Genomic DNA, 55287 nt, shown 5'->3' with positions numbered 1-55287 from the left:
GGGATGCTCATTAGCACTCATTCTAGCCACGTGCAGGCTGGTGAGGGGCATTCTGTGATGGGAATGAGGATGCTCTGACAGCATGAGAATCAGTCCCCAGAGCTAACTGACTCTACAAAAGTTGACCTGAGCTTAGGGTTCCTCCCTTACTTTTATCCAGGACAGAAACCTGGTTGATAAACTGCATGCTAATAAAAAGCATCCCTATCTCTATCCACAAGGGACAATCTGGGTGGTCCTCCTAAGTAGAAAGCAAGGCTAGTCCCACTCACTCAGCACAACACACACACGCACACACATGTGCACGCATGCGCATGCCTGTTAACCATCCTGCCCTGTTGCCCTAGTCAGCTGACCTTTGCAACCTGGGAAACAGCCCTGGCTCTTCGCCTATGAAGATTTTGTGGTGCTGTGTTCACAAAATACAAGAGGTAAGGATTAGTTCTTCTCCTGAACCACTGCACAATCACACGCCTGCTTGTGACACCAGCCAATTGTGCAAACAGAGAATTTTTTGGCCACTCCTGGGACTGCCCATTTCTGGTTCATGATGATTCTGCAGATTGTGATGGGTGAAGCTGGAGCCTACCAAGCCTTCCAGTAGATCTCATTTTTGCTTAATACATATAACTCCCCTGCATCACTTCAGCTGTAAGCAGTACGTCTCTTGTTTAAGCGGCAGTTGATTTGGGTTATTGCTTTTCCCTGGGGAATCCCTCTGGTTTCCCATGTGGAACTATATGACGTGGAAAGTAAAATCTGAGGAACTGGCCTTAACTTCTAAGCAGGGGGTAGGACTTGGGAGAGGGGGCATATCTGGGGGCTTCAAATGAACTCCCCCAAACCTCTCCACCTCCATCAGTTTACTCAGCAGATATATGGAAAGCTCGTATTAGAGCAGGCATTGGGCACAGCAAGCCCATGTCCTGCTGAGCCCCTCACTCAGCTTTGTGTCTGAACTGTGGGATTGATCAGGTGTAGATTTTGTGGTGGAGAACACTGAACTGGGAGACAGAAGTCTGAGAATCCACTGGGTGACATTTGGGAATTCCTTGTGGAAAGGCAGGGGGTGGCTCTGGGGGAGGGGCTCTCTGATGCACCCTTCACCGTGGCTCCACACTCTATGAATCCAGGATTCTACGACATTCTCCACTGCAGCCTGGGCATATGCAGTGTTTCTGGAACCTCAGTCTCATACTAATATCATGGTTTTTTACCTCATCAGCATATCATCTGTACTTCCATGAGCAGTTTTCTTTAAATGAAGCACTCTTTTTACTTTAACATGCTCACTCAAAAAGGAGACTTTATATTATTTCCGTAAGTGCAAGACCTGTATAACCTGCCATAAATTAGAGGTATGCATGGAAAATGTGTAACTGCATTTTTTAAATTAAAATGATGGTAAAAATAAAAACGTGCGTAAAGAAATGCCAGTAAAAACACTTCTAATTTACAAAAGCGTATAATTGCAAAAAGTCACTCAATGGGAAAAGTGAACCATTGAAGGCCAGTTAGTTACATGAAAGAACTGATCACCATCAGGACCACCAGGTAGGTGACAAGGCAAGGATTAACTACCTTTGGCAAGGGTCACCTACCTTTGGCAAGGGTCATCATCACCAAGGTCATTTTCTTCTGCTTCAGGGAATGTCTTCCTGTTAACATTCAGTTCAATGGGCAGAAATTGTATTATGTTTACACCTTCCCAGGCCCATGATGCTATGTTATACTTAGGGGGTCAGACTACCTGGGGTCAGTCAGCTCCTAGGACTAACTGGTCAGAGCATCTGGAGGAAATTTTGGGCTGGTGGTGGGTCTTAGAGGAGAGAGCTGTACTCCCATGGGCATAACTAGTCACCCTTAATGGCGCAAACAACCAGAAATCGGGCCATGTACATTCATCAGTCAATCACCCTGTGACTGCTGAGCAAGAATTATTAGTGAGAGTAGGGTAAACTATGGTAGCAAATAGGCCCAGAATTTCAATAGCTTATTTTTCACATAGGTAAAGGACTAGAACGTTGTTCAGGTCAACAAGGTGGCTGTTGTCCATATGGTCATTCAGAGATCAAAATTAGGATATCAGCAAACTTTCTCTATAAAGGGCCAGAGAGTAAGGACTTTGGACTTTGCAGGCCATGGGCTGTCCATGGCGACTGCTGTGGTAGTAAGGCGGCCCATAAACAATACCTACGCCAATGGGCATGACTGTGCTTCAATAAAACTTAATTTTTAAAAAGACAGTAGGCCAGATTTGGCCCTCAGTCTGTAGTTTACTCAGTCCTGATCTAGGCTATGGTGGCTTTGCCTTCCTTCACTCATGGTTTCTAAAGTTGCCATAGGTGTCAATTGCCTGTCACCTGGAAGAGGCAGGAGCAGAAGTGTGACCATGGAGCATTTGTATGGGCCAGTCCTGGCTGTGGCACTCTCCACTCCCACTCAGAGGACATTGGCGAGAACTTATTCACATGTTCAATCTGATTGCAACCAAGGCTGGAAAATGTAATCTGGCTGTGTACCAAGGAAGGTGGGACAGATTTTAACAGACTGCCAGCAATCCTTGTCACAGGTAATATCCATTAAACCATGGACTTGATAGTAAGGGGTTTTTTTTGCTAATACCAGCAAAATAAATAAACAACCATTCTATAAGTGGTTTCTAGTTTGTGCGCCATCTAAAATGATCTTGCATAACTCCAGGAATAAGTGCACCACACTCTGATAAACACTAAGTTTTTGCATTTCTTTGATTCAAATCACAAAAGCCTGATTATAAACCCAGATCCTATTCATTAGGGCTACTCTATTAAGCCTTCCTTTAGCCTGTTAAGAATAAAATAGGAAAAAAGATGATTCAGAAAGCAATGTAAAAATTTAGACACAGAAAAGTGAAGATTGAATTATAATCTGGAAAGAGCCCTGTAAACTCAAACTACAGATTATATTATAAGCATCCAGGTGAATAGAGTGGCCTCCATGGAGAGGCATGTTCTGTGTGTTTTCTTGCCCTGAGAACTATCAATATTCATATATGTTAATGCCCAAAGCTGTGATGACTCTTGATGGTACCAGGTATTGAGAGATGGGCAAAATTTGGAGAGGCAGAGAAGAAATTAGCATTGGAACAAGGCAGATTCAGGGGCTTCTTGGGGAGGCCAGTTGCAATGGAAGGGGGAATGGAGGACAGAGAGCTTCAATGCCAAGCCAAGGAGAAGAGACTTCATCCCTGGACAATGAGGAGACACTGAAAGGCTTTAATTCTGAGAATTGCACAATGAAGGGCATTTCTGAAAGTAGAGCCTGGCAGAAGCAGCCAAGCCATCTGGAGGGACCAGTGGTTACTCTCAAGGGGAACCTCCTACACCCTCTTTGAGAGGGTAGAAGATAAACTTCTCCTTTTCAAAGCTGCCTAAGTCCTAGCTTGTGAAAGCTTGGCTTTGGGGCTTACATAGGACTCAGCAAGCATAAATGACATAAGCTTCTCCAAAAAGCTGGACTGCACAAAATTCTGCCCAAATCCCAGGAGCTACTGATCTCTCACATCAGTGCTGAATACTTCCTGGTTTTCTATATTCTTGCCACTAGGCACTACCACCAAAAGAGTAGTGGTAAAAATCCTTGCAAATTCAATAAGTGAGTGCCATTTGGGTATCTGGTTTGAATTTGCGCGTCTTGGTGTGTGTGCTATTGATCTATGAAAATGGTATTTTGTGGATGTGAAGACCCCTTGGAGCCTGACTGGTGGGATGGAGGGGGACTGTGGACTGTACCTTCCCCGATGCGCTCCTGGCCTCCATAGAAGGACAGCTATGCGGGAAGTTTCAGAGGGGCTACAACTTTCCCACCCCAGCTGTGACCCAGCCCAGGAAAGATTCTGGAGATTTTGTCCCTTGCATGATCTTCTAAAGTGAGAACATTAAATGAGAACAGCTGACTCATTTCCTGGTGAGGGCTCTCTTCCTTGTTTGTAGACTGCTGCCTCCTCACTGTGTCCTGGTGTGGAACTTCTAGCCTGGAGAGCTATGCAAATGTGAATTTCAGTTGATTAAGCTGACTCATTTCCTGGTGAGGGTTCTCTTCCTTGTTTGCAGACTGCTGCCTCCTCACTGTGTCCTGGTCTGGAACTTCTAGCCTCGAGAACTATGCAAATGCAAATTTCAGTTGATTAAGCTGACTCATTTCCTGGTGAGGGCTCTCTTCCTTGTTTGCAGACTGCTGCCTCCTCACTGTGTCCTGGTCGGGAACTTCTAACCTAGAGAACTATGCAAATGCAAATTTCAGTTGATTAAGCTGACTCATTTCCTGGTGAGGCCTCTCTTCCTTGTTTGCAGACTGCTGCCTTCTCACTGTGTCCTGTTCTGGAACTTATAGCCTAGAGAACTATGCAAACGCAAATTTTAGTTGATTAAGCTGAGTCATTTCCTGGTGAGGGCTCTCCTCCTTGTTTGCAGACTGCTGCCTTCTCACTGTGTCCTGTTCTGGAACTTATAGCCTAGAGAATTATGCAAACGCAAATTTTAGTTGATTAAGCTGACTCATTTCCTGGTGAGGGCTCTCTTCCTTGTTTGCAGACTGCTGCCTCCTCACTGTGTCCTGGTCTGGAACTTCTAGTCTAGAGAACTATGCAAACGCAAATTTTAGTTGATTAAGCTGACTCATTTCCCGGTGAGGGCTCTCTTCCTTGTTTGTAAATGCAAATTTCAGTTGATTAAGCTGACTCATTTCCTGGTGAGGCCTCTCTTCCTTGTTTGCAGACTGCTGCCTTCTCACTGTGTCCTGTTCCGGAACTTATAGCCTAGAGAACTATGCAAACACAAATTTTAGTTGATTAAGCTGACTCATTTCCTGGTGAGGGCTCTATTCCTTGTTTGCAGACTGCTGCCTTCTCACTGTGTCCTGTTCTGGAACTTCTAGCCTTGAGAACTATGCAAATGCGAATTTCAGTTAATTAAGCCACCCAGTCTGTGGTATTTTGTTACAGAAGCCCGAGCAGACTAATACATTCTCCAAGTGCCCTACACCAGTAAATTATGACATATCCATACAATGAATGACTATACAGCAATGATGACAAACTACAGCCATATACAACAATACACGTGAATCTCATAAACATAATATTGAGGGAAAGAAACCAGATGCAAGAGTATGTGATTCTGTTCATATAAAGCACAAAACCTGGAAAAAGAAATATTGCTGCTAGACGTCAGGACTGTGGTGACCATTTTGGGTAGATAGGCAAGGAGGGGGAAGTGAGCAGGGCCTGGAATTGAGCTCTATGTGGCTTCTGGGATGCTGGTAATATTGTGTCTTGATCTGGGTCCTAATTACACAGTGTGATCAGTTAGTGAAGTTATCAAGTCATAATATATACATAGCATGTGTGTGTTTGTGTGTATGTGTGTATGTGTATATATATATATTTCTTATATGTATGTTATATTCAATAAAAAACTGAAATGTTTGTACCAGACCTTAAGAACCTGTTATCTAATACAGGAGACAAGAATGATACAGATAAAATTACTGGTGATCACATAAATTATAGTTACAGGATAGAATATAAATGATCAAATGCAGCAATGATTTTAATCAGGACTCTGTCATATGTACTAAGAGAAATCCAAATGAAACTTACCTAAAGCATATATTGAATAAAATGTAGTCTCTCACATGAAAAGTTCAGGAGGTAAATAGAGCTTGAAATACAATTACATAAATAAATATAATTAATGAAATAAATAGATTAGATAGATAATAGATGATAGATAGATAATTGATAGATGGTAGATGGATAATAGATAGACAGATAGGTAGACAGACATTTTATGGCATTATCTTCCTATAAAGAGAGAAGTCTGTTTCCTACATGTCAAGGTAGAAAAGCTGTCCTCCAGGCACCCACGGTGTGCTCCAGCAACCTTGCCAACACCAACCCTGCTGCCCGTGGGCTGGCCCCCTTGCCCCTACTGCTCAGGGTCACATTTCCACCACGTTGTGGCTGGCCATCCCCCTTCCTACCCATCCTTTAATTTCAGACTTGAGCTCCACCCCGTTCATGGAGCACAGCAAGCTCTTTGCAATGAATTCCCTTGTATTTTGACACAATCAAGTGGTAAGGTAGGTTTTTTTCTCCCCAGCCCTTCCCATCGCAGGGAATAATGAGGCACAGTCTTGATAGAAACTTTTAGGAGAGCATGCGGGGCAGGACTGAGTGGGATCTGTCCCTGCTGGGGGAAGGGAGGCTCATCCTGTACATGCGTTACCTGGGGCAGCACCAGGTGGGGCAGCTACCCAGGTGCACGGCCTGAGCCGGCTTCCCACCCTCCCCTGCAGCTCTGCCCAGGTCGAATTTTTTTTTTTTTTTTTAGGTGGAGTCTTGCTCTGTCACCTAGGCTGGAGTGCAGTGGCATGATCTTGGCTCACTGCAAGCTCTGCCTCCCGGGTTCATGCAATTCTCTTGCCTCAGCCTCCCGAGTAGCTGGGACTACAGGCGCCCACCACCACACCCAGCTAATTTTTTGTATTTTTAGTAGAGACTGGGTTTCATTGTGTTAGCCATGATGGTCTCGATCTTCTCACCTTATCATCTGCCTGCCTCGGCCTCCCAAAGTGCTGGATTACAGGCATGAGCCACCATGCCTGGCCCTCTCCAGTCTGACTATCTACCCCAATCTTTCTCCTGGGCAATAGGAAAAGTTATGATTTTGAGGACAATCCAGCTTTCTCTTGCTGATAAGGCAGGAGTGATACTCTTTAGAGTTTTCCACATTCTAGCAGAATCCAGAAATCACCCCTGAGATTCTGAAAGACACAGTATTAGGATGACCCTCTGGAGACTTGCTCTAAGGTGGTCAGTGCCCGCAACAGAAGTGGTCCAGGTTACAGAGGGAGTTTAGACCAGCTGTTGAAAGAGACAGCCTCAGGGAGGGGTCTAGGAGGCTAGTGTACATACTGAGGAAGGTGTGGCAGACCTGTGCAAGAGTCAATAAAGGCCATCCAACAGTGCCACGGGATCACCTCGGCACCTCTCTCTCTTCCCTGATCCAGGCAAATTCTCAGCCTGGGCCACTTCCATTTCCATAGGCAGATCCAAATGGAGGATAGGGATGCTGCACTCTGGCAATCCTAAATCCTATTGTTGGAAATTCTTGGGGGCTCAGAAACATGCAGTAGGCCCAGAGCTCCCCTGAGCACTGTCCATGACCCAGCCCTCTGGACTGTACTCGTCCTGAGGCCAGGCTATCCCCAGCAAAGCCAGCTTCCTTCTCACATTGCCTCTTCCATCATCGTTCTGTCTCTGAGGAGGATGGATTAATCTCTAATACAAGACACAAGCAGTGATATGGCTTTCAAAAGATCTTTTATTGCCAAAGCTGAGGTCACAAATAAAAAACTTGCTCCTTCATGACCTCTGCCCCCTGCCCCCTGCCCCCTACCCCCCACCACCAGACAATTCCCCAGCCATGGTAAGATGCCTTCTGAACCTGCAATCCCTTTGGCAAAAGACCCCAGTCTTTGCTCCTCCAGGTTCCCGAGGCTGGATGGACCTTCCGTTCACAGCGCAATGTGTTCTATCTGGGGTGGCTTCTCCACTGCCTTCTTGGCCAAGAGTTTGGTCCAGAAAGCTACTTCCTTGTCCTTCAGCTTCTGGGCTGCCTGGGTGTTAGCACCAATCTGCAGGTACCCTTCCTCCTGGTTGTACTCTGGCCAGTGCGGCAGCCCTTCTCCATTGGGGTTTCTGGAAAGAAAATCAAATAGAATTGCCCCAAAGCTGCTGTGTGTTCCCAACAATCTTCAGAGATGTGTGAGGACGCCCAAGTTATCTCCGTCAAGAGGCTTGTATATCTCCAGAGACGGGGAGTTCACTATCTCCAGGGGCGGCCTCTCCATTTGTAGAGAACTCTCATTGTCAGAGTGCTATGGTCACAGGGTCAGAAGTTTGATCGCTAGAACCTTAGAAGCTGCCCCTTCCCAATAGGCATGCCTCGCCCCTCACCCTCACCAGCTGTGCTGTGTCTTTGCCAAGAGCCTCACCCAGTGCGAGCAAAGTTGGCCCAGAATTTCATCACCATCTTGCTAAGTCTGATCTCCTCTTCTGAGGCACCCTCTGTGGGGAAGAAGAAAAAAAGCCTTTGTTACTCAAAGTGTGGTCCGCGGACCTGCATTGTCAACTTCACGTGCAAACCTGCTAGAAACATAGCCTTGGCACATGCCCCACACCCACTGAGCTGAGGTCTGCACATTTAGAAGATCCTGGTGAATTTGTGCGTACTCTACCTTTGAGCATGGCTGACCTAGGGCTGAGCAATGGGGATGCATCATTCCTTGTGCTTGCCCCACCTCCCAGGGTTGCTCTCTCTTGGGTCTTTTCTCTGTCTCTTGCACACACCCACAATTCACATTCTGAAATATAACAGAACTCAAGCCTCCTAAGGGTGCATAATTGGGACATGCCCAGTGGCGATGGTGCGTCCTGAGCAGCCATGGGGTGAGTCCCATGTGATCTGTAACAGCTGAGAGTTAAGGCTTAGAAGACATCGTGAAAGGATTTTTAAAAATATTGTATAATGTAAACTAAAAATAAAATCCTAACACCCCCAACTCACTGAACAGACCCTCTCTGGGCTAAGGGGACCCCAGAAAAACCCTAAACTGAGTTCCTGCCTGGAAACAGACAGGAAGTCAGACACGCCTCATAATACTCCCCCCTTTTTGTGGTTTAGACACCACCGGACCAGTATCAGCAATAAAATAAAGGTGATCATTCTGACAGAACACACCCCTTGTGGCAATAAGACACCAAATTAAAAAAAGATAGAAGGCCATGCCGGGTAAGGGTTCAGGCCTGCATCTCTACCCTTAAAGAATCCACTCTGTTCTCCCTGCTGCAAGGTGCTTCTTTTTCTCTAGCAGCTAAACCAGTACTGGCCTGGAGTTAAGCAAAATGAAAACAATTAAAATGGCTGCAGCTTGGAGACTCGGAAGAACAGAATCCTGCCCACCAGCCTTAACTACGGCTTTGATTGCATAAGAGACTGATTTCAGTTATTTTCTCCACATAAGAACATCACCAGCCATGGACTGGACCTGGCCGGTGTACAGAGGCTGCTCACTTACTGGGCTTTGTGTCCTGAGAAGACCTTTGGATTTATAAGCCCTAATTGTAATACATTTAAATATTAGGTCTCCACCACCAGGTGAACATGGGCAATGTTACATGCATGATTGTATAATACACATGTGTCAGGACTGTCTTCATGAATATACATTGCTCTCCCTGTAACGTGTTGAACATGTATGTTTAGCCAATGTGTTCATATAAAGCTTCTACCCAACCCCTCCTCGTTCAATGAGTCTGTTTCTGGGCTTGGCCAGAGGCACCTTCCCAGCTTGAGGGATAGCAACTTTGCTGACTATAAACCGTATCAAAAATAAAGTCTCCTCTCCCATTCCAAATTCATACATCCTGTGATTTCTAAATTAACAATTATTAATTATATTAAATTTAAAGGTTTATGAGGTTTTGTTAGAGACATAAAGGCAGAAACACAAACCGACACACATTAGACCTGACTCAGGGTTAACACCAATTCTAATCTCACCCTCACTCACATTCTCAGCACTTCTGGGAGAGGGAAATTGATTGGTGGTTTCTCAACCTAGAGCAGGGCCCTGCATGTGTCCCTCCGCCTATCTTGTTGATGACACAGCCCAGGATTCTGAGTGTCGGTGGCAGAGGGCACATGATATACATCCTCCCTCATGTGTGTTAGAGCAGGAGGAAACTGGGGGACAAGCCAATGACATTCAATCCTGTCACAGTGAATCCTGCTGACTATAAACCATATTAAAAATAAAGTCTCTTCTCATTCCAAATTCATAATCCCGTGATTTCTAAACTAACAATTATTAAATATATTAAATGTAAAGGTTTATGAGTTTTTGTTAGAGACAGACAGAAAGACAAACTGACACACATTAGACCTGACTCAGGGTTAACACCAACTCTAATCTCACCCTCACTCACATTCTCAGTGCTCCTGGGAGAGGGAAATTGATTGGTGGCTTCTCAACCTAGAGCAGGGCCCTGCATGTGTCCCACTACCTGTCTTGTTGATGACGTAGCCCAGGATTCTGAGTGTCTGTGGCAGAGGGTACATGGACACACATCCTCTCTCATGTGTGTTAGAGCCGGAGGAAACTGGGGGACAAGCCAATGACATTCAACCCTGTCATAGTGTATCGTGCAGGAGACCCCCCAACCACCTGTCTTGTTGATGTCACAGAACAGGATTCTGAATGCCTGTGCAGAGGGTACACGAATACACATCCTCGCTCAGGTATGTTAGAGCGGGAGGAGGCGGGGGGACAACCCGATAACATTCAACTCTGTCATACTGAATCCTGCAGGAGACACCCCCCCCACCTGTCTTGTTGATGTCACAGGCCAGGATTCTGAGTTTCTGTGCAGAGGGTACATGGATACACATCCCCTGTCATGTGTATTAGAGCAGGAGGAAGAGGAAGCTGGGGGACAACCCAATGACATTCAACCCTGTATAGTGAATCCTGCAGGAGACCCCCACACACACCCGTCTTGTTGATGTCACAGAGCAGGATTCTGAGTGGCTGTGCAGAGGGCACATGAATACACATCCCACCTCACATGTGTTAGAGTGGGAGGAAGCTGGGGGACAACCCAGTGACATTCAACCCTGTTATAGAGAATCAGTAAACTAAGACCAGGAGAGAAGAAACTTGCTGAAAGCCACCACACCAAGACTGAAACCCAGATCTCCTAACTCCAAGCTCATGGAGAGCAAGGAGCCATTACCTTTTAAAAATGGGGCCCCAAAGACAGAGAAGAGCTCATCCCCGTGGTCTCCTATCACCGTCTTGGGTTTCATGTCTGATGAGAAGCTTGGACGGTACTGAAACTCATACATGTAGGTGGGTGCTCCAGCATCTGAGAAGACAAGGATTCATGCACAGTTCATGTTGCCAGACACACACCTGGAGGCTACCAAGGTCTCCAGCTCTGCAGGAAACCTCTGGCTGTCAGCACAGTAGAGAAACAGAGTCACAGGAAAGCTCAGCGACATGCTCCGGGCTGCATAGGTGGTTGAGGTGGAACTGGAATTAGAGCCAGATATTTGTTCAATGAACAAATGTTTAATGAATGAATGTGGAAACCCTGGGTCAATTCATTTAAAATAACTGCCGGTGCAGGGACACTGACTCTGCCTCGTAAACCCCTTTGCCCGCTGGGACATTCTCACACAAGACAATCTCTCTACATCTGGTTACACCGGATGTAATTCATTGATAACAGACTTCATTCACTTGGACCCCATCTCCACCCTGACAGGTGTCTTCTGTTCTGCCTCGTTTTGAGCATTTCCAGTGTTTTTCTCACCCATCCTGAGAAGACTGCAGCAAATCCAAGTTGCTTGTCTGAACATGAGGCTACTTAAATACAAACATATGCAGAGAGGGAACAATCTGCCTCTTGTGTCTCAGGAATCTGCGGCACTCACTGCTTTATATCTCACTGTCTCCATGTGTCTTGCTACCTGCCTGGCCTGGGAGTGTTAGGGTGTTAAGCCAGTAAAGTCCTGGCAGAGAAAAGAAGGCGCTGAGCAAGGGTGACCTTGCCTCTTCCCTGCCCTCTCTCCTTCTGCTCTGCCCTCCTCTCCCATCAACAAAGCTCTCCTGTCTCAGCCCCAAGAAGATGCCAGTTTCCCAATGATTGGCTCATTGGAAGCACAAATCACTGCCCCTTCTGGGCTACCTTGTGGGCCGCCTGGTCCTGTGCCTCAGCACTTTGAATTTTCCACCTCCTATATAATTTAAAAATCATTTTGAAATTCCATTTAAAAAATCAAATTTAAAACATCACTCATAACTCTACCACAGAGAATGCTTGTTTTTTATTTTAGCATATCTCTATGTATATAAACTTGGGATGATATTATATATGTTATTTTGTAATATACTATCATCACTTTATAAAAATGATTTTTTTGTAGAGACAGGATCTCACTATGTTGCCCAGGCTGATCTTGAAATCCTAGGCTCTCACAATCCTCCCACTTCAGTCTCCCAAAATGCTGAGGGTGTAAGTATGAGCCACCACCTCCAGCCATCATTTCTTAACATCCTTAAATATTCACCCACAAAAGGATTTAACAACGGGAGCTCCCGCATCCCTAACCTCATGCTGCACCCGCACATGTCATTTCAATGTAAGAATGAAGAATAATCTATTCACTCATCTTTGTCAGCCTCCTGCACTGCACCCTTGGCTCAGCAGGAAGCGTGCTTGGGAAGATGCCATCCTTCTGTGGCTCTGTAATCCACCTGTTAAATGGCTGCTTCAAGGTCAGGCAAAACTTGCTAAAAGGAGGGTTTGACCTTGCCTTTGCCATTCAAACAGAGGAACTCAGAGCCAACTATAGCAGAAAGAGCTTCTGTGAATGAGAGAACTTATAATAGGCAGCATGCTGCCCAAAATGTACTTTGTAAAATCTTTTTGGCTAAAGCCATTGATATTTATACAATTCCTACAGTCACAACACAAGTCTTCAGAGGAAAGTAGGGCACAGGTTTGGGCAATGACAAATGAGCACAAGAAGAGAAGCAGAGACAACGAAAGACATGTCATGAAAGACATGCAAATGAAAACAGGGTGATGTGCTTCTTTCTGGTGGGGCAAACTGGCACATTAACTTTTAATCTTAATATCCCAAATGAGAAAGGGAATTAAGAAATCCACATTCTTATGCACTGGAATGCAAATTTGCATTATTTGCCAAGAGTTCAAAAATATTTCTATGGTCCAGCCTAGTTATTCACTTCTAAAAAGAATCCTAAGAAAATTATTAGACATGTGGTTAGAGACTTATAAACATTAGGCTGAGCTCAGTGTTATTGTAGCATCAGAATATGAGCAGCCAGGCTAAATGTCTAATAGGATAGGAATATTAAAGCCTATTTAATGAAGCCATTTCATGGCATAAGGAATGCTTTGATGAGTTTGTATCAACATTCAGAAAACCTTCACAACATAGTGTTCTGTGAACAAAAACAAAATATGAAATTGATTTTTAAAGTATATAGGACATGAAAAAATTTTTTTTCTGTTATTATTATTATTATTATTATTATTATACTTTAAGTTTTAGGGTACATGTGCATAATGTGCAGGTTAGTTACATATGTATACATGTGCCATGCTGGTGTGCTGCACCCATTAACTCGTCATTTAGCATTAGGTTTATCTCCTAATGCTATCCCTCCCCCTTCCCCCCATCCCACAACAGTCCCCAAGGTGTGATGTTCCCCTTCCTATGTCCATGTGTTCTCATTGTTCAATTCCCATCTGTGAGTGAGAACATGTGGCGTTTGGTTTTTTGTCCCTGCGACAGTTTACTGAGAATGCTGGTTTCCAATTTCATCCATGTCCCTACAAAGGACATGAACTCATCATTTTTTATGGCTGCATAGTATTTCATGGTGTACATGTGCCACATTTTCTTAATCCAGTCTATCCTTGTTGGACATTTGGGTTGGTTCCAAGTCTTTGATATTGTGAATAGTGCCACAATAAACATACATGTGCATGTGTCTTTACAGCAGCATGATTTATAGTCCTTTGGGTATATACCCAGTAATGGGAATGGCTGGGTCAAATGGTATTTCTAGTTCTAGATCCCTGAGGAATCGCCACACTGACTTCCACAATGGTTGAACTAGTTTACAGTCCCACCAACAGTATAAAAGTGTTCCTATTTCTCCACATCCTCTCCAGCACCTGTTGTTTCCTGACCTTTTAATGACTGCCATTCTAACTGGTGTGAGATGGTATCTCATTGTGGTTTTGATTTGCATTTCTCTGATGGCCAGTGATGATGAGCATTTTTTCACGTGTCTTTTGTCTGCATAAATGTCTTCTTTTGAGAAGTGTCTGTTCATATCCTTCACCCAGTTTTTGATGGGGTTGTTTGTTTTTGTCTTGTAAATTTGTTTGAGTTCATTGTAGATTCTGGATATTAGCCCTTTGTCAGATGAGTAGGTTGTGAAAATTTTCTCCCATTTTGTAGGTTGCCTGTTCACTCTGATGGTAGTTTCTTTTGCTGTGCAGAAGCTCTTTAGTTTAATTAGATCCCATTTGTCAATTTTGGCTTTGGTTGCCATTGCTTTTGGTGTTTTAGACATGAAGTCCTTGCCCATGCCTATGTCCTGAATGGTAATTCCTAGGTTTTCTTCTAGGGTTTTTATGGTTTTAGGTCTAACAAAGGATAAGTCTTTAATCCATCTTGAATTAATTTTTGTATAAGGTGTAAGGAAGGGATCCAGTTTCAGCTTTCTACATATGGCTCGCCAGTTTTCCCAGCACCATTTATTAAATAGGGAATCCTTTCCCCATTGCTTGTTTTTCTCAGGTTTGTCAAAGATCAGATAGTTGTAGATATGCGGCGTTATTTCTGAGGGCTCTGTTCTGCTCCATTGATCTATATCTCTGTTTTCGTACAAGTACCATGCTGTATTGTTTACCGTAGCCTTGTAGTATAGTTTGAAGTCAGGTAGCGTGATGCCTCCCAATAGATGCAGAAAAGGCCTTTGACAACATTCAACAACACTTCATGCTAAAAAAAACTCTCAATAAATTAGGTATTGATGGGACGTATCTCAAAATAGTAAGAGCTATCTATGACAAACCCACAGCCAATATCATACTGAATGGGCAAAAACTAGAAGCATTCTCTTTGAAAACTGGCAGAAGACAGGGATGCCCTCTCTCACCACTCCTATTCAACATAGTGTTGGAAGTTCTGGCCAGGGCAATTAGGCAGGAGAAGGAAATAAAGGGTATTCAATTAGGAAAAGAGGAAGTCAAATTGTCCCTGTTTGCAGATGACATGATTGTATATCTAGAAAACCCCATTGTCTCAGCCCAAAATCTCCTTAAGTTCATAAGCAACTTCAGCAAAGTCTCAGGATACAAAATCAATGTACAAAAATCACAAGCATTCTTATACACCAATAACAGACAAACAGAGAGCCAAATCATGAGTGAACTCCCATTCACAATTGCTTCAAAGAGAATAAAATACTTCGGAATCCAACTTATAAGCGATGTGAAGGACCTCTTCAAGAAGAACTACAAACCACTGCTCAATGAAATAAAAGAGGATACAAACAAATGGAAGAACATTCCATGCTCATGGGTAGGAAGAATCAATATAGTGAAAATGGCCATACTGCCCAAGGTAATTTACAGATTCAATGCCATCCCCATCAAGCTACCAATGACTTTCTTCACAGATTTGGAAAATACTACTTTAAAGTTCATATGGAACCAAAAAAGAGCCCGCATCGCCAAGTCAATCCTAAGCCAAAAGAACAAAGCTGGAGGCATCACGCTACCTGACTTCAAACTATACGACATGAAAAATCTTTAGAAGAAAGCACAAAAAAATTTATACCACTTGCCTCCAGGTAGGGGAATTAGGAGTGATATGTAGTTTCTTTACGTGTTTCCATATTTTTGAAACTTTTGCATATTAACTTTAACATATTAACTTTATATTCAGAAATGTTGTTTTTATCAAAAAGAATGAGACACAATAATAAGTGAAAGTTGATAAGATCTGTGTAGTCCTGGCAAAAAAACAAAAAAATGAAAAAACAAAAGCAAAAACAAAACACAACCCTGACCTCAAAGTCATGGGAAATTAGATGAAAAACAGAGGTTCAGCATTGCTCAAACCATCAGAAGATGGAGATGGAAATACTATATATAGATCAGATGCAATGCATGGGGCAAAGCCAAGTTTAAGACAGAACTGATCCAACTCCAGTGGTCCTGGTTATAGGGTTTCATCAGAAGCCTGTGAAGAAGTGAGAGTTATGAGCACCTGCCCCTTCCTGTGCAAAGGAGTGTCTGGGCACCTGCTAGATCAGCTTTAGCTAGTTTTTATCATGCTTATGAAATTCTAAATATAAAAATTCTTCCAGCATGGTTAGAGAGAGGACATTTCCTGGCTTGCAGACTAGGCGAATGAGAGCTGGAAGAAAAAGAGCAGTCCTGTGAGCCTCCCCTAGTTGGCACCCAGGAAAGGACACTCCTCTAGAGGTGAGCCCACGCATCCCTAACCTCACACCCCACCCACACAGCCTTGGGTCAGTGGTAGAAGGTCCTGCATAGACCCTATCCTTGCCCTGTGCTCGCATGTTCCTGCACACACCGAGATAGACAAAAGCCAGCCTCAGACCTTGCCATTCTCCAGATCACCTCCCCCACACCCAACAAAGCTCTTACTTTTGGCCTTCTTGGTCCTGGACAATCCTCTGGATCCTGTGCAGTGCTCCCATTCTTTTCCCAGCTCCAACACTTAGCAAACTTGTTTGCAGCCAACTTGGACCTTAAAAACCTTCCAAGACTCATCTTTCAACATTTGTCCTACAGCAGCCCTATGTCCCATGATAACTCCAGGCATGGAGCCCTTGAAGCAGACGCTGTCAGTGTCTCACCTATATCCCCTCTTCCTGGGCATGCCAGCCTGACTTCCACCTCCAGCATCTGCAGCTCCCAGCCTGAGGCCTTTGTCTGTTCACAGGAGAGTACTCTGCCCTTGTGTGCAGCAGGACAAAGTCACAGGGAATAAAAAACTCCTTGCAAGAACCTTCAAACAATGACCAGTGGAAGCTGGTGGATAAATACCCGGCTGCTTGCCACTCAGATGGGATGCCCATGAGTGTTGTATTCTCCGTGTTTCCATGAGTTTCCCAGCTCCAGTTGTCCACAGTGGATACTCCCTTGGCAACACATCATGGATTGGATTCCATCTCTTTCCTCTCTCACTTCCCCACCTCCCTACTGCTGTTATCTGGGATCATCACCTTAAAAAACCACTTGCCTCTGGATGTTTTTTCTCACAGTCTGCTACTGGCATAAGCCAAAATAAGACAGCATCTCACTCTACGCCATATGGAATCAGCTTTTGAGGCCTGACCTCGGCTGTTTCCACATCTGTCTACGCTGGGAGGTAGGTGAGTCAGATACAGAAGCTGGTGGGGTCCATATCCCTCCCCTGTTCGACCTCTAGGACTCACCTCTGTGGTTCCGGGCCACAGTCACAGATGGGACACCGAACAGCACGTCCCCCATTAAGTCCAGGAACAGGTCTTTCTTTTTGACAGGGTCGTCTGTTCCTCCTAAGTACTCCTCAATGGCTTCTGGAATCAATTCCTTAGGAATGCGCTAAAATAGATCAATAAAGTGACCACCACCCCCTGGTGAGCGATGTAGCTTCTCCAGCCCACCAGGAAGGGCTGCCTCAATGGTGAACCTCAAAAGCCATGTGCAACTCCCCGCTAGGGTGGAAAGTGAAGTGGGAAAGGTGGAAAGATGGGAGAAACCCTGAGGCCCCAGTCTTCATTCTGCCATTTAATTGCTCTATAATTTGGGCAATCCTTGTCCCTCTGTGGGTCCTAGCCAATTCCCATGATTCCTAGACCCTTACAACAAAGGGATAGGACTTCCACAAGAGTGACATGGCTGTCTTCTGGTCCAGTTTCCCTTCGGAGAGTGGATAGCTCATCAACTGTTAAAAAAAAAAGTTAAGCATTTATGAATCATTGAGAATTAACGAGAAGAAACAAACTGACGAACCAACCAAACCAATGCAGACTGAAAGTCCTCCAATATTTTGGGCTTTTAAGGGCATGGGTTTTTACTGAAATGGGCAAAATCAATGAATCAAATGGGCTTATATCCAGAAACTCAAGCATTGCAAAGATTACAAAAAAAAAAAAACATGTGGAGAAGCTGTGGCAGTGTTTTGCAGTGTGTGTGTGTGTGTGTTTTGTGTGTGTGTCAGGCTGGGATCCCTACAGTGGTCAGTGACATGGCGAGGGAAGGTGTCTGCCAGGCCAGTGTGGAATAGAGGGCTCTGGGGAAGAGGATGTAGACCTCCCTAGTACCCCCACCTGTCACAGATGACACTGAAAGCCTTAGAGCCTGCCTTCATGGCTTTGGTCTTTGGTATAACCTCTGAAATCCTTCTGAGGGGCGAACTTCATATCTCTTCTCACAAAACAACTCTGCCCAAACCTCTGCACTCAGAGACTCGACCAAACTCTAGCATCGCTTCTAGCAGCTTAAGGCTGTGTCCCTAGAATGACCCCAGTATCCTTAACATACCTGCCTGGGAAGGCTCAACCTTACCAGGACAATTTACTCTGCTCCAGCCAAAACCTAGAGAGAAGCAGACAGGCCCCTGAACCCAACTAGAGAAGTTACTTTAGAAGTCTGCAATGATAAACACTTTCTCTGCCCTTTGGGATGTGAATCTACCACCCAACCCCATTTCCTTGAGGACCTGAGAGACTTCTCTTTGCAATGCAAACATTTAGGGAGCTCACTCCTGATCTTCCCAGTCCCTGTGGAGAGTAGAGCCTAAGTTCAGTGTGTTCTTCCTGCAGTCTAACGCATGGCTTCCAATCCTGAAGATAAGAGGAGTTTGTTTCTGCCCCAGGTGAGCCAGGATGAAGACATCCAGGTGGTCTAGCCACATGGACCAAGCCCCTCTCCACAGCCCACAGTTCCTTTCCCTTTGCACGCTCAGCCTTTGAAACAACACTAGGCGTTAGTTTCGGGGATTTGAGTCCAATCCATACTGGACTCTTCTTTCCTCAGTCCAGTTGTGTTACTGAATAAATTCTGTCCTACTGCTTTAATAATGGTCAGCTTTGTGTGTCCTCGACTGGAAGGAGAACACTTTTTCACTTTCAGAAGTCAATCTTTTTTTCTTCCACTTTTTTCTTCCCAGCTTTTGTTTTAGGTTGGGGGTAAATGTGCAGGTTTGTTACATGGGTAAATTGTGTCTCTGGAGTTTGCTGTATGGACTATTTTGTCACCAGGTATTGAGCATAGCACCTGATTAGGTAACTTGTCCATCCTCACCCTCCTCTGACCGTCATCCCTCAAGTAGACCCTGGTGTCTACTGTTCCCTAGAAGTCAATGGGAAATCAAAAGAAGCCACTTTTTTTGGATCTTTTCAATGAGGTGATGAAGAGCATGAGTGATTTATGGGGGAACTACACATACCCAGCCCAAAGTGGGTAGCCAGGAAGCCCCCGACTGCCTCTCCGGACTCCTCAACTCCTTTCCCCTCCTAGGCCCCCTCAGTTTTCCCATCTGCACAGTTATTTTCTCTACTGGCCCTCCCAACACAGACACTTCAGGATTCTTCAATAAGAAGACAATCAGAGAGTCTGGGGAGAGGGGATCCCAGGGCCCTGATATCCCGGTGACAACTGTGCCCTCCTGGAGAAGGTTTCCATGGAAATGTTAACTCCTGCTGAAGGGAACAGCTGCCCAGGACTCAGAGCGGTGCTTGGAGAGGGAAGCACTCTTGGGACCAGAGATGGGAGGGCTGACGGGGGTGGGTGAGTCCCTCCAAGAGGCCTGTGCCTTCTCACCGTTGGAAGCAACCAGCCAAACTCCTTCCTGTTAAATCCGACGATGTAGGGGACAGTGTGGAACTTCCTTTCAGCTTGAAGCTCCTCGGGTGTTTTTGGCAGCACCACTCCATCAATCACCGTAGGTGTGTGGGGGTAATTCTGGGGGAGAGAGCAGCACAGCGCCTGTGATTCCCACCCTAAGTCACAACCATGTCCCCAACTCTGCCTGTCTGAGGGTGAGACCAGCACCCTAGACCGGCGTGACTTTGGGCCATGGCTGTGCACACACAGGGTCCTAACTAAGGAGGATAGATGTGTGACTCAGGGGCAGAACTTCAGGCAGAGGCTGACACTGGTCAGATGATGAGGAGAGGAAGAAATCTTCACTCAGATTGAAATACATGTATTATCTATATAAAATTACATGTCTATATATTTAAATTTGAAGTACATGCATTTCCCTCTCTCTGTCCACAGTTGATTTTTGGTAGTTCCAGCAGTTGCTTCCGATAAAGCCCCCATGAGTGCTGAATTAGAGAATACAGAGTCATCACTCAAAGGGGAAACACTGGGTTAGGTCCTTGCAAACCTCTGGCCACAACATTTTCATCAACCTTCTTTTATGTGTGGGTTTCTGTTGAAAGACACTTTATATAGTACATAAGTCTTACAAAGAATTAATTATAAGTAGGATTATTTTTAATAAAACACCAGCTGGAAAGGCCTTCCCATTTTTGTGACCATGGGGAACATGACTGCAAATGTCCTTAGTTTTCAACCTCACAACAGTGCTGTCCATCCTGCTTTTTAAAAATTCCTTCATCATCTCATGAATCTCCCAATGTAGTTGCTTTTCCATCTTTCCACAGCTGCATCACACAGTAGGTGTTACTTTAGCACTTCCCATCACAGCCTCATGTATGAATTGGCCAATTTCCTCCTCCTTTTCCTGGATGTGCAGTTTTGTGGATTTCTCAACAGCAAATGCATGACCAGTGGTACTACCCAAGCTTGTCTCACACAGGCGCCTTCCCGGTAAGGCACAGCACAGCCTGCTTAGCTGAGGAATGCCAGACTGCAGTGCTACTCTTGGGGGCACTCTAAACAGTGACATCACCACAAAAGCACAAAAATGCAGAACACTTGGCACCAAATAGACCACGAAGAGGACACTTGTTAGCATGAGAGATGAAACAAGAAGATAAGGTTGCCTCGCCAGATCTCAGATGGAACATGCCCATCATGCAAATCCAGCTTCCGCTTCTCTGTGCCTGCCTGTGTGTGACCACGAAAGTGCCACCAGTATCGATTTGTGGGTTATAAGGACATTTTAGGAAGCAGGTGAATTTATAAACACAGAATCCATGATTAATGAGGAAGAGATTACGCTATCTATCTGCATTTAAACAAGAGCTGTTGTTGATCCATTGGTGGCTTTGAGGAAGTACTGAACCCTCATCACTCAAGGAGCCTATACTAGGACTTGATTCCCTATTAGAGAGAAAATCATGAATAAAAGAATCAGTGATGAACTCACAGTATATTGATCCATGTCCTAATTTTAGGTTTTACCTTTGATGAATAATTTTTTATATGGTCACAGATTAGAGAGAGCCCGACTCACGTGTTGTCATCAGGGCAGCTGGTTCTTGGTATGGTTATATTTCATATTTAGTCACAGTGGTGTTCAAAACAGAGCATGGACTTTGAAACCGGATTAATTGGATCTGAAGCCTGGCTCTGCTACTTACTGGCTGCGAGTTTCACCTGTTTGGGCCTCAGTTTTCTCATCTAAGAGGTGAGTTATTGTGAGGATTAAATGGCCGAATACATGCAAAATACTTAGCGCAGCACTTGGTGTCTGGAAGGGCTGAATAACTGTTAGGTATTACTTGTTAGCAAGGTTGCTGTGGGTCCCTCTCATAGACACCAGTCCTCTGTGCCATCTTCCCAGCTCCATGCCCTATGGGCCGTATTTCCCTCCTGGATGTCAGATGGAACTGGAAAATTCCTAGCCTTTTTGAGACCCTATGGCTTCTGGGACCTTTGATCTGCTCTACAAAAGCCAGTGAATGACAAGCTAGTTTGGGCTGCCTGTGGGAGATGTTCTGAAAAGTAGACCAGACCCAGCTGGACAAGGCGCAGATCCTAATCCAATACGGCTGACAATACGGAACAGGATTGGGGTGCAAGTCTGGGTGCCTTGAGAGGCTGTGCAGTTCAGGCAGGGCTGCCGTGGGAGGCCAGCAAGAGAAGCAGCCCCTCTGGAAGGAAGATGCAGGGCAGACTACGTGGAGGAGGTGCTGCCCGCCTGCAGTGGGCTCTGGGCAGCGAATGGTATTGACACGTGAGGAAAGGAGTGAGAATTTCTAAAGAGTGGGAACCACATGAGCAAAAGGACACAGATGTCACTATGCAGGGTAAATTCCAGAAACACCCAAGAGTTCTGGGCTTGGAAAAATGCCATGGGGCAGGTTCTAGAGAGAGGGACAGGTGCAGAGCCTACCTTCTGTACAGTCTGGCACATAGTGCGCACGCAGGTGTGTTTTGAAGGACTAACTCCATGGAGGGAAGGGGATTTGTCTCATAAGGAAGGTCAGGCTTTTAAGAAGTGGGGGTGACGTGCTCTAACTCTGTTAAGGAAGGCCAGTCTAGCTGCACCATGAGACATGGAATTGGGGAGAGGATGTGAAGTAGAAAAGGATCAAAGTTGAGGAGAGAGACAGGATTGCCCTAGTTCAGTGGCGGCAAAGTGGGAAGACTGCCATCAGCAACAATGACAAGTGATTGCTGTTCACTCAGAGGTTTCAAGTAGCTGTCCTGTGTGGGCATGACCAGGCTTGTGTCAGAAAACTCAGGGCATCCTCCATTCTTCCCCCTTTCCTACCCCTTGCATCCTATCCATCAGCGAATCCTCTCAGCTATTCCTTCAAAGACATCCAGACTGCAACCATTCCTCCCATCCCCACTACTACAGCCCTAAGCAGTCAGGAGCCCTTGCCTGGATTATGGCAATGCAGTGGCCCCCCAGCTGGTCAGCTGCATCCACTTTGCCTGTTTCCTACAGTCTATTTGAACACCAGGGGCAGAGACCTTTGTGAAATCTAAGATCATGTGACTCCTCTGTTCAAAACCTCCAAAAGCTTCCCCTCTTGCTCTGAGTCCAAATTCAACTACTTTAAATGATCCCTCTCCCACTTCCCATTACCTTTTTAGCCTCATGCCAGTCTTTCCCTACACTTGGTCTTCTCCAGCTCGACCTGCCACATCCGTCAGGGTCTTTGCAGTGGCTGTTCCCTCTGCCTGGAATAGGATTCCCCAGGTTTCCTGACAGCTGGCTTCCTGCCTCCTCCAGAGCTTGGCTCAAATGCCACCTTCTCATTGAGCCATTCCCTGATCCTGCTACTTAAATTGAAACCACCCGCAAACTCTATCCCCTAATGCTGCACACCATCAAATGGAATACATACTTGATTTGCTTTGTTATTGCACTCCCCCTGCACTGTAATGGAAGGTCCCACGAGGGCAGGGAGTCTTTCTTGTTTTACTCCTATATCACCAGCTCCTAAACAAGTCCTGGCACATAGGAAGTGCTTATTAAGTCTTTGCTGAATGAATCTCATGTACTCTGCCCATGACCATTTAGGAGAGTGCTGTGACCTCCAGGAAGGCAGCAGAGAGGACAGGATTGTAAGATGCTGCAGAGGTGATGTCATCAGGAACTGTCAACCCATTGGGAGGTGGGGGTGGGGGTGAGGAGATCGGGAGGATACGGTTGGAGTTTCCTGTGTGCTGGGAGGAGACGAGTGTCCTTGGACTGAGATTTAGGCTTCCTCCCTCCGTGGCTAATCATCGCTGTTATCTCTGCCTCCTGAGAGTGGAAGGTTCTGGTTCAGCCTCCTCCTATAGTGCCATTTTGGGGAGCAGAAAATGTAAAAAAGCAGGGGAGTGGGCAGAGCCCAGGGCACACAGAGGTGATGCCTGGGAGCACTGGACTGGGAGTCAGGAAAATGGGTTTTCCATTTTCCACTAGTTAGCCAGGCCAGCCACTAGTCTTCCTGGCTGTGTTACCCAGGTGAGTCACTGCCCCTCTCTGGGCCTCAGCATCAAGCACACAGGAGTTCCTATAATTACCCGAGAGAGGATTCTTTCACTCATAGTTAATTGGAGCTTAAAGGTGCTAAGACTCAAAACCCACAATCGAGAAACAAAATGTCCTTACCTCTCTGGGGTCTCCATGTAAGTCCAGAGTTAAGAAATTCTGTGAAGACAAAGGCAGAGGATGTGGGTGAGAGGCTTCCCAGGAGAACACTGAGATGGGTGAGCGGGCAACAGAGGTGTCAGGTTCTCCCTCCTGGTGCCGAGCTGGCTGGGCCCAGAGGAAGTGGGCCGGACTCTGGCTCTGCTGGGCCTGAGCACAGGGTGAAGGCATATAATGGAGGAGTGGGCACTGGTATGGGAAGGATGGGCTGGGGACTCTTAGCCAGGGTTGGTAGAGCTCTGGATAGAACACCTGCTTTTGGAGCCTGCCCTGTCCCCCATCCCTCTCCCCTTTCTGTTCCCCAGGGAAGAACACCCCCATTCTTTTTCAGGGAACTCTTTCTTCCCCTATCACTTCATGAATTCAGGCATCTATATGTGACCGTGGGTGCTCCCTCTCCCTGATTGGGGATATTAGTTCAGGGATGGGCATACACCCATGTCAATCCAATAGAGTTTCCCCAGAGCTTTTGCAGAAATTGTTTAGAAAGAGGGTTTCGAAGCAGATAGGAAGTAACTCTAGAGCGTTGTTGTCTTTAACCTTCCCAGGAGACATATCTGCCTAAGAGTGAAGTCAACACAGAGTTGTGCAAAGCTGAAGGATAGAGAATGGTAGATTCTCAATAACATCCCATAGGCATCTGGATCCAGCCATGCCTGAAGCCCTCAATTCCTGAGTTTTTCACTTAACACGAGGATGCTATTCCCACGCATTCCTTTTTCCGTTCAAGGCACCTTGGGGGAGTTTTCGCATCTCCCATTACACAGCTCTGACTCATACAACTCACTGAAACTCATCCTACCCCATGCTTCTCTTTGGTGTGTGTTCACGAAGATTGCAGTGATTGTAGCGTTGCAGTGTAGCTCACATGTCTGACCTGTTCACAAGAAGTAATTAGTGCAGTTCTCTCCATTAAGGATTGTAGTCCCACTAGCCAGGAGTGTGTGTGTGTGTGTGGTTTTTTTTGTGTGTGTGTCTGGGTGTGTGTGTGTGTCTCTGTGTGTCTGTGTCTCTGTGTGCTTCTCTGTGTGTTTGTTGTGTGTGTTTGTGTGTGTCTCTGTGTGTTTCTGTGTGTGTGTTTCTGTGTGTGTGTGTCTATGTGTGTGTGTTTCTCTGTGTGTCTGTATGTGTGTGTACTGGAGGCAGTGCGTAATTATGGAGGCGCTTCCACAAGATTTCAGAAAATCTCAGAAGGATGTCCCAGGATCTTAGGGCTGGATTTTCCCAAAGTCACCAACTTTTTCCTTTTAAGCTGGGTCCTCTGATGCCACATGCAGAATTGCTGGAATATTTGCCTCCTTCTAGGCATTAGAAAACAGTTGTGTTTTAATTCCTTGAATACTTTGGTCACTTAGAGCCTAAACCAAGACCTAAGCCCCAAGACCACATTGGACTCAACCCATGGAAACACAAGCAGAGTCCAGTGGTAGAGGCCGACCCTGGGATCCAGGAGTAGCCTCGGGTCCAAGGAGAGAGTCCAGGGATCAGGCTACTCCCGAGCTTGGAATTCACACCCTTCTCCCTCAAAGGCAATAGTTCCCAATGGCCCTGGGTGCTGTGTCATCTGGATGTTTGTCCTGCTGGGCTTCCCTGTGATGAGAGACTGCCACGGCTGTCTACCAATTCTAAAGGTCCCCAAGTCCTAGTTTGTGAGGACAGCAGGAATGGCAGAAGATATTCTAGACCCACAAGTGTGGGTTCTGGGTCCCACAGTGTTGCTTCTAACTAATTGGAATTGTGACATGAGCCAATTATAAAATTTCTCTGTCTCTGTTACCTCTATTAAAATGGGCACAATGATCTGAAAGCTGAATTTCTCAGGAAAGATAAGGTGGAGTCAGGGTTAAGGGCATGAACTCCCAAAGTCCACTGTCTGGTCTCAAATTTGGCTCCTCCACCTTCTCTGTGAAGCATCCCTCATGACTACAATGAATGCTTCCCCTCTGTGCTGCCACTATAGTCAACCTGCGAAGTATGTGAATGTGTTTCTCTTTGGATAGTTCCTTGTGAGCAGGGACTATGTTCACTTCATGCCTGTTTCACTACCTCTAACACACACCCCTACATACTTAGCATGGATGGATGGGTGGATAAATGGAGGGATGGATGGCTTCGCCAATAGCTGGAGTACAGTTGAATTGGATGGATACATGAATAGATGGGTGAAAACTAACAGATAGGTGATAATTGGATTGTTGGTTTTAGAGGAATGGGTGACAGAGTTAAGATATATGGTGGCTGGATGGTGCATGAGTGGTGGATTGATTGAAAATAGGTAAATAAAAAGTTATGAACAGATTGATATTAGACTGACAAAAAGATATCAGTGAATTGGATGAATTAGTGAACACGTAGATGGATAAGAAGTTCATTGTAGATGGATTAATGATTGAGTGGATGGATGACTATCCTAGGATGACAACTGAGTCAGAGTCTCAGAAAATCTAGAAAACTGGACCACCACTAGGTCTAATACAGACAGTTTCTAAGTCAACCAAGATAACTTGTGACATCTTTCTGAAAATCTTTGAGCTTAATATCTCCATCCCCCAAATTCAGGATGATGGTGTCCCCTGGGAATGTGTAATGTTTAGTTCCTCAAAAACACATCTGAAAACAAGAATGGCAAAATATTAAATTTTGGTCAAATAGTAAATTTGGTCAGTTTTTTATCGTGTTATTTTTGGACTTTCTTTTTTTACATTTGTGTCATTTTTCAATAAAAAAGGACAAATTAGATTGCCCATTCAGATACTGAGACTCCTGAGACTTGAGAAATTGTCCCAGGTAACTGTCCCAGGGCAAGAGGACAGCTGAAATGAAGAAGTCTGGGACCAAGTTTACAGGGTTTGGGCTATGGGAACAGGCAACCTACCATTTTCAATGTCGTCTCCAAGAGCTCCTCTTCCGTCTTCTGTCGCAGGCAGTGAACCATCACAGCTGAGTTGGTGGTTTCACACCCAGCAGTGTTAGCAATTTGCTGCAAAGATCACAGGCAACAGAGTTCAAGAGCGAAGTCCCTTCCTTCCATCAACATGGAAAGTGGCATTCTATCCCAAGCCCAACTTGTACTAGCGGCAGGGGGCAGCAGAAGATACCGTAGACCCACAAGTGTGGGTTCCAGGTCCCAAGGAGCATTGCCTCTGTTACTAATCTCAATTGTAACATGGGTCAATTATGTAATCTCTCATCTCTGCTACCTTATCTCCATTGAAATGGACATAATCATCTCAAGCTGAATGTGTCAAGAAAGGCGAAGTGGAGCCGGGGGTAGAGAGCATGGAATCCTGAATTTCCTTGTCTGCTTTCAAATCCTGTCTGTTCCACTTACCAGGCATTAGGCCACAGGCAGTCCACCTGATTTCTTTGGGCCTTGGTTTCTCCACCCATGGATGGGAATAATGACTGCACCTACCTCATGAGTTAATACTTGTGGGAGAGTGCCATGTCTCCCATGCAATAAACATGTGCAGAATTGCAGGAGGCCTAGATAAGATGATTCACACAGAGGCGCTTCAGAGAGTAGCGAATGTGCTTTAAAGATGAGTTCTAAAGAAAAACAGGGTCTTGTCCCTTGCAAGACATAGATAGGGTTTCTCAGCTGAGTGAGGCATCTGTGGCACAGCCAGGAGTTTCCACCTGCACATTTGTGTACTAGAGTCCCAAGCAGTAATCAAACATGACTCTTTAGGCCACAGGTCAGCAATGTGCCCACCAAAGGCCAAATAGTAAATATTTGAGGCTTTGCGGGCCACGTGGTCTCTGCTGCAACTTCAAGACTGCTGTTGGCATGAAACGCAGCCAGAGACACAAGGTAAATGAATGGGTGTCACTGTGTTCAAGGAAAACTTCCTTTATGGACAATGAAATTTGAATTTCATATGATTAAAAAAAGTCATCCTTAGCTCAAGGGCCATGCAGGCATAGATCCAGATTTGGCCATGGGCGATTGTCTCTGCACCTTTGTCCTAAGTCAAGCCACAGAGTAACAATAATTAATACACCAAGAACCTCTTTTCATCTTTAAAAAAATGTAAAAAATATAAAAATTTAAAAAGCCCTCCCGAGGTAGGGGCTCCCTTCTGCCTGACCTAGGCATTGGGGTCAGTCTGCCCAGCATACTGTGGTTTCCTACTTTTCTAAGAGTTAGGGACATCGAAGCAAAGACGGGACAGTGAGCCTCTCTCCTAAGTGAACTGGAATCGGGGTGGAGAGCTGCTAATGTAAAAAACACTCATTTTTCACAACAGAAAAGACAGCCTGACTACTTTCTGGAACCAATGGAGAGTCCTTAAGCTCAGGGGCAGATAGGATGCTCGTGCAGACTGGAATCAAAGTGCAGCCAGAAAGAAGGGCACAGAGGGAGAGCAGGCAGGCTCCACGGTCGGGGAGTCAGGGCAAGTGCACATGCCCCCAGAGCCCCGTGCAGGATCTCGGACAGAATCAATGCCCAGGGTGTTTCTCGAATAAATAAACAGGGACAGGGAGAAGTAGAGGGTGAGAGAGAGAGAGAAAGACAGACAGACAGAGAGAAAGAGAGAGAACAAGAGTAACAGAGTCCAGGATTCCCATCATTTTGTAATTTCTGCTTCCTGTTTTTGCACAAAGCCCATCCTCCCAGATCTCTATTTCTTGAAAAAATAAATTCTCCTTTTAAAAAGAAGATTTTGGGACAAGGTCTTGCTTTGTTGCCCAGGCTGGAGTGCAGTGGTGCAAACACAGCTCACTGCAGCGTAGACCTCCTGGGCTCGGGTGATCCTCCCACTTCAGCCTCCCATGTAGATGGGCCCACAGTCTTGCACCACCATGCCCAGCTTAATTTTTTGCTTTTTGTAGAGACAGGGTCTCACTTTGTTGCCCTGGCTGGTCTCTAACTCCTGGGCTCAAGCAAGCCTTCCGCCCCTAACTCCCAATCGCTTCAGTGATTCTAGGAGAACATCAGCTAGAACCCATGGCAAGAATGACCCCTGAGAATTCAGAAGCACAGAGCCAAGGGGTTGGGGGCATCCAGCGGGAGACGTACCTCAGCCAGGGGCTTGACGTCACCCTTCTCCACCAGAGCAGGAGTGAGGGCCACATCACTCTCAGAAATTACAGGCATGAGCCACCACATCTAGCCAATCCTCCTTCTTGACTTAAGTCTGGTCAATGGGCAACTGTTCCTTATAACCAATGAATTCTAAAAATATTCTCAAAAATTCTAAAAATTCTTGGCATCCCCATTTTCTCTCCTGCAATGTACCAGCCCTTTAAGTTTGAATGCTTTCCCCAAACAAGCTCTCAAAGCTACCAAATTCCTCCACGCCACTGGCTCCAGTGGGCGATCCTCAGCCTAGGTCTGGATTCCTATCGATCACCTCTTCCTTTGGCTTCCAACCACTCTCCAGATGATGACAAAATCCTTGCCAGGGTCCTGTGCAGGGTGGCCCCTCCCAATGTCCCTGCTCTCAGTACTCGCCACGCTCCCCCTGCTCTCCCTGCTCTGGCCACGTCGGCCCTGTCTCTGTCTCTCCCTCGTGATTGGGATGCGTCCTCCTGCCACAGGACACGTGCACGTGCTGCTCCTACTCCCTGGACGTTCCTTGCTCCTGACTCATTAGTCACTTTTCCAGCAAGCCTTCCCTGGTAACCTCTTCCTGCCCCAGGACTCAATGCTTTCTTTAGATTCTGCTGTGGCAGCAAGTACCTCACCTTCACTGCTCTTGTCATAGGTGACACTTTCTAGTTGTGTGATTCTGTAACTATTCATCTATTCCCTACATTATAGCAGAAGCTTGGGGAGGGTGTTAGGTGTCTGGCTAGAATGCAGAGCCACATAGGGCCATGTAGCGTCCATGTCCCCTCCACACGGACATCTGGCTTTGAGCCAAAAATGACCTCTGCACACTTCTACTTTTTGCCTTCGCTTACTCACCTAGTTTTGTTGTGTGAACAAATGAATCAGTGAGTGAATTCTCCAGGAACCACCCCTGGTTATCAGGTGCTCAGTGTGGAACCGCTTCAGGCCTACAGCCCACAAGTGGGTCCACAGAACTCAGACCCTGAGAGACATAAGACACCATCACTGCCCAACATGGCACCAGGTCCTGGCACATAGGAGGAGTATGGTCACAGACAGGGCACTGTACTGGCTGTCTAGGCCCATGAGCTGGAGTCTCAGCTCTGACCTGATCACCTGCTGCCCTTGGAAAATCCCTTCCAAGCCCTGTGTCAGTTTGCCTGGCTGTGCAACTGAGAGGTTGGGTGTCTCCTTGCACTTCCTGCTCAGCTACTGGTAGGGCTTCAGTGGTTCTAGGAGAACATCAGCTAGAACCCACGGCAAGAGCGACCCCTGAGGATTCAGAAGCACAGAGTCGAGGGGTGGGGGCGTCGAGGGGGAGACTTACCTCAGCCAGGGGCTTGATGTCACCCTCGTTCACCAGAGCAGGAGTGAGGGCCACACCACTCTCAGAAATGGCCCGGTGGAAGAGATTCTTGGACAATGGAGAGAAAATCTGGCAGCAGAATGGAGGGGAGGAGAGTTCATGTTCAGAGGTGGGGTCAGTTACTCCCTCGCTGTTCCGGACTACATCCACCTCAGCTCTGCCCTGGCCCATTCCCCTGAGATCCTGGGCTCAGTAGACACGATGGCCACTAAACTCACTTGGCCTGCTTGCCAGGCTCACCTCCCACCCAAGAGAACGTCCCACCCAAGAGAACCTAAGTGGGATCCGGACAGGGCACAGGGCAGGGATATAACAGGAGGTGTGTGGCAGCCCAGCCTAACCAACAAAGGTATTGGAAAGGCATCTTAGCATCTCCTAGCCACAACTTCCGATACAGCATCTCTGTTACTCAGGGCTTATCCAAAAAAATGATCCTGGAGGCACACAAAGATTTCTAAGGATGCCTCTGCTGTTTACAGTGGTACACACTGGACATAAACCAAGGGTCCAATATTATGAGATTGGGCAAATAAATGATTTTTCATTCTTATCGTGGAATACTGTGCAACTCTAAAATGTACTATTAGGGAAAACATTTAATATTTAGTAAAGTATTCGTTTTGTATTATAATATTCAGGAAAGTACTTTCGTAAATAAAAAAGACAAAGATTGATAATAGATGATAGATCTATTGATAGGTAGATGGATGGATAGATGGATGGACAGATAGCTATAAAGTCATGGAAAAGAAGACTAGAAAAATCCATGTCAAACTGAGCACAGTGTCTATCCCTGGGTTGTGGGATTGTAGATGGCTTTTGTTTTTCTTGGGCTTATCTGTATTTTTCCTTTTTCTCTGCTTTAAAAAGTATAAAAATGTTTTCCTCTGCGTATTCAACTACAAAACCAACACAGGATTGAAGACTCCAGTAGGGGGCTGACCCTCTGCCCACCTCCAGGCAGGCGGAAGGCTTCCTACAGCTCCTGGCACTTCTCATCTGGTTTTTGATCCCAGCTCCCCCAGTGTCTCCTGCACCCAATCCCCCACCCCAGCAGGACTCCTCACACCCCCAGGTTGTGTCTGTGTCCCACAACCCCTGCCCCATCCCTCCTTATCCCCGGGTCCATCCCTCCTTCCTCTCACCTGCCTGCCCTAGCTCAGCTGGCCTCTCAGTCGCAGAGGCTGTTGCCTCCTTCTTGGGCATGAACCAGCCATCAGACCACCCCAGAGGAATCCCCAGCATGCTCAGTGTCCATGTCCCCTCCACATGTAGATCTGGATTTGAGCCAAACAATACCTCCACCCACCTCTTGTCTTTGCCTGCCCTTACTCATAATTTATGCCTATCCCTACTTTCCAAGAGAAGGGAAGTGAATCTTCATATTAAAATGAGTGGGAGAGAGAGAGAGACAGAGAGAGCTCAACCAAGCTAGAAGAGGGGAATGCCACCATTGCAGGCTGCAACTGGAGATTCGGGACGCTAAGCTGAGCCCTGAGCTTCCTGGGGGCCAAGAAGAGCTTGGTCTTTAGCTTTCCTGATGCTGGACAGTGAGTAGGGTCAGTCCTGAATCCAGGCATTGTAAGCAGAGGTGTGCATAGCTGGATTGACAGGTGTCCAAGAGGTCTCATCAGCATCACATCAACAGTGGGGTTGGGCCCGGTGCAAGGAAGACTCACAAGAACAGAGACACTTTCTGCTCCCGATGACTCTCCAAAGATGGTCACAGAGCCTGGGTTTCCTCCGAAGCTGGCAATGTTGTCCTGGACCCAGTGCAGGGCAGCCAGCTGGTCCAGGTGACCCCAGTTCCCCCGGCTGTGTTCATCCCCTGTGCTGTGAGGAAGAGAACAGGTTGAGAGTGGGGAGCAGAGATGTCATGGCAGGACCTTCAGGACAACAGATGCGGCTGGCGGCTCTCAACAAGCGCCAAGGTGGGTGGATCATGAGGTCAGGAGATCGAGACCATCCTGGCTAACACAGTGAAACCCCGTCTCTACTAAAAATACAAAAAATTAGCCGGGCGTGGTGGCGGGTGCCTGTAGTCTCAGCTACTTGGGAGGCTGAGGCAGGAGAATGGCATGAACCTGGGAGGCAGAGCTTGCAGTGAGGCGAGATCGTGCCACTGCACTCCAGCCTGGGTGACAGAGCAAGACTCCATCTCAAAAAAAAAAAAGAATAAGGCTGGGCTTCTTTCCATTACTTGGTATATACCCAAAGGATTATAAAATATGCTGCTATAAAGACACATGCACACATATGTTTATTGTGGCACTATTCACAATATCAAAGACTTGGAACCAACCCAAATGTCCATCAATGATAGACTGGATTAAGAAAGTGTGGCACATATACACCATGGAATACTATGCACCCATAAAAAAGGATGAGTTCTTGTCCTTTGTGGGAACATGGATGAAGCTGGAAACCATCATTCTGAGCAAACTATTGCAAGGACAGAAAACCAAACACTGCATGTTCTCGCTTATAGGTGGGAATTGAACAATGAGAACACTTGGACACAGGGTGGGGAACATTACACACTGGGGCCTGTCGTGGGGTGGGGAAGCGGGGAGGGATAGCATTAGGAGATATACCTAATGTAAATGCCCAGCTATCGGCTGCAGCACACCAATATGACACATGTATACCTATGTAATGAAGCTGCACGTTGTGCACATGTACCTTAGAACTTAAAGAATAATAATAATAAAAAAAAAGAATAAGGCTGGGCTTCAGCATCTCTGAGACCCTGCCTTGCCTTGCTACAGTTGTAATGTATGGTCCTGCATTCATTCAACTGGCAACTGTTTACTGAGCATCTACTGTATGCCTGACACTGTCCTATGAGCTACAGCACATCTGAGAGCAAAAAGGGCAAAACCTGTGACGACACTGAGCTCCCACTACAGATCACAAGCAGATAAACAGATATATAAAGAGAATATAATGATGTCAGGTAGTGAAAGTGCATTGAGGAAAATAAAATGGAGTAAGGAAAAAACAGGGGTGGGACAGGGGGTGCCATTTCAGATTGCAACCAGGGAAGGCCTTTTGGAGGCAGTGGCATTTGAAGTCTTGGAGGTAAAGATCTTCATAAAACAAGCACAACGAGCATGTGAGCCTTGCAAATACCCAAAGAAAGGAATTCCAGGCAGAAGAAAAAGCAAGTGCGAAGGCCCTGGGGCCCAATGAAAGAAAATGTGTCAGGATGTGCAGCTAGAGAGAGCCCTGGGGCCTGGCAAGAACTTCGGCTGTCATGGTAAGGAGCATGGGAAGCCCCCGCAGGGTTTTGTGCAGAGGCATCACATGATTCAATGCATGTGTTAAGTGATCACTCTCGGTACTGTGTGACTCAGCCTCAGTATAAAAGCGGCAGAGATCTGAAAGTTTTAAGATCATAATCAAGGTGAGAGACAGAGAGCTTTGGCTGCGGTAGGAACCAGGGAGAAGGTGCGAAGTAGTGGATTCTGAAGGTGGAGCCAAGAGGGTTGTGAGAAAAGAGAGTCCAGGCTGCCCACAAGGCCTTCTCCTGATCCCACGGGAGGATGTGGCAGCAGCAGCTGAGTGGAGGTATGGTGAGGAGGAGGGGGTCTCTGTTGGGGAGGGGCAGTAGGAGTCAAGGATTCAGCTTGTCCCTGGGAAGAGCAGGGTACCCTTTAGACAGCCAGGGGCAGGGAGAAGGTAGTGAGTGATGCCTGTGGGCTTCAAAGGTGAGGTGGGCTGGAAACAGGGGCTCTGGGCTGCTCCTTGGGATCACTGGGAATTAGGGAGGGAGAGGGAGACAAGAGAGGCCTGTGGACAGGGAAGAGGGGGGACCAGGAAAGGGGCTGGGAAGGAAGCATGTCACAGAAGCTGAGCGGCCATTGGCTGCTGCTGGGAGGTCCTGAGAGGTTCGGTGGAGAGCAGGGAGAGGTCATTGATGGCCGTGATAAGACCAGCTGAGTGGCGTGTTCAGGAAGAAACCTGCTGTCATGAGTAGAGGAGACACACGGAGGAGAGGAAGTGGAGAGAGATCATGAGGCAGCTTTATTGTAATGGGGAGCAGAGTCACAGGCTGTGGCTGAAAGGGATGAAGGTGATACAGCCAAGACTGGCCTGGGATGCCTTGTTGATGGGTAGACCAGAACCCATCCTCCATCTCCCTAGGCCGTCTCATGAGTGAGTGGAATCCCTCCCACAGCCCTCGCATCACTCACTCGGGATTGGGGTGCTGGGATGGCCACACTAAGACATGGCTCATAGTAATTACACCTTGAAGGAGATCTGACTCCTGTCCCCATGGAGACCTGATGAGGAGGACTCCATCCTTACTTCCCGCACTTGCCAGATTTCAAGCAGAAAATGGGGTGAGTGGGCCCCAACACTCCTCCTGGAAGGGGTCAGATGCTCCCACACCCCACCATCTGCAGCTCCCATTCCTTCACCCACAACATGCCCTGAGCTCCCTCTATGACTCTGCCCCTTCCCTCCTTTCCATGAGAAGTCAGATGCGTCAGCCTTCAACAGCTGGGCTGCCTGCTAGCTACCATGACAGAGAAATGCAATGTGTGGGAGCAGCACAGATGAAAAGGAGATGAGTCTTTCAGTGGAAGTAACTGGGGGCTGGGTCTTGCAGGATGAAGAGGAGTTCTTTAGGTAGACTAAGCATTCCAGGCAGAGGGAACACCACATACAAAAGCTCAGAGGCAAGCGGATGAGTGTGGCTGGGGAGTGAGAGGGTAGGTAGTGTCCAGTTATGAAGGTGCTTGCATGCTACAATGAGGAACCTAGCTAAGGTCTCCTGAGGGCTGACATGACCGGAGCTGGTTCTAGCAGCCTCATGTTGGGGGCCAAAGGTGCAGTGAGGAGAGTCCAATTTCTTACCTGAAGAATCCCCAGATGCCCAGGCGGTGCTGAATGGTCACCACCACCACGTTTTCATGGGCAGCGAGGACCCGCCCATCATAGGTTGATGCTGCGCCCACCATCAGCCCCCCTCCATAGATCCACACCATCACCTGGGCAGGGGGAAGCAACATACCAGTTACAGGACGCAGAGCCAGGGAGCACTCAGAGGGCATCTTGTTTGGTGACCTACATGTTGGTCACAACTGAAGGACGATGTTACCCAAAGTTCACAAGTGCCCAGCAAGGTTGCAAAAGGCAGTCTCTTTCCTCCATAATTCTCCCAACTGGGGCCCAAGCCACCACCCCACTGCACATACCCTGGCTGCCCCTTCCTTTCCACCCAGCCTCCAGTGCCTCCTGCCTGCAAGGCTCTTCATGCTGAGAACCTCATCATGGACACAGCAAAGGCTAAGGATGTCATGTTCTCCCCCTCACTCCCATCACCCTCAAGCCTGGACAGTTCATGCACTCCGTGTACCTATGGGGCAGCCCTTGTATCTCAGCTTAAAATCAGTTAACTCTCTCATGGTGAAGTAAACTTCTCTGTGCATGAATGATTGTCTTGAGAAGCACACATGCCTGTGATGGTGTCTCTTCCTCAAATGCCTCCTCTATGCCTCTGCATCCCCAGATCCTATCCATCCTGTAGAGCCCAGCCTAAAACCCACCCTCTTCAGGATGCCTTCAATCAATGGACTAACACTGTCTGAGAACTTACTATGTGACAGGGACTCTGCTAATACCCGAGGATGAGAGTAGGTACAATTCCTAACGCAAGGTTCTTGCATTTTAAAAGTCCACATAGTGGGGAAGAAGTGAGAGTGGCTAAAATAATAATATTGTAATAATATTATTCATGAAATATAAAAGAACTCATAACATAAACTATGTACAAAGTGCTTTTCTAAGCACGTGTAGTTCTAGAACCTGTGGCCATTCCTGGTGGTTCTCCTGCCTCCAGGTTCCCAGAGCTCCTGTTTCTCCCAAACTGCTAATCCCTGCCTGCCTCCTGTGGACGGACTGAGTGTGCATTCATATTTGTTTGAAGGCTGAGCCCGAGGGCTGGCCTGCAGTAATGTGCTGAAGGGAGGGTATGTCTCTACAGCCCAGAAGGCAAGATCCTTGAAGGCAGGGGCTGTGTGGAGTGGGTTCATGTTCCTCCTTTCCCTGAAGCCCCAGGTCTAATGGTGTATATGGGGCACTGAGTACACAATAGAAGAATGAATGAATGAATGAATGAATGAGTAAACCTTTCTCCCACTTCCTGTATCTCACGAAGCACATGTAGGGCCAACTTCTAGTCCCATGTTCACAGATCTGCTCCCCAACTCCTGGGCACCATGCCATGGTGCTCCTGCGAGACTGGCTGGATGTGGCACCCCTTCCTCGTCCACCCTGGGGTGGCCTTCCTTGCCAGGAGACCCTCCCCACCCTGCAGCTGGCAGCCAGCCCCATCTCCTGCCCTTTGTTTATTTGGGAAATGCTGACACATTGGGTCATCAGTCTTTGCCAATACAATTAGGGAGGGATATCAGGTACAAAAAAATCCCAGATATTTGGCCAAAGGCAAAAGGAAGAGCTTCTGGGATTGTCCCAGGCTCCACCCCCAACACCCGTACCTGGACAGTGAAAGTTACCCCAGATGAATGTTGCTGTGCTGGAGAAAGGCCACATACAAGCTCAATGCCCTACTTTGTGTCAAAAGCACTGGTTTGAAGATCAGAAGACTTGAGCTAAAACTACCCTACTGGGTGACCTCTCCTTCCCTGTCTGGGCCTCGGTTTCTCTATCTGAAAAGGAAGAGTTGGGGTGTTGGCTTTTCTCTAAGTTCTTTCCATTGCTAACATTACTGAAAATCATGTCTTACCCACTCTGGGTATCAGATTTTTAATCTAGTAACTAAAAGTAATCATTCTCATCCTTCTATTATCATGAGGGAACTTGGAACAATTAAGATATTCATTAAAGAGGCACAGCAAACTCCCCCAGAGTCCCTATGTCATGAGGGGAAACTGACGTGTGGAAAACCAGTGTTTCCTGTGGAGGCCCTGGGGTCCTGAAACAATCCTGGCCTGTGCAGCTCCCTCCTCAAGCTGCCTTCATCCCCTTCCATTCTGCCCCAGAAGATCCGGGGTACTGGCGCTGACACGCCTTGACCAGGGGATCCCACAGCTTACCGGCAGCCTGTTTTTCTTGGTCAAGTCAGCAGGAGTGTAAATATTGAGGTAAAGACAGTCTTCAGAAAGCTTGAGAGGAATGTTCTCCTTTCTGTTAGTCAATAGCTCTGAGAGAAACTGCCCTGCCTTGGGATCTTGGGTGCACCTGGGGAGGGGGAAAGAAGAATCCCTGAAGTTCAGCCAGATCTAAGTGAGGTGTCTTCTAGGGCAGTGCCTTGGACTGGGAGGTTTAAGCCTGAAAATGGACTTGATATTTACAGACTCACGTCATTGTAGTGGGTAGGAGGCTATCAGGGGCTTCAGGTAGGGGCGCTGGGACTCACTAAGGTCTCCTAAGACCAAGCAGAGTGAGAAGGGCTTCACACCTCTTCCCTTCCCGGAGCCTTTGGAACTCCCAGCATCAAGGAGGGGAGACCACCAATACACTGATCCTCCCTTGGAGGTGACATTTCTCGCAATATCTTAGGGGTAAAATCTTTGTGGGACGACATCAAGAGAACCGTGCTCTAGTTTTGTCTCTCCCACGCATTTATGGGGTGACCTTGGGTGAATTCCTTTCACATTCTGGGTCCCAATCTGCCAGGTCTACCTGAGAGGAGTGATTTCTACATGAGTCTTGCAGCCCTGACATGCCAAGATTATCTACCATCCGCCTATCCCAGGCAAGTGCTGTTGGTTGCCCTGATGAAAGATCTCAAGGATACAACATAGATGAACATTGGTAATAGATATTGAGTCCTCCCAGTGTTCCAGGCACTATTTTAAGTACACTTTATGTATTAATTCATTTAAGCCTCAGACTAGTCCCATTAGGTAGGTTCTATTATCTCCATTTTACAAATGAGAAAACTGAAACCCAGAGAGGTTAGAGAACCTGCCCAAGGTTACATAGCCAGGTAGATCCAAGCCACGTGGTGCTTATACACAAGTATATTATAAGCAACAGTCCCAGATCTCAAAGTACCCAAAGGCAGGCATCACTGCCCCCACTAGGTACATGAGGAAACTGAGGCACTCAGGGTCTGGGATGACACAGCTGTCAAGTGACAGAATCAGAGCCAGCAAAGATGACTTCTTGATTCCATCCTGAGAGGTTTTCCTACAGATCACGAAGTACAAGTGGCATAACAATAATAATAATCATCATCATAATAAAAATACATTCCAATGTGAAGAAAGGGAAAAAGAACTCAACCTCACTGGTCTTCGGATAAATGCAAACTAAAGAGGAAAATAATATTGCTATTATTATTATCACTTTGCCTACCCAATAACCAAAAACAATTTTAATAACCCCAAGCACTGTAAAAAATCTGATGAATGGAGATTTTCATCCATCAATGGGAGAAGTGTAGGTGGAATACTTTGGCAGGGAATTTTAACAAAACATATACTTTTTGACTCAGAAATGTCATTTCTGGGAACTTATCCTAGAATATTCATGAATGGGCATAAAGGTTTCACTACAAAATATTCATCACAGTGCTCTCTATATTATCAAAAACTTCATATGTAACCTAATGACACCAAATAAAAGCTTGGGGAAATAATTATGATGCAATACCAAATGTAATGCAGCTGCTAATATCAGGCTGTGCTATTTAATGGCATAGAATGATGGTCAAGAAATACTTAAAGAGCAAAGCAAGCATCCAAGTTATCTGAACATAGCACTCCATTTTAAAGGAAGAAAGTATAGCAACAGGCAAAAATACTGGAATACAAACGAAATATTAGATCATAATACTTCACCATCTAAAATATTGATAGCTGCTCTGAGTGGTGGAATATTGTATGTGATCTTAATTTTCTTACTTTTCCTTCTCTGAGTTTCCTAAATTTTCTGTAATAAGTATATATAACATTTGCACTCAGAAAATAAAAACAGTAAATATTATTTTTTAGAAAAGGAAAGAAAAGAAGGCAGCCAGAGGTGGGCTGCTGGAAACCCTCCAAATGCCTGGCTGCCGAGATGAATGGGGTCTTCTCTGATGCCTGTAGGGTCCTTTGTACCCTGGGGAGAGGTGGTGAGGCCAATTAGAAACTTTGGGCTTTTCTTCCCAGCTTGGCCAGGGTGAATGGACAAACCTGCCATTGTTCTTCTCAGCAATAGGGAGCTGGGCACACCTGAGAGTTGAGCACTTGCCGAGTGGACACCTCAGTACACTTGCCACTCACACACCTCCTGGCCCACTCCTCTCCCCTACTATGTCAAAATTCAAGACAGCGGAATTCATGGGATCCTTCCTTCTGATCTCCCTCACCTGCTTAACTGCTTCTTTGTTTCCAAGGCACTTTTCCTGTTCTACCATATCACATAATCCACGGAGTAATTTGCATATTGTTCTTATCTGTCTCCCCCTGCTAGAATGCACGCTCCATGAACCTAGGGATCTTTGCTTTTTCACTAATGGATCCCAAGAACCCAGAACACGCCTGGCACGCAGTAGGTGCTCAATAAACATGTGTTAAATAATGGACTCCAGAATGCTGTGAGAGTTCTGGAATGTTTTTAAGGATCTACAATGATCTTAAGGATTCCAGAGCAAAGGATCAGCCCATCAGGGGACTGCCTTGACTCCTTCCTGCATCACTTTGAGGTGAACATCCCCAAGGACACACGCCGCAGCTTACATAGGAGGGTACGAGGTGGCATTCTTCACAAAGCTCCACGGTTCTGCAGGCTGCGGTGGAGTAAACCTCAGGGGTCCAAGAGGGGGCTTGGCAAAAGGGATTCCCAGGAAAACGGCCACAGGCTGTGCAAATCCTTCTAAGCTGACGAACTTCCCCAGCACTTTGCCATGCACGGTGTCCACCACAGGTGGCGAGGACGGATGCCCTGCTGGACATGGAGAAGAAATCAGGATGCATCAGAGGCAAAAGACTGGACCCAGATTCCAGGTGGAGTTTGCCACTTTCTAAGTGAGTGACCTTAAATAAGTCACCTAAACCCTCTAGGCCTCAGTTTCTCTTGATGTACAATAGGGATGAGGATCAATGTCCTTCCTAACCCACTGAGCTGGTTTAAGGAGCAAATTAGAATTGGAGGCATAAAAACATCCAGCCAAAAATAAATGCAAGAAGGAGAGTTACTAGGAAAGAACAAGACATTTAGCTTCCCCCTTAGAAGTCTCTGGAAACATTTATCCATTAGAATCCTGGCACTGAGCCGCACACTGGATGAGAGGATGAACAAGAGGTGCCCCGTATTCTCACAAGCACTGACCCTAGTAGGGAAGGGTCACATATACACCTGGGGCTACAGCCGGGAAAGAAGTGGCCGTGTCCTGGCAGAGGTACCCATAAGGCAGTCCAGGAATTAGAAGAGGGGACAAGGCCTTCTGATTGTGGGCATCATGGAGGAGCTGGGACTTGCAGTAGGGGAGGATTGAATAAGGGGAGATGAGAAGCAGGGAGCGGTACACAGCAGAGAGAAGGGAATTTGCTAAGGCTCCGAGCAGCAGAATGCAGAGCAGAATGCAGAATGTGGGCATGGCCCACATGTACCAGGTGGAGTCTGGGGGAAGTGGAAAATATTCCTGGAATGAGACAGCGCATGTCAGGAAGGGCCTAGAATTTCAGGCTAAGCGCTTGAGTTTTCTTTAATGGACAAATAAGCAGCAGGAACCGTTCCAGTTAAGGGAAATGATCAGGTCGAGGTACATTTCTTCTGGTGGCCCTGGGAAGGTCTGCTCCATTCTTGCAGCACAGATAATGCTTCCTCATTGAGCTGAAATTCATTTCCCGCAGCCTCCACATAAGCCTTGGTAGTACCTGCCATGGGACCACACTGGCCTGATCTGATCTGTGGCCTGTGGCCTTTCAGACACTTGATCTTGCCACCCAACCCTGAGGTCCTGTCTGGCTCCAGTCACCTCAGTTTGTCTGAGCTTCCCTCCTGGGAAATGATTTCCAGCCTCTTGTCCTCCCAGCTGCTCTGCTTTGGATACAGAGAAGAAGTCAATACCTCCCTCAATGTGGGGCCACAGCAGAACAGAACAATTCAGATTTGATCTTACAGGGGAATATCCAATCGCAATGGAAACTCCCTATGCAAAGCCCAGTTACACAACAGCATCCATGTCTCAACAACAGCCAACCCCATACTGAGAATATTTAACTTGACTTCTTCTGTTGTTGTTGCTAATTACAAATAACATTGAGATGAATTTCCTTGAAAGCATGTTTATCAACATAGCAATGGGTGGTGGCATTACAGGTGGCCTGTTTTCTTGGTGATTTCCATGTTTTCTGCACTGTATGGGATTTCTAGTCTTCACCTGAAATCCTTCTCACCCCCACGTTATTTTAAAATTTTAAATAAAAAGGAAAATATTTATGAAGAAATATGATGATGTCTAAAAGGTATTTTGTAAGACTTGGAGACTGGGCACAGGGGCTCACATCTGTAATCCCAGCACTTTGGGAGGCTGAGGAGGGCAGATCACTTGAGGTCAGGAGTTCGAAATCAGCCTGGCCAACATGACGAAACCCCATCTCTACTAAAAATACAAAAATTAGCCAGGCGTCATGGCGTGTGCCTGTAATCTTGGCTATTTGGGAGGGTGAGGCAGGAGAATCGCTTCAGTCCAGGAGGTGGGGGTTGGAGTAAGCTGAGATTGCATCACTGCACTCCAGCCTAGGTGACAGAGTAAGACTCTATCTCAAAAAAAAAAAAAAAAAAAAAAAAAAACGAAAGAAAGAAAGAAAAGAAAAGAAAGACAAATGTGGTCCCTGACCAGTTTTGGGGACATGGAAGATAAAGAAGACCAAAGAGCTGGCTTGTGATGCTGGGTCCCTGTTTACACAGGCTCAGTGGAGATGTCAGTGGGATATCCTGGCAAGATGGTGCCACAGGACGAGCGCACTTCAAGACTGGAAGGAAGCCTGGTGGGGGAGCAGGGCAGAATCTTCTCCTAGATGGTGAGGGTACATACCATGGTTGTGTATGGCTTCATTGAAGATGCCAGTGTGAGAGGGAAGGGAAAAAACAAAGATCAAACACAGAGACCACTACAGCCAAGATCGAAGATCCATCAGAGTGGGAAGGAGAGAATGTCCCAGCATCCTGGAAGCCCAGGGAGAAGAGGACAAGATGCGGGCTAAGATTGCTGAGGACTTCAGGGAGGTGGAGGAGTGTCAAGGCAGAGAAGAAACCACTGGGCTGGTCCTTTTCAGCTCAGGGATTCACTTCAACAGGATGAGGTGGATGGCAGCCAGATTGCCAAGGGTGAAAAAGTGAGTGAATGGGGGAAAGCAGAAAGAAGAATGGGAACAAGAGCAGTTGCCGCTGATGTTATATGAAGCATGAACATGGTGGGCACCTACTATGTGCCAGGCATGCATTCCAGTTTGTTTAAATTCATCTTCAAATAAGCCTTGCTGGGTAGGCATCAACATGCCCAATTTACAGAAGAGGAAATTGAGGAAGTGGAGGCAGCCTGTATGGTCTTCCTAAGGAAGGAAATGGATGGCATTGCCAGGAGTAACCAGAGGTAAAGGAACATTCAGTTCCAAATAAGCTTCCTCTCTTCGTCTGTCCTTCCCCACAGTTCCAGAGCTCTCACAGTGTCAGGCTGCCAGAAGGAAGACAGGATGCAGATGGGGCTGGGCTGTCAGGATTCAGGACCCAGAGACAGACTTAAGCATGATTTTCGGGTTGACCTTGGGCAAGTACATTTCCCTGTGTGAGTCTCAGTTTCTCTGTGTATAAAATGGCACGGGGATATTTCAAGGCCTCTCGCTGCACCCCTCTATGTACCATCTGTTTCGCTTTCTGTATTCTGATGCTCTGGCATCTGAGGCTTTGCTGACATCGGAGAAACTGTCCCTCCCAGGGTCCAGCCAACCCGGAGCCCACACCCCAACTGCGTCTTTGATCAGGTTGCCATGCCCTGGCCACTACCCACCTGCCCTAATTATGCCAGGTCTGGGTACCAGACAACTGGGAACAGCCCCTCTGCCCCAGAGCCCCCTGAAGTATCCCAACTCGCCAGTCCTCAGCCTGCCTGCCCTGCCTTTCCTCTTCTATCCTTGGAAGCCACAGTAAAAGCGCCTTGGCCTCAGATCCGCCCTGTCCCCTCCCCAGGCTCTGCTACTTCCCCTTGTGCCCCGCGCACTGGTGTCCCCTTCCTGTTGAGAACATGAGTAAGAAACTGTCTTTTTAATGGCAAGAAGTCCTGATATAGTGGCCTGACCACAGCTCAAATTTTCTACTCATACACTACGTTTTTAAACAACGCCTTTATTTATCCACTCCTTTTTCGTGCTTTCTACATACCAGGCGCTGCCAAGAGTGCTTTAGAAACAACGACCCATTTCCTCCTCACCAAAGCCCAGTGAGGTAGGCAGCACTGCCACCTCTATTTCAGAAAGGGGGTAACCCAAGCACGGAATAGCGCAGTCCCTTGCCTAAGGACACGCAGCTAGGAAGCGCCCAGCGCGGACTCGAACCCACGCACTCTGGCTCCAGAGTCGATGCTCTTAATATTCTCCTGAGCCGCTCTCCGTGATCCAGCCATAACGGGAAGAGTTATGGGACAATAAACTGAGCTGCCTAAATTTCTCGTGTGTGCGGCGTGAGGTGGGCCGGCTGCCGGCCTGCATCGGGGCGAGCAGGGCAGGGCGGTGTCAGGATGTTCACCCTCCCTGCGTCTCCGCGCGGGCCAGGCTGGCCGGGCTCAGCTGCTCCAAGTCCGAGTGCAAGTAGGGAGCGCGCGCACCGCCGCGGAGCCGGACCTGTTGTGTCTTTGCCTTTCTACGCATCTGCGCCCACCTCGGCCCAGAACAAGGATTTCAAAAAGTGCCCGGCATATTTGATTTCAGAAGGACTCACCCCAAGCCGTGGATGCGGCGACAGTGCCCAGGACAAGAGCACGGAGCCACATCTTGGAAAGACGACAGCTCTCAGGGCCTGCAAGGTCTTTTTGCAGCTCAGAGGGACTGCGCTGTCCAGCTGGGAGCTCAGCCCCGCCCTGAGCTACCGCCCTGCGCCGCCAATTGCCTAATCCTCTAATTGGGAGAGATCAGAAAAGCCCTCCCTTTCTCCAGATCTCCCTGGGCGACGCCTACCCACAGTCCCAACTCGCCAGGTCTCAGCCTGCCTGCCCTGCTTTTCCTCTTCTATCCTTGGAAGCCACAATAAAAGCCTCTTGGCGTGTTTCATCAAAGCAGTCTGGTCTATACTCTCAAATTACAGAGAGCTAATAAACTCGCCCAACTACTTGTTGCATAAGGGTTTCTCCCTTGCAGGACTCTAACCTCAGTGCACTGTGAAGGCCCCCCAAGGCCTGCACCAGCAGGCAGATCCTTTTAGGCAAAGGGAGACTTTGGTCTAAGGTCCTCAGAAAAAGTTTAAAAATTTTAGAGCCACTCGCAGCCCCACAGCTCAGCTGGGTAACTTCGCACCCATCTCAGCTCCCAGGGCTTGTGTTTCATAGCATTTCAGGTTCTCAAGTTTGGAAGCGATCTTAAATTTTATCCAGTCCCCTTTCTGATGCCTGAATTAGCTTCACAATATCCTGCCAACTAGCCCAGCCTTCTGTCACGCACCACCAATCTCAGGTAAATCACTACCTTCCAAAGCAGGAATTTTTGGATAGAATGTAAAAATGATTCCATCTCTCAATAGCTCCTGGCTTTAATCATCCATCCATTCATGTGCCCATCCATTCTGTGAACATTTACCAAAATGCGTGCCACCTGGCCATGTATAATGGATACAAAGGCCAATTCGAGACATGGTTCAGCTTCTCGAGGGGCTCACCATTGGGAGACAAGACAGATGGGGTGGAGGAGCAGTAGGGGTGATGTCAAGGCCATGTGAAATCACCAAATCAGGGGGATACAGAGTGTCCTGGGCACACCTGGAAAGCTGTCATTTACAAGCTGCTGGGGACACAAGGAAGTCACTCAAAGCCTCTTTCATGGCAGCATTAAACATCCAACAATAGGGAATTCACTAAACACACTCTGGTACAGCTGGCTAAGGAAATATGATGTATTCACTCAAAATAGTGGTGTACACAGCTATGTATTAACAATGAAGACAGGATGTGTTGTGAAAGGTTATAAACTGTTGTGCGGTGTAGGCAGCTCCTCAAAAAGTTCAACATAGAGTTTCCATATGACCCACCAATTCCCCTCCTAGGTGTCTAGCAAAGAGAACTGAAAGCATGTCCATACAAAAATGTGCACACAAAGAGCAGTGTCATTCATACGAACCAAAAAGTAGAAACAACCCAAATATCCATGACTGGATGAATGTGTAAATGAAATGTGGTCTATGCGTGCAGATGCATAACATCCAGCCATAAGAACATGCTACAAAGACTAATAAAGAAAAAAGAGAGAAGAATCAAATAGACGCAACAAAAAATGATAAAGGGGATATCGCTACCGATCCCACAGAAATACAAACTACCATCAGAGAAGACTATAAACACCTCTACCCAAATAAACTAGAAAATCTAGAAGAAATGGATAAATTCCTTGACACATACACTCTCCCAAGACTAAACCAGGAAGAAGTTGAATCTCTGAATAGACCAATAACAGGAGCTGAAATTGTGGCAATAATCAATAGCTTACCAACCAAAAAGAGTCCAGGACCAGATGGATTCACAGCCGAATTCTACCAGAGGTACAAGGAGGAACTGGTACCATTCCTTCTGAAACTATTCCAATCAATAGAAAAAGAGGGAATCCTCCCTAACTCATTTTATGAGGCCAGAATCATCCTGATACCAAAGACTGGCAGAGACACAACAAAAAAAGAGAATTTTAGACCAATATCCTTGATAAACATTGATGCAAAAATCCTCAATAAAATACTGGCAAACCGAATCCAGCAGCACATCAAAAAGTTTATCCACCATGATCAAGTGGGCTTCATCCCTGGGAGGCAAGGCTGGTTCAATATACACAATCAATAAATGTAATCCAGCATATAAACAGAACCAAAGACAAAAACCACATGATTATCTCAATAGATGAAGAAAAGGCCTTTGACAAAATTCAACAACACTTCATGCTAAAAACTCTCAATAAATTAGGTATTGATGGGATGTATCTCAAAATAATAAGAGCTATCTATGACAAACCCACAGCCAATATCATACTGAATGGGCAAAAACTGGAAGCATCCCCTTTGAAAACTGGCACAAGACAGGGATGCCCTCTCTCACCACTCCTATTCAACATAGTGTTGGAAGTTCTGGCCAGGGCAATTAGGCAGGAGAAGGAAATAAAGGGTATTCAATTAGGAAAAGAGGAAGTCAAATTGTCCCTGTTTGCAGATGATATGATTGTATATCTAGAAAACCCCGTTGTCTCAGCCCAAAATCTCCTTAAGCTGATAAGCAACTTCAGCAAAGTCTCAGGATACAAAATCAATGTACAAAAATCACAAGCATGCTTATATACCAACAACAGATAAACAAAGAGCCAAATCATGAGTGAACTCCCATTCACAATTGCTTCAAAGAGAATAAAATACTTAGGAATCCAACTTACAAGGGATGTGAAGGACCTCTTCAAGGAGAACTACAAACCACTGCTCAAGGAAATAAAAGAGGACACAAACAAATGGAAGAACATTCCATACTCATGGGTAGGAAGAATCAATATCGTGAAAATGGCCATACTGCCCAAGGTAATTTACAGATTCAATGCCATCCCCATCAAGCTACCAATGACTTTCTTCACAGAATTGGAAAAAACTACTTTAAAGTTCATATGGAACCAAAAAAGAGCCCGCATCGCCAAGTCAATCCTAAGCCAAAAGAACAAAGCTGGAGGCATCACACTACCTGACTTCAAACTATACTACAAGGCTACAGTAACCAAAACAGCATGATACTGGTACCAAAACAGAGATATAGATCAATGGAGCAGAACAGAGCCCTCAGAAATAACGCCGCATATCTACAACTATCTGATCTTTGACAAACCTGAGAAAAACAAGCAATGGGGAAAGGATTCCCTATTTAATAAATGGTGCTGGGAAAACTGGCTAGCCATATGTAGAAAGCTGAAACTGGATCCCTTCCTTATACCTTATACAAAAATTAATTCAAGATGGATTAAAGACTTAATCGTTAGACCTAAAACCATAAAAACCCTAGAAGAAAACCTAGGCATTACCATTCAGGACATAGGCATGGGCAAGGACTTCATGTCTAAAACACCAAAAGCAATGGCAACCAAAGCCAAAATTGACAAATGGGATCTAATTAAACTAAAGAGCTTCTGCACAGCAAAAGAAACTACCATCAGAGTGAACAGGCAACCTACAAAATGGGAGAAAATTTTCACAACCTACTCATCTGACAAAGGGCTTATATCCAGAATCTACAATGAACTCAAACAAATTTACAAGAAAAAAGCAAACAACCCCATCAAAAAGTGGGCAAAGGACATGAACAGACACTTCTCAAAAGAAGACATTTATGTAGCCAAAAAACACATGAAAAAATGCTCATCATCACTGGCCATCAGAAAAATGCAAATCAAAACCACAACGACATACCATCTCACACCAGTTAGAATGGCAGTCATTAAAAAGTCAGGAAACAACAAGTGCTGGAGAGGATGTGGAGAAATAGGAACACTTTTACACTATTGGTGGGACTGTAAACTAGGTCAACCATTGTGGAAGTTAGTGTGGCGATTCCTCAGGGATCTAGAACTAGAAATATCATTTGACCCAGCCATCCCATTACTGGGTATATACCCAAAGGACTATAAATCGTGCTGCTATAAAGACACATGCACACGTATGTTTATTGCGGCATTATTCACAATAGCAAAGACTTGGAACCAACCCAAATGTCCAACAATGATAGACTGGATTAAGAAAATGTGGCACATATACACCATGGAATACCATGCAGCCATAAAAAAGGATGAGTTCATGTCCTCTGTAGGGACATGGATGAAATTGGAAATCATCATTCTCAGTAAACTATCACAAGAACAAAAAACCAAACACCGCATGTTCTCACTCATAGGTGGGAATTGAACAATGAGAACACATGGACACAGGAAGGGGAACATCATACTCTGGGGACTGTTGTGGGGTGGGGGGAGGGGAGAGGGGGGAGGGATAGCATTGGGAGATATACCTAATGCTAGATGACGAGTTAGTGGGTGCAGCGCACCAGCATGGCACACGTATACGTATGTAACTAACCTGCACGTTGTGCACATGTACCCTAAAACTTAAAGTATAATAATGATAAATAAATAAAAAAACAAAAAACATGCTACAACGTGGATGAAGCGGAAAACATGATAAAGGAAAGAAGCCAGGTACAGAAGGTCACAGGTCATATGATGCTTTTTATATGTAATTTAAATTACATATTAATTTAATATATAATAGGCATATTAGGCAGAATAGGCAAATCCATGGAGACAGAAAGGAGCTGCCGGGGCCTTTGGAAGGGGAAAGAGACGGGGATGAGGAGTGACTGCTAATGGGCATGAGTTTTATCTTGGGGGTGGTAAAAATGTTCTGGGATTAAATAGTGATGATGTTAGAACAACTCGGGGAATATACTAAAAACCACTAGATTGTACACTTTAAAAAGGTGAACTTTATGGTATGTGACTTATATTTCATTAAAATAATGAAATATGTTGGAAAATCTAGATAAGTATAATATGGTCCCATTTTAGTAGTGGCATATATCTTTATCTGCATAGGAAAATACTGGAAGGCTGTACATCTAATTAGAATTACAGCAGCCATTTCCTGGCTATAATCTTGTCAGTGTTTTTACTTATTTGCATTTTCCACTTTTATTTCTTCATACGTTCATTGACAAATATTTACTGAGAGCTTACTGTGTGGCAAACACTGTGCTGAGACTTTTGCATGCAGGATCTCAGTTCTCAAAATAACCCCGTGAGATTAATGCTGTCTCACGATCTTAAGCTGATTTCTGTTGTTTAAGCCACCCAGTCTGTGATATTTTGTTCTTGTAAACTAATGCGTACTCTCAACCAAGTTCATTCTTTATTCCCAAAAGAAACTAAAGCCCAGAGACAGGGAGGGAATGCCTGAGGTCACACAGCAACTCAATGGCAAAGTCAGAACCAGAACTTGAGGCTTCTGCCTTCCAGCACAGTGTATCTGGCAGCCGTTTCTCTTGCTTTAATACATCAGGAAGATGTTCTAATTGGCAGCCTTATCTAAGGTAAAACACCATGACTTTGTACACAATTGGCTTGTCAGTTCATTGACCCAGGCTGAGCATGGTAGGGCTGAAGGGTTAGAAATGGCTAGGGGAGGCTGGGCATGGTGCCCACCCCCCTGTAATCCTAGCACTTTCAGAGGCCTATGTGGGAGAATTGCTTGAGACAGGAGTTCAAGACCAACCTGGGAAACATAGCAAGACCCCATCTCTACGAAAATAATAATAATATAAGAAGAAGAAGAAATGGAAAGAAAGAAAGAAACATAGGAGCCAGGTACCTGGAGAGCCATGTTCTATTTTCCCCATGTCACTTGGCAAGCCTGCCCTTGTCCAGGCCAGACCACAATTGACATCAGGAAAGATTGGGCAACCAGCAGCCATAAAGCACATGACAGTCCCAGAGCTGCTGAGGGGTTCTTGCCTAAGGCTATGGACTGTAGCTGAAATGAAGCTTCTGGAGACCCAAATTCAAAAAGTGATGCTCATTAGCACTCATTCTAGCCATGTGCAGGCTGGTGAGGGTCATTCGGTGATGGGTATGAGGATACTGGGACAGCATGAGAATCAGTCCCCAGAGCCAATTGACTCTACAAAGGTTGACCTGAGCTTTAGGGTTCCTCCGTTACTTTTATCCAGGACAGAAACCTGGTTGATAAACAGCATGCTAATAAAAAGCATCCTGGCTGGACACGGTGGCTCACGCCTGTAATCCCAGCACTGAGGGAGGCCGAGGCAGGTGGATCACGAGGTCAAGAGATTATCCTGACCATTGTGGCCAACATGGTGAAACCCCATCTCTACTAAAAATACAAAAATGAGCTGGGCGTGGTGGCACGCGCCTGTAGTCCCAGCTACTTGGGAGACTGAGACAGGAGAATTGCTTGAACCTGGGAGACGGAGGTTGCAGTGAGCCGAGATTGCGCCACTGCACTCCAGCCTGGCGACACATTGAAACTCCGTCTAAAAAAAAAGAGAGAGAGAAAGAAAAAGCATCCCTATCTCTAACCACAAGTGAAAATCTGGGTGGTTCTCCTAAGTAGAGAACAAGGCTACTCCCACTCAGTAGGCACAACACACACGTGGGCGCTCACGTGCGCGCCCACACATACACACACACACACACGGATATACAGGAGCACACACACTTGTTAACCATCCTGCCTGATGCCCTAGCCAGCTGGCCTTTGCAACCTGGGTAACAGCCCTGGCTCTTGGCTTATGATTTTTATGGTGCTGTGTTCACAAAATATGAAAGGTGAGAATGAATTCTTTTCCTGATCCACTGCTCAATCACATGCCCACTTGTAACACCACCCAATTCTGCAAACAGAGAATTTTTGGGCCACTCCTACGTTATGCCTGCCTCTGGCAGCAGCCTCTGAAACCCATTTCTGGTTCATGATGACTCTGCAGATGTGATGGGTGAGGCTGGAGCCTAGCAAGCCTTACGATAGATCTCTTTTTTGCATAATACACATAATTTCCCTACATCTCTTTAACTGTAAGCAATATGTCTCTTGTTTAAGCGGCAGTTGATTTGGGTCATTGCTTTTCCCTGGGGAATCCCTCTGGTTTCCCATGTAGAACTATATGACGTGGAAAGTAATATCCTAGGAACTGGCCTTAACTTATTAGCAGTTGGGTAGGACTTGGGAAAGTGTGCATATCTGGGGGCTTTAAATAAACTCCCCCAAACATCTCCATGTCCATCAGTTTACTCAGCAGATATATGGAAAGCTCATATTAGAGCAGGCATTGGGCGCACCAAGCCCATGTCCTGCTGGGCCCCTCACTCAGCTTTGTCTCTGAACCATAGGATTGATCAGGTATAGATTTTGTGATGGAGAACACTGAAATGGGAGATAGAAGTCTGAGAATCAACCGGGTGACATTTGGGAATTCCTCGTGGAAAGACAGGGGGTGGCTATGGGGGAGGGGCTCTCTCATGCACCCTTCACCGTGGCTCTGCACTCTATGAATCCAGGATTCTACGACATTCTCCACTGCAGCCTGGGCATATGCAGTGTTTCTGGAACCTCACTTATACTCACACTAATATCATGGTTTTTTGCCTCATCAGCATATCACCTGTACTTCCATGAGCAGTTTTCTTTAAATGAAGTCACCCTTTTTACTTCAACATGCCCACTCAAAAAGGAGACTTTATACTATTTCCGTAAGTGCAAGACCTGTATAACCTGCCATAAATTAGAGGTATGCATGGAAAATGTGTGACTGCATTTTTTAAATTAAAATGATGGTAAAAATAAAAAAGTGCATAAAGAAATGCCAGTAAAAACACTTCCAGTTTACAAAAGTGTATAACTGAAAAAAGTCACTCAATGGGAAAAGTGAACCATTGAAGGCCAGTTAGTTACATGAAAGCAGGGCCATCCTTGATCGCCATCATAACCACCAGGTAGGTGACAAGGCAAGGGTTACCTACCTTTGGCAAGGATCATCGTCACCAAGGTCATTTTCTTCTGCTTCAGGGAACATCTTCCTGTTAACATTCGGTTCAATGGGCAGAAATTATATTATGTTTACACCTTCCCAGGACCACGATGCTGTGTTATACTTAGGGGGTCAGACTCCCTGGGGTCAATCAGGTCCTAGGACTAACTGGTCAGAGTATCTGGAGGAAATTTTGGGCTGGTGGTAGGTCGTAGAGGAGAGAGCTGTACTCCCATGGGCATAACTAGTCCACCTCAATGGCACAAACAACTGATGATCAGACCCTGTACCTTCATCAGTCAATCACCCTGTAACTGCTGTGCAAGAATTATTAGTGAGAGTAGGGTAAACTATGGTAGCAAATAGGCCCAGAATTTCAACGGCTTATTTTTCGCTTAGGTAAAGGAGTAGAGCGTTGTTCAGGTCAACAAGGTGGCTCTTGTCCATATGGTCATTCAGAGATCGAAATTAGGGTATTGGCAAACTTTCTCTATAAAGGGCCAGAGAGCAAGTACTTTGGGCTTTGCAAGCCATGGGCTGTCTGTGGCAAGTGCTGTGGTAGTAAGGCGGCCCATAAAAAATACCTATGCAAATGGGCATGGCTGTGCTTCAATAAAACTTTATTTTTAAAAAGACAGTAGGCCAGATTTGGCCCTCAGGCTGTAGTTTACTCAGTCCTGATCTAGGCTATGGTGGCTTTGCCTTCCTTCACTCATGGTTTCTAAAGTTGCCATAGGTGTCAATTGCCTGTCACCTGGAAGAGGCAGGAGCAGAAGTGTGACCATGGAGCATTTGTATGGGCCAGGCCTGGCTGTGGCACTCTCCACTTGCACTCAGAGGACATTGGTGAGAACTTATTCACATGTTCAACTCCAGGAATAAGTGCACCACACTCTGATAAACACTAAGTTTTTGCATTTCTTTGATTCAAATCACAAAAGCCTGATTATAAACCCAGATCCTGTTCATTAGGGCTACTCTATTAAGCCTTCCTTTAGCCTGTTAAGAATAAAATGGGAAAAAAGATGATTCAGAAAGCAATGTAAAAATTTAGACACAGAAAAGTGAAAAGTTCTTTACAATCTGGAAAGAACCCTGTAAACTCAAACTACAGATTACATTATAAGCATCCAGGTGAATAGAGTAGCCTCCATAGAGATGCATGTTCTGTGTGTTTTCTTGCCCTGAGAACTATCAATATTCATATATGTTAATGCCCAAGACTGTGATGACTCTTGATGGTACCAGGTATTGAGAGATGGGCAAAATTTGGAGAGGCAGAGAAGAAATTAGCATTGGAACAAGGCAGATTCAGGGGCTTCTTGGGGAGACCAGTTGCAATGGAAGGGGGAATGGAGGACAGAGAGCTTCAATGCCAAGCCAAGGAGAACAGACTTCATCCCTGAACAATGAGGAGACACTGAAAGGCTCTAATTCTGAGAATTGCACAATGAAGGGCATTTCTGAAAGTAGAGCCTGGCAGAAGCAGCCAAGCCATCTGGAGGGACCAGTGGTTACTCTCAAGGGGAACCTCCTACACACTGTTCGAGAGTGTAGAAGATAAACTTCTCCTTTTCAAAGCTGCCTAAGTCCTAGCTTGTGAAAGCTTGGCTTTGGGGCTTACACAGGACTCAGCAAGGATAAATGACATAAGCTTCTCCAAAAAGCTGGACTGCACAAAATTCTGCCCAAATCCCAGGAGGTACTGAACTCTTACATCAGTGCTGAAACTTCCCGGTTTTCTATATTCTTGCCACTAGGCTCTACCACCAAAAGAGTAGTGGTAAAAATCCTTGCAAATTCAATAAGTGAGTGCCATTTGGGTATCTGGTTTGAATTTGCGTGTCTTGGTGTGTGTGCTATTGATCTATGAAAATGGTATTTTGTGGATGTGAAGACCCCTTGGAGCCTGACTGGTGGGATGGAGGGGGACTGTGGACTGTACCTTCCCCGATGCGCTCCTGGCCTCCATAGAAGGACAGCTATGCAGGAAGTTTCAGAGGGGCTACAACTTTCCCACCCCAGCTGTGACCCAGCCCAGGAAAGATTCTGGAGATTTTGTCCCTTGCATGATCTTCTAAAGTGAGAACATTAAATGAGAACAGCTGACTCATTTCCTGGTGAGGGCTCTCTTCCTTGTTTGTAGACTGCTGCCTCCTCACTGTGTCCTGGTGTGGAACTTCTAGGCTCGAGAACTATGCAAATGTGAATTTCAGTTGATTAAGCTGACTCATTTTCTGGTGAGGGCTCTGTTCCTTGTTTGCAGACTGCTGCTGCCTTCTCACTGTGTCCTGTTCTGGAACTTCTAGCCTCGAGAACTATGCAAATGCAAATTTTAGTTGATTAAACTGACTCATTTCCTGGTGAGGGCTCTCTTCCTTGTTTGCAGACTGCTTCCTCCTCACTGTGTCCTGGTCTGGAACTTCTAGCCTAGAGAACTATGCAAATGCGAATTTCAGTTGATTAAGCTGACTCATTTCCTGGTGAGGGCTCTCTTCCTTGTTTGCAGACTGCTGCCTTCTCACTGTGTCCTGTTCTGGAACTTCTAGTCTAGAGAACTATGCAAATGCAAATTTTAGTTGATTAAACTGACTCATTTCCTGGTGAGGGCTCTATTCCTTGTTTGCAGACTGCTGCCTTCTCACTGTGTCCTGTTCTGGAACTTATAGCCTCGAGAAGTATGCAAATGCGAATTTCAATTGATTAAGCCACCCAGTCTATGGTATTTTGTTACAGAAGTCTGAGCAGACTAATACATTCTCCAAGAGCCCTACACCAGTAAATTATGACATATCCATACAATGAATGACTATACAGCAATGATGACAAACTACAGCCATGTACAACAATACACATGAATCTCATAAACATAATATTGAGGGAAAGAAACCAGATGCAAGAGTATGTGATTCTGTTCATATAAAGCACAAAACCTGGAAAAAGTAATATTGCTGCTAGACGTCAGGACTGTGGTGATCATTTTGGGTAGATAGGCAAGGAGGGGGAAGTGAGCAGGGCCTGGAATTGAGCTCCATGTGGCTTCTGGGATGCTGGTAATATTGTGTCTTGATCTGGGTCCTAATTACACAGTGTGATCAGTTAGTGAAGTTATCAAGTCATAATATATGCATATTATGTGTGTGTTTGTGTTTGTGTGTGTTTGTGTGTATATGTGTATGTGTGTGTGTATATATATATATATATATTTCTTATATGTATGTTGTAATCAATAAAAAACTGAAATGTTTGTACCAGACCTTAAGAACCTGTTATCTAATACAGGAGACAAGATTGATACAGATAAAATTACTGGTGATCATATAAATTATAGTTACAGGATAGAATATAAATGATCAAATGCAGCAATGATTTTAATCAGGACTCTGTCATATGTACTAAGAGAAAT

At 46.0% G+C, this 55287-nt stretch overlaps 1 protein-coding gene across 3 annotated transcripts; it reads right to left on the bottom strand.

The window, feature by feature from the left end:
- Positions 1-7349: 7349 nt before the first annotated feature.
- Positions 7350-44186, bottom strand: LOC747009 (liver carboxylesterase 1). Of its 3 annotated transcripts, none has more exons than XM_024349845.3 (14): positions 44063-44186; positions 39862-40069; positions 37228-37372; positions 35027-35160; positions 31843-31996; positions 30125-30232; positions 26614-26718; positions 23700-23738; positions 19496-19636; positions 17535-17615; positions 17125-17272; positions 10841-10972; positions 8041-8113; positions 7350-7744 (listed from the first exon to the last, which is right to left on the bottom strand). In XM_024349845.3, the coding sequence occupies exons 1-14, from the start codon at positions 44112-44114 to the stop codon at positions 7561-7563; spliced, it is 1704 nt and encodes a 567-aa protein (XP_024205613.2). In that variant the 5' UTR covers positions 44115-44186; the 3' UTR covers positions 7350-7560. The 3 variants fall into 3 exon arrangements, with proteins under 3 accessions (XP_024205613.2, XP_024205614.2, XP_024205615.2); XM_024349846.3 differs by having other exon boundaries at positions 39862-40066; XM_024349847.3 differs by lacking the exon at positions 39862-40069 and having other exon boundaries at positions 44063-44179.
- Positions 44187-55287: the final 11101 nt, after the last annotated feature.

Source organism: Pan troglodytes, chromosome 18, assembly GCF_028858775.2.
Source record: "Pan troglodytes isolate AG18354 chromosome 18, NHGRI_mPanTro3-v2.0_pri, whole genome shotgun sequence".
Taxonomy (NCBI): Eukaryota; Metazoa; Chordata; class Mammalia; order Primates; family Hominidae; genus Pan; species Pan troglodytes.
Note: the sequence above shows the minus strand (reverse complement) of the source record. Positions and strands in the feature narration are given on the sequence as shown.

Bases quoted from the DNA above. Each gene is read 5' to 3' on its own strand.
- LOC747009 (XM_024349845.3), bottom strand. From the start codon at position 44,114: ATGTGGCTCCGTGCTCTTGTCCTGGGCACTGTCGCCGCATCCACGGCT. The intron at 37,373-39,861 runs GTAAGCTGCGGC...CCCCCTCCCCAG, and splicing joins GCCACCTCGTACCCTCCTAT to GTGCACCCAAGATCCCAAGG. The intron at 17,616-19,495 runs GTGAGAAGGCAC...TTTTTTTAACAG, and splicing joins TTGGCTGGTTGCTTCCAACG to TTGATGAGCTATCCACTCTC.